At 34.5% G+C, this 72089-nt stretch overlaps 2 protein-coding genes and 2 non-coding genes across 5 annotated transcripts; 1 reads left to right on the top strand and 3 right to left on the bottom strand.

Moving 5' to 3' along the window:
• Nucleotides 1–11340: 11340 nt before the first annotated feature.
• Nucleotides 11341–11446, bottom strand: LOC121206928 (small nucleolar RNA R71). Its single transcript, XR_005902099.1, has one exon. It is a non-coding gene; the product is annotated as a small nucleolar RNA R71 (small nucleolar RNA).
• Nucleotides 11447–29331: 17885 nt separating this feature from the next.
• LOC107888838 (membrane-anchored ubiquitin-fold protein 4) lies at nt 29332–32693 on the top strand. Of its 2 annotated transcripts, none has more exons than XM_016813079.2 (3): nt 29332–30895; nt 32038–32208; nt 32368–32693. In XM_016813079.2, the coding sequence occupies exons 1-3, from the start codon at nt 30766–30768 to the stop codon at nt 32424–32426; spliced, it is 360 nt and encodes a 119-aa protein (XP_016668568.1). In that variant the 5' UTR covers nt 29332–30765; the 3' UTR covers nt 32427–32693. The 2 variants fall into 2 exon arrangements, with proteins under 2 accessions (XP_016668568.1, XP_016668569.1); XM_016813080.2 differs by having other exon boundaries at nt 32371–32693.
• LOC107888837 (GRAS family protein RAM1) lies at nt 32634–35779 on the bottom strand. The gene is made up of 2 exons (XM_016813078.2): nt 34739–35779; nt 32634–34193 (listed from the first exon to the last, which is right to left on the bottom strand). The coding sequence occupies exons 1-2, from the start codon at nt 35573–35575 to the stop codon at nt 33069–33071; spliced, it is 1962 nt and encodes a 653-aa protein (XP_016668567.1). The 5' UTR covers nt 35576–35779; the 3' UTR covers nt 32634–33068.
• Nucleotides 35780–57119: 21340 nt separating this feature from the next.
• LOC121207431 (small nucleolar RNA R71) lies at nt 57120–57226 on the bottom strand. Its single transcript, XR_005902521.1, has one exon. It is a non-coding gene; the product is annotated as a small nucleolar RNA R71 (small nucleolar RNA).
• Between the last annotated feature and the right edge of the window lie 14863 nt (nt 57227–72089).

The raw sequence follows: 72089 nt of genomic DNA on the forward strand, positions 1-72089 counted from the left end.
GAGAAGGGAGGGGGAAACAAGCATTCGGCTACTCCTTTCTAGTCTTGATTAAGGTATGAAATCCATGTTAGTTTTTGAATTCTTTTGCATATATTAAGCTAGTTACTAAGTCCCTTACTTGCCTATGTCAAAATTTTGAGTTTGGTAGTAAAATGAGTATTCGGTTATGGAAGAGCTTTAAAGGGATGTTTGTTGCCTTTATGAATTAAGGAATAATTAGGAATAGGTGATGTTGGAACTAATTTAATGTTCATATAGATAATTTTGAATGATAGAAAAAATCGGCTTGTGCATTGGTGAAAATGCCGAATGTGAGCATTTATAATAGTTGAGTTATGCTTGTGTTTAAAGTGATGGATTGGAGTGGATGCCTATGTGTTGTGAATAATTACTAGTAAATTAAGGTTTTCTAGATTACCTATGTCATTGTCGAATGTGTGGATAGTTGAAGAAAAAATTGTTAAAATGCTTAGTAGATGGATATTCGGTTAATGTTGTGTTTAAATGAGCACGATGTGTTGTATTGATATTATGCTTAAGTGAAATTATAGAAATATATATGATGAAATTGATTTGGTGATATACATCTTTAAATAATATGTATACAAAACAAAGAATGTGTGAAAGAGTGAATTGGTAATAATCTCTTTGAGACAGCAGCAGTAAAGTGATTTTGGAAAATCACTATAAATTGTGGCAGTTGAGTTAGAAGCTGAATATGTAATTAAAGCTTGATGAGTCTAGTTTCTTATAAAAGAAACTATAAAATCAAAAGAATTGCCGATAATGAGATAATTGAAGTAATGTGGGACAGAGTCAAAATGACTTCTAGATCCCCTATTTTGTTTTTATAAAATCACTATAAAACGTATAAAAATAGTCAAATGATGAAATTTATATGCTTAGACTCCTTAATGAGTCTAGTTTCAAATGAAATAAACAAGGACATGTTTTGAATTCTGTACAATGAGTAATTTATTTCGTAGTGAAGAGTGGTCAGATTAGTCAAATAGTGAAACAAGGGAAACTTTAGGAAAAATCTGGTATTGATTTGCTAAACTAAAAATTATGAAAATTTTATGGATAAAATATAAATGAGTCTATTTTCAAGGAAAACTTACGGAAATTGATTTGGAGTTTCGTAGCTCTAGTTATAAATAATTTAGTGACTGTTGCTCAGGAAGTCAGCTTATAGTGAAATTGTGATTATATTGTAAACATTGATAAAAATTTGCTAATGAATTGCTTATTGATTTCTTATAAGCTTACTATAATCCGTATGTGTGAAAGTCGAATATATATGTATTATATTCTGAAATTAATATTTGAATAGTCGATTAATGATTAGTTTAAAATTTGTTGAATTAAAGCTCAAGAGCATAGGGACGCAATTTCGAATAAGGGAAAAGAGAAAGTAACCGAGTAGCCATTTCGCAACCGTTCAAATATATCTGAGGTAAGTTTTAAGTAGTTTCCTTTAGTATATAATTGACGATGCCACTATAAGAGTATAGTAGGTAAATTGTGATCTTTGGCTTGCACTTGAATTAAGATGTATAATAGATAATGCATGTATATGACTTATAGTTTGATGGCCACTTTGAATTTAAGATTAAATGATGAATAGAATGAGTGATATGAGATATAACCATTGAGCTGAAATGTGAATGATGATGTGCGTATTGAGTTTAGATTCGAATGTAATATACGAATATTAAGTGATAAGGTGACTGTCATGTGTTATGATCAAATGTGTATGAGATTGAAAATATCCAGACATGAGGTCCGCAGGCTATATGCTGGAAATATATCCAGACATGAGATCCGCAGGCTATATGCTAGAAATATATCTGGACTTGAGGTCCGCAGGCTACGTGCTGGAAAAATATCCGGGTTAAAGACCCGCAGGCTTACGCTAGTAATGTATTCCGAGCTCTAAGATTTGACAGAACCGATGCCAGTAAGTTAAATAAGATTTCAACTTCGAATATCAGTGGTAAACATCGTTGCGTAAGTATTATATGTTTTACATGTTAAGGTTCGTGTTATGTGCTTATATTTGAATTGATTTTTTTAAGTGATTTAATAGCATCAAGGCACGAAATATATATATATGTGTGTGTGTGAATGAATTCGGTATTTGAGGATAAGACAATAATATAATTGGTTAATGTAAGTCACCATATGAAAGAATGTGATTAAAGGTATTAGTATAATCTATGTAAATAATGAAATATGTGCAAGAAGTCTTGTGTATACATACATACATATTCGGCCAAGGGGTTTTGTAACTAATGTACTGGTGTATATTTGGTCAAGTGAATTACAATTAGAATACAAGTTTTGTGATACTCAATGTTCAATTTTAATGATAAGCCTTAATAGTATGAATTGCTTAAAACTTACTAAGCCTCGAAAGCTTACTCTGTTTCTTATTTCTTTGTTTTATAGATTGTTGATTTTGGCTATCGACTCGGGGATCGTCAGCAGTTCTTCATACTATCGATCTTTTTGGTATAGTTATATTTTGGACTCGATATGACATGTATAGGTTGGACTGTTGACAAAAATATGTTTTGAAATTGTAAATATCTTGGCCGTATGAAAATGGTACTTTATGAATTATAAATCTGTATGTATTCAGTTCGATTTATACTTGTGTTGGTAGATTATGTGATTGAAATTAAATATTTAGCTTGGTAATACCTCATAGCCTATACCGGCGATAGGACACGGCTGGGGGTGTTACAAAAAGTGGACGAATAGACGAAAATTTTATCTGAGGTTACGATGTAAGTTCGTATAATTAGAATAGAACTTTTCTATACTTGTAATTGTTGAATTGAATGTATATAATTGAAATACTTGAAATATAAATGTCTTAATGATATATTGTATTCGTTACCGAGTCCCATTTGAACTATCTGAATTCATTGGATACGAGTGACATGTTACTGAGATTACCGTACTGTTTGAGCTCCTGCATCTGTTGTGGACTCTATAACAGCCCGATTTTTGGGTTTAGTCAAAATTTTGGTTTTGAGACCACCAATCTAGAGTTAGAGAAATTATTTTATTACTATTTTGGTGTTATAGCCTAATTATAATAGTGCATGAAAATTTTGGTGGAGTAATTTTTACATTTGAGAGCTTAATTTCGAAAAATGACTAAATCGCATAAAGGGAAAAAGTTGTGATTTGCTAGAAAATAGTGTTAAAAGGCCATGGATTATAAAATAGGGGTATTTAATGTGCAAATAGGCCAATTATTATGGTATAGCCGGCTATTGAGACAAAGAAAGTAAAAAAAATCAAAGGTTGTTGGCATTAGGTGGAGTATTTGACTAATAAATAAAATAAAGAGAAAATGTTGTCATCTTTTTCCTACTCTTCCTTCTTCCACCAATGTTTCCTCCAAGAAATGGCCATGGGAGCTTGAAACTTTCAACCACTTATTCCTCTCTCAAGTAAGTTTTTTAGATGGTTATTTTTGGTGATTTTTGTGTTTTTGGAACCCCTAAAGCTTAATCTAGCTATGGAGGGGACCATTTTGCAAAATGGTAGAGAGTCTAGGGTTTTGCCATGAAATAATATGTGATGTTACCTGAACTTTTATGGAAGAATATAAGTTATAGTTGTGAAATAAACAACTTTTGTAAAATGATTTTCATGGAAAACACCTAAAAAGACCATTTTGTAAAGTTTGTGAAATAGAGAGTAATGTTGTGAAATATTGGGAATTTGGGGTTTTCATAAGATAGATAAATGGTCGATTAGGCTTGATTAACAAGGAAATTAGATAAAAATCAATTTCTAGGCATAGGGGTAAAATGGTTATTTTGTGAAAGTCTAGGGGCAAAATGGTTAATTTGCCAAAAATGTGAATTGTTGATTGAGTAAACTTATCTAGTGATTAAATGGATGAATTTTTATTATTTTAGATCAAGAAATACAACATTCGAACCTAGACCGAGGGAAAGCCAAGCAAGTAGACTAAAATCGACTAGTCACCTACATTTTGTGATCCGAGGTAAGTTGTATGTTAATAATGCAACTATATATTTGTTATCTGTAATTGAGTTGTTATGACATAAATTGTCTGGATTTTGAATATGAGAATACATGCTGAGAAATTTACGTAGTAAAGACTTTCGTTGAACATTCAGAATAAACTTGGATATTTGTACCGTGATAATGGGTGATATGTGTGCTAGTGTAAGACATGTCTGGGACATGCATCAGCCATAGTATGAGAGCCAGTGTAAGACATGTCTGGGACATGCATCGGCCTCGAGATATTTAAGCCAGTGTAATACATGTTTGGGACATGCATCGGCATTGAGACGAGAGCTAGTGTAAGACATGTTTGGGACATGCATTGGCCTTGCGATATACAAGCTAGTGTAAGACCTATCTGGGACATGGTGTCAGCTTGTTGTGTGTCAGTGTAAGACTTGTCTGGGACATGTTATCGACACCGATAGATGAGAGCCAGTGTAAGACCTGTCTAGGACATGCCATTAGCCTCGCTATATGAAAGCCAGTGTAAGAACATGCCTAGGACATGGCGTTGACATCTTAACCCATGTTAGGCTATTAAATATCCTGTAGAATTCCAAATGGTTCAATGAAAGATTTATGATTATATCGAGATGAGAAAAGTTATGATCATGTGATGAGTGGTACAGGTACCTATTTGAAATGTATGAGATGTGGCCTCAATATATGAAATATGAAATGTAATGGATGACGATGAGTAAGTTGTACCTTCGTCTGTTTATGGTATTCATGAATAAGCTATGAAAGTTTTTGAGCATATTGTTTTAGAATGATTAGTTGATGTTTATTTTCATGCAACTTACTAAGCTTTATGCTTACCTTACTTCCTTTTCATTTTCTTTTAGTGCCGCCAAAGTAGCTCGAGGATCATCGCTCACGTCGGAGAAGCTAGTCACACTATCATCTGAAGCACTTGGTATAATTAGATCTTTTATTTTGACTATGGCATGTATAGGATCTTGACTTTTGAGTTTGTGTCATTGTTAATTGGCCAAATGTGTTGGCTTACTTTAGCATTTGATTCATTTTGTATGAGTCCATGGAAAATGGCTAATATTGAAAGTTTATATATGAATACAAGATAGTCTTTCATGAATGTGAAATTATTGGCATGGTTTAATGTAAGAAATGTATATAGGTCTTAGCTATGGTTGTTTGGTTGAGAAATCATATTAAGTTACACTTTGATATGTTGGTTAGCATTAGATGGTGTTTTAGGGTGGCAAAAGGCTTGGTAGATAGCCTTATATTATCCACACAAGTAGACACACGGGCGTGTGTCTAGGCCGTGTGTGGCACACGGTCAATCCCATGGGCGTGTGGTTCAGTTGTGTGTCCCCTGCACATAAAACTTGTAAGTTAAAATGCATGGTAGTAAACACACGGGTAGAGACACGGCCGTGTGTCTTAGCCATGTGGAGGACATGCCCTCTGGCCATGGGCGTGTGCCTTGGCCATGTGCCCCTTATTAGATGCTGACGTCAGAAACAGAATGTCAAAGTTTTTAGACACGGGCTAGGACACTGGCGTGTCATGGCCGTGTGAGGGACACGGGCCATAGACAAGTGTGTGTTAGGCTGTGTGAAAACCCCTGTAGGTTCGAATTTGGAATTAAATTCACAAGGGTATGGGACATGGGCATGCCCCTAGTTGCTTAGGCTGTGTGTGTCACACGGGCCATCAGCACGGCCATGTCATAAAGACCACACCGGCGTGTTACCCTTCCACATGGGTGTGTGCCATGTTTTCAAGGGTTAATTTTCTAAAGTTGGTTAAGGACCCGAATTGGTCCTTAATGGTTTTGAATGGACGTTTGAGGCCTCGTAGGCCTATGTTAAGGAATTTAAGCCAAGTTTAAAAAAGTTTTAAGTTTGATCAAGTCTTAATGATTCGATGTGTTTAAGTGAGGTAACACCTCGTATCCCGTCCCGATGTAGGACTCGAGAATGGGGTGTTACATTTAGTGGTATCAGAGCTATAGCTTAGTCGATTCTAGGACTAACCTAGCGTGAGTACGAGTCTAACTATACATGTAATAATTGTATATTCATAGTGTGACGACTCCTGACGATTATAAATTGTGTTTTCATGTAGTAAATGGATCCTGACATAGCTACGATGGATGATGTGGAGAGTAATACGTCGACTCTTGCTGAAGGGACCGCGTCGGTAAATAGTGGGCCCGTGACACTGAGTCAGGGCGGAGGGGCTAGAGAAGCTTACCTTCACATAATCGACGCTTGGCACACAGAGTTTGTTTGTGCGAATCCAAACACTCCATCTCCCCCACCTCCTTCGATTCCTCAGTATGCCCTTGTAGCTCCGTAAAGAGTGGATTTGGTTAGGAGAGAGAAACCCTCGATAGAAAAAATACGAAAGCAATGGGCCGAGGAATTTGGGGCTAATATTGATGATGACCCCGAAAGAGCAGAGTTCTGTTTGGAAAATAACATTAGGGTATTTGATGAGCTATCGTGCACGCCTGAGGAGTGCGTAAAGTGTGCAGTGTCACTCCGACGAGACTCGACCTACCAATGGTGGAATACTCTCGTGTTCATTGTACTGAGAGAGAGGATAACTTGGGAATTCTTCCAGGAAGAGTTTTAAAACAAGTACATTAGCCAAAGGTTCATAGACCAGAAAATGAAAGAATTTTTAGAGCTAAAGCAAGGCTGTATGATAGTAATAGAATATGAACACGAGTTCGTTAGGCTCAACAAATATGCGCGGGAATACGTATCTGTAGAAGCCATCATGTGTAAGAGGTTTGAAGATGGTCTAAATGAAAACATTCGTTTATAAGTTGGTATCCTAGAGTAGAGGGAGCTTGTGGTACTGGTTGAAAGTGCTTGCAAGGCCGAAGAGTTGGCCAAAGAGAAGAAAAAAGCAAATATCGAGTCCCGAGACTCAAGGAAAAGACAGATGGGAAAATCACAGCAGACCTCATCTAAGAGATCGAGAGAGTTTCCTACTCGATCAAACGCGTCAGTGGGGTTCTCGAACAAGAGTAAGAATAAGCAGTATGCGGTAACAAAAGCCCAAATTACTTCTATTGCGAGTGTTGGTAGTGCTCTCCTAAGTTAACCAAAATGTTCATAATGCGGCAAACATCATTTCGGTGAATGCCATGAAAGAGGTTGTTTTAAATGTGGGTTGTTGGACCATTTTATTTGTAGCTGTCCCGAGATGGTCGAGAAAAATAATGATTAAAGCGTGATATACCTATTGTTACTTTAATCGACCTGGGGTCTACCCACTCTTATATTTGTATGGAATTGATACCCCATATGAACATGCTAGTAGAGTCCACTGAATTTGTGGTAAAAGTGTCCAACCCTTTAGGCAGACATGTGCTAGTTGACCAAGTGTGTAGAAATTGTCCTTTGACAATTAGAGGTCGTTGTTTTCCAGCTAACTCGATGTTATTTCCGTTTAATGAATTTGATGTAATTATTGGGATGGATTGGTTGACTTTGCATAGTGTTGTAGTCGACTGTGGGAGAAAAGTTATTGAGTTGAAGTGTGAAAGCGGGGATGTTCTTTGGGTTGAATCGAGTAGAACGGATAACTTGCCTGTGGTGATATCATCCTTGTTGGTAGTGAGATATTTGAGAAAGGGATATGAGGCTTATCTCACTTTTGTGCTGAATACTCAAGTGTCTGAGTCAAAGATTGAATCTGTACCAGTAGTTTGTGAGTTTACAGATGTGTTTCTGGAAGAATTAAATGGATTACCTCCCGTGAGGGAAGTTGAATTTGGAATCAAGTTAGTCCCCGGTACGGCACCCATCTCGATTGTTTCGTATAGGATGGCTCCTATGGAGCTAAAAGAGTTGAAAGTTAAACTACAAGAGTTAACTGACAAGGGTTTTGCAAGATCGAGTTTTTCTCCGTGAGGTGCTCCAGTGCTATTTGTGAAGAAAAAGGATGGATCGATGAGATTGTGTATAGACTACCGACAGCTCAACAAGGTGACTATGAAGAACAAGTATTCCTTTCCAAGAATCGATGATTTGTTCGATCAATTGAAGGGAGCCACCGTGTTTTCTAAGATCAACTTAAGGTTTTGCTACTACCAGCTAAGGGTTAAGGAGCAATTTGTGTCGAAAACCACGTTTAGGACGAGGTATGGGCACTATGAGTTTCTTGTTATGCCCTTCGATTTAAAAAATGCTCCTGCAATGTTTATGGATTTCATGAACCGTCTTTTTCGATCGTATTTAGATAAGTTCATGGTGGTTTTTATCGACGACATATTGGTTTACTCACGTTATGAGAGTGAGCATGCGGAGCATCTGAGAACGGTTTTACCAACCTTGAGAGATAAGTAGTTATATGTCAAGCTTAGTAAGAGTGAATTTTTGCTTAAAGAGGTTAGATTCCTAGGACACACTGTGTCTGGTGACGGGATCAGAGTTGACCCAAGCAAGATCTTGGCTATTGTTGAATGGAAACCACCGAGGAATGTGACATAGGTTTAAAGCTTTCTGGGTTTAAGTGGATACTATAGAAGGTTTGTGAATGGATTATCTATGATAGCCACTCTGATGACAAGGTTGTTATAAAAGGATGTCAAGTTTGAATGGACAGAGAAGTGCCAACAGAGTTTAAAGAAACTAAAGGCTTTGTTGACCGAAGCCCTAGTTTTAGTGCAACGGAAATCGGGAAAAGAGTTTGTGATGTATAGTGATGCATCCTTGAATGGGTTGGATGTGTGCTCATACAAAAAGGCAAGGTTATAGCCTATGCCTCGAGACAGCTAAACCCACATGAGAGAAATTACCCAACCCACAATTTGGAGCTAACAGTTATAGTGTTCGCATTAAAGATTTGGAGACACCATTTGTATGGTGAGAGATGTCAGGTATTTACCAACCATAAAAGTCTAAAGTATTTGATGACTCAGAAGGAGTTGAACTTACAGCAAAGGTGGTGGTTAGAGTTGATAAAAGACTACGAATTGGTGATTGACTACCACCCTAGAAAGGCTAATGTAGTAGCCGATGCTTTGAGTAGGAATTCATTGTTCGCCTTGAGGGCTATGAATGCTCAGTTGTTTGTGAGTGATGATGGTTCAGTTCTGGTAGAGTTGAGAGCTAAACCGATGTTCCTGCAAGAGATTTGTGAAGCTCAGAAGGGTGACAATGATTTACAAGCTAAAATGGCTCAACGTGAGTCGGGTGATGAATCGGATTTTCAGATTAATACCGAAGGCTGTTTGATGTTCCAAGATAGGGTTTGTGTACCAAAGGATAATGAGCTCATTCAGAATATTTTACGAGAGGCACATAGTGGTTGCTTGGCTATTGATAAATCTAATTTATAAAGAGCGAGAAACAGGCCAAAAACGGAGAAAATGGGCCAACATAGGAAATCAACACGGCTTAGACTTCCTCACACGGGTAGGCCACACGGCCGTGTCCATTTGGTAGAATCGAAGCACGACTCACACGGGTAGACCACACGCCTATGCCTATTTAACAGCCTTGACCACGGTCTGAAGCAATCGTACACGGGCGTGTCACACGAGCATGTCCCTGTCGAGCCCAAGTATAGTCCTATTCGGAAAAGTTTGAGAGCTATTAGGCATTCTAAAGCCTATTTAAACACCTGAGGAGGCACTTAGAAGACACAGGGAGTAGGAGGTAAGGAATTACTCAAGGAAAGCCGATTGATCCATCTCAGAAGCCAGATTCATCGTCAAGACTGAAGCTATCCCTTCAATTTCCTTCTAGAGTTTTGGGTTTTCTTTATGTTTTGTTATCTTTATTCTTTTGAGATGTTTTCTTTCATAATTATGAACTAAGCCCCCTAAATACCTAAGGGGAATAAAACCTAAGACGAATCTTGTTATTATTATCTGAATTATATGATAAATATTTTACTTGTTCTTAATTATGTGTTCTTAATTCTTGTTTTAATATTCTAGGATATTGATTCAAGTTAATGCGCTTATTCAGAGGAGCAAAAGTCCCTATCTAAGAGTAAATTTGTCGTAATTAACCGGAGTTGATTGCACGCCTAGAGATAAGGTGACAAGATTTTGCCAGATTAGGGTGAAACCTAATAAGGGAGCCCATAGATCGAGTTAATGCAACACTAGGGTGTTAATTAGAAAGAGATTTCAATTAATCAACCAAGGTTAGATGTTGTTAGTCTCGAGAGAGATAATAATATAACTTAGGGATTTCTACGGATCAAGTCAAATGAATAAATCGCCTGATTCAGAGTCAAATAACAAGTGAAGTCTAGGTGGATTTTTCCTTGGGTATTATCTTAATCAATCGAGTTTTCCCAAAAGCTTTTCCCAATTTTCTCTTTGTGCACCCTTATTTTAGTTAATTAGTTTAGATAAACAAATCCCTTAATTTTTAGGCTAGATAATAAAAAGAAAGTAATTACTAGTACTCTTGGTTCCTTTGGGTTCGACAATCCGGTCTTGCTAAAGCTATACTACTGTTCGATAGGTACACTTGCTTTCATCGTGATAATAGCTAGTTTCAAGAACGATTAATTATAAATTTTTAAAACCTGTCGCGAATATCACGTATCAAGTTTTTGGCGCCGTTGCCGGGGAAATAAGATATTAGGAACATTCGATTTTTATTACTTTAGCCATTTTACTTTATTTACAATTTGAATTTTTATTTTTTTTCTAATTTTCTCTTTTATTTGCTCCTGGCAGGTTTTTTATAGTGTATGACTAGAAGAAATCCGTCGAGACCATTACTGTTTGATAGTGAGATCGATCGCACAGCTCGCAGAAACCGAAGAAAAATAAGGCAAAGCTTAAGATATACAGAGGAAGAGCAAGAGAACGATATTCAAACCACAACCGAGGAGATGGCTGAAAATCAGGAAAATCCGCTACCTCCTGTGATTGCCGCTAATCTAGTAAATCAGAATCATGCTCCACAAACTATGTATGATTATGCTAAATCAAATTTAACAGGAACTGAGTCAAGTATAGTTAGGCCTGCTATTGCTGCAAATAATTTTGAACTGAAACCTAACACGATTCAAATGATACATCAATTTGTTCAGTTTGATGGTTTGCAGGATGAGGATCCAAACAATCACTTGGCGAACTTTCCAGAGTTTTGCGACATATTTAAAATCAATGGCGTCTCTGATGATGTCATTCGCCTTCAGTTGTTTCCCTTTTCATTGAGAAACAATGCTAAACAGTGGTTGAACTCGTAACCACGAGGGTCAATCACTACTTGGGAACAAATGACCGAAATTTTTTTACTAAAATATTTTCTGCCGGCTAAAACAGCTAAATTAAGGAATGATATCTCTTCTTTGTGAAGATGGATTTAGAAACACTCTACAATGCATGAGAGAGATACAAGGACCTGTTGACAAGGTGCCCTCACCATGGGTTACCACTCTGGCTACAGGTTCAAACTTTTCACAATGGGTTGAGTCCTTTGACTAGACAGATGGTTGACACGGCCACTGGTGGGACTATTAATAATAAGACACCTGAGGATGCTTATGAATTTATAGAAGAGATGTCACTGAATAGTTATCAGTGGCAAGTCATGAGGACTAAGCCAACAAAAGTAGTCGGCGTTTTTAACGTCGATTCAGTCACCATGCTCTCCAATCAGGTAGAACTTTTGAATAGAAAAATTAACGGTTTCCTTGGTTCTTCATAGGTTCACCCAGTAATGCAATGCAATGCAAGTGAAGGAGGAACGAGCAATTCAGAGTACCCACCTTATGGCCACAACATGGAAAACAAGAAATTAAATTATATGGGTAATAATTCTCAACCTTAAAATAATCCTTATAGTCACACTTACAATGCAGGATGGAGGAACCACCCAAATTTCTCATGGGGAGGCCAAGGGAATCAGAGACCACCACCACCTCCAGGCTTCCAACAACCACCTTACCAACAAGAGAAAAAGCCGAACCTTGAGGAGATGTTAACAAAATTCATCTCTGTGTCAAAAACTCATTTTTAGAATACCGAGACAGCACTTAAGAATCAACAAGCGTCAATCCAAGGGCTCGAAACTCAGATAGGCCAGCTCATTAAATTGATATCTGAACGACCACAAGGTAGCCTACCGAGTAACACTAAACCTAACCCAAGAGAGCAGCTCAATGCGATTACCATTCAAGATGAGGAAGGGTTAGTTGCACCTAGACCAGAACCTAGGCAAGAAACTGTGGTAAGTAAAGGTAAAGGTGAGGTGGACCACAATAACCAAAAATAGGTAAGTAAAAAGTACAAACCACGTGTACCATACCCCAATACGACAAGGAAATACCACTCAGACAAACAATTCGGTAAATTCCTTAAACTTTTACAGAAATTACATATTAACTTACCGTTTATTGAGGCTCTTTTGCAGATGCCGAATGCAGTCAAATTTTTAAAGGAGCTTTTAGCAAATAAGCAGAAGTTAGATGAGGCGTCGTATGTGGAGATGAATGCAGTTGGCTCAGCCATTCTGTAGAATAAGCTGGCCAACAAATTGAAAGATCCAGGGAGTTTTACAATTCCTTGTTTAATTGGTAGCTTAGATGTTAATAATGCCTTGGCTGATTTAGGGGCTAGTATCAATGTCAAGCCTTACAAAATGTTAAGCAACTAGGTCTTGGGAAACCCAAACAAACTAGGATGAGCATTCAATTAGCAGATAAACCAATCAGATTTCCTTGGGGTATTATTGAAAATGTACTCGTTAAAATTGACAAATTTATATTCTCAGTTGATTTTGTTGTTTTAGACATAGAGGAGGATAGTAACGTGTCTTTAATTTTAGGGAGGCCTTTTTAGCAACTGCTAGAATGATAATTGATGTTGGTACAGGTGAACTCACACTTCGTATGGGTGATGACACAATCACTCTTCAAGCTCATAATTCAAGTAACACCTCAAAAATCGAGGGTAATTGCATAAATCATACTACTAATACTAACCATGTGGTGTAACCTTCTTTACAAGAAACAAGTTCGAAGAGCACACATGAGCCTTGTTCAAGTAACAACAAAGAACTCATCTATGAAAAACGAAGGCTAGAAATCGAGGAACTAGTTGAATGGCGAACATATAAACCAAGGAGACACAATAAACCAAAACCACACCCTGACGAGCTCAATATCTCACCAAATCAACTCAAGGTTGGAGACAAAGTACTACTAGATGCAGCAGACCCTCGGATTGCCACCTCTGAACCTAATGGAGAAATCCCTCTTACAGTACTTAGCATTTCCCCATACGGCACAGTCGAGGTAATTCATCCCAAATTCGGTACGTTCAAGGTAAATAATACTCGTCTAAAACCTTATTTTAATAAAATTGATAGCAGGGATAAGGAGTGTAAACTCCTCGAACCACCATGACTATGTGAAATCGAGGTAAGTCGAGCTTAGACTATAAATAAGCGCTTCTTTGGAGGCAACCTGAGCACTAACAGTATTGATTTCTTTAAAATTTTAGTTTTTAACATCTAATCACTAGCTGAGTCCTTGAAACATAGGTTTTCTAATACACAGCCAGGCACACGGGTGTGCCTTAGGCCGTGCTCACACCACGGCCAGATACACGGCCATGCGATACGACTGTGTGAAAACAAGGCAAAATTTTCCCCAACACGAGATGCAATAAGTTGCCACGGCCTTGCCCACCGACCGTGGTCGAGCTTGTCAAAACAACACGGGCGTGCGCCTATACACACGAGCGTGGGAGAAGAAAATGAAATAGAACACGGCCGTGCGACACGGCCGTGTGCATCAACACGCCCAAAGAAAACGAGTATGGGACGAATTTTAGACGCGCCCAATTTGAAAATCACGATAAACATGGGCTGAAATAAGGGCATGCGAGTATGCCCCACGGCCGTGTGCCCCAAAATCTATATAAACCCCTCACTATTCATCATCCCCTTCCCCAAACTCCCTACCCCTAGCCGTCACACCTCCTCACACGCCTTCACTCCCACGCCCGTGGCCGACCGACAGCTCTCCTCAGACGACTAACTCCTCCCTCCACCAATTTATTGCATTTCTTCACTCTTTTCTCTTTATTATCTTCATTCTTTTTTTCCATATTTATGATCTATTCTTGTTTTATTTAACTGTTATCTTCATAGTTCTACCGATAGTTCTTTGCCATTTTTTTATGAAACCTTCATTCATTATCATTATCATATGCATGCATCCACTAGTTATTCCCCTTAACATCATTCTCGTATTTATATTCATAATAATGATTTGATATATCCATTAGGATTTGGTTGAGTTTCTGTAGATTTTCCCTTTAGTCAGAAAACTCCCATGAAATATTGGTATTTAACATACTTACATGTTTTTCCATTCGTGCGGTTTATTCCTATAACTTCATGTTTTCATTGCAGATACTATGTCAAATGCACGCAGAAAGAAAACCGCTGTACCTACCTCAAAAAAGAGGAAAGGAGCAACGTCATCCTCGAGTCCTACTGTTGAAATCAGGCACTCATTCCTCTAATTCCCACAGGGACCATAGGAGGAACTTTTTCAAATACTAAGGGCTCGACCCCTAGGTGCGGGCCGCTATATTGACTGGGCTGCACTTGAACAAATCCAACTGGCTGACACGATCTAAGCCCTCCTGACAACTGACCCATGGAGATATTCTTTGAGATCGTTGAGCTGACGTACCTCGAGCTCACACTCGAACTCTGTTCGACCTTCCACCTCCAAGTAGTTATGATAGAGTTCGATGATCCCAGAACGGTCCAGTTCTATCTTGGCGGTTTAGTCCGCCAGTTGAGCGTACCTGAGTTTGGTGTTGCTTTAGGGCTCTATACGGAGGAGTTCATGGACAACGATGATTTTGACACACTCTATCGCCACATCCACTTGTCTCTCTCCAACTGCTGGAGGACCCTCGTTCCTGCTTCGGCCACTTACGACCCTAGTCGTTCCAAGGCATTAGCCCTCGCCCCATCCCTGAGGTACTTACACGCCATCTTGGCACACTCTAACAGGGCAGCAAGAGAGCACTGGCGTCGTCGGCACTCACGACCCTAATTTTCATGGAGTATGGTGAACGGGCACGTCTTCGACCTTGCCTATTTCATTGCCCTCGCCATTCGCCATCAGACAGAGCGGCATAGGAGAAGAGTCATCTCCATTGGCCCCTATGTGACTAGACTAGCACAGTACTTCGAGCTCCTCAACATAGCAGCACAATCATCCTCCCTCACCCTCATCGGCCAGATGTCCCTACAGGGCATCTCGAGCATGCTTCATATGAGGATGATCGAGCGACGACATGGAGTTAACCCTCCCTAGTACCACCTGGTCTAGTCCACCGAGGAGGAGGACCCAGAGAACATTACTGATGATGTCCCTCCACAGCACGAGGACTTACCGTTCATCATCCAGTTCATGCGGCAGCTTCATACTCTGACATCTCTGTGCGCCTTACTCAATTTGAGCAGCAGTGTTTTCAGTGCTTTGATCATATTGATGCTACTCTACATCAGATTTGTCAGCACCTTCACATCTTATCGCCACTTCCACCTCGCGAACCATCCGGCGATGACGATATTTAAGAACTTTTTATTTATTATTTTTATTTTTACTTTTATCTTTATTTATCTTCTTTAAGTACTTTTTATTTTATTTTTCTTTAATATTATTTCATTTTTAGGGTTTATAACTTTTATTAAACAATTTATAGTTTCGACTACTTCATTACGAGTAATTATGCTTCTTTATATTTCCTAAAGAGTTTTTGATGTTATCACAATTATAAAGAGTTCCAAAGCTCATCATCACCTAGGAAATCGAAACTCCACTGAAAAAGGTTCTCCACGACTGCCATGTCCTACCCGACCACCGCGATAACCTCTTTGCTGGACACTGTGGTTGTGGAACCCAACCTCTACCACCACCGAAGTATCCTCCTCCAATCTTATCATTTTCTTGGCCGATTATTCTCCACAACTCCAATTCAAGGAGTCCATTCATCATTCAGGAAGTTTCACTTCCCTCCCTATCTTATGATCTTATATCTATATCATCGTAAATATAACTTTGTACATTGAGGGCAATGTACATCTTAAGTGTTGGGGGTCTTTTATATCATTATCAGAAAAATCCCTGACTTTTGTCTTATTCTCATGTGATCTTCTCAGATCATTATTAGAATGAATTTTAATTGATTTATGATTTTCTATTAATATGTCTTGAATTAAAACATAGGCATTTATGCATTGACTGTTTAAACTTTAAGGAATTAGAGAATCAAGCATGATAAGTTGATTTTTAAGAATTAAAAAAAATTAGGTTGTTTCCCCAAGTTTAGGTATTATCTTGAGTTGAAATTCACAGGTTAAACATCAAAAAGCCATAATTTTTGTGAGATCTTGAGCCCTTAAAGCATATATTATTTCTTTCATGCTCACTTTTATTGTTGCTTTGAGTGCATCAATATCGAATCATTATTCTAGAACTTGCTTGATTAAGCATGTCAATACCACACCATTGATTTGTTATGTCGAGATGATAAAGGCACTTAGGTTTAACTCACTTACTCCATAAAAGCCTACCCTCATAATTAACCCTTAGTGAACCCCTTTGAGTCTAACAAGCCATTCATTGATTTACCCTCAATATTAACCCATAACCCATTATTGTTGAAATCCCCTAATTTTATCCCTATTTTTTCTAAGATTTGATTTGAATTAATTGCTTAGCTATGTTTTATTTTTCATTGTAATAATTAGCAAAATTCTATGTTATTTGACTTGTTCTTAAAAGAAAACATGCATTCATATTAGTAGTAATTCTTTATTTTTGAGCTTTAAGTTTTTAAACTCCTTATCCCATGAAGAAAAGCTCAATTCTAGGATTTTTCTAATTAAAAATGTAATTTATCAAGTTGTAGTATTTTTCTAGTTAGGTAAATTTTCAATTCAATCTCGATTCTAACCTTCTCTTTCAACTTGTGACCACACCCTCTAACCAAAGCCACGTTACAACTCTCTAAAGACCTTTTGATTGACGTATCATCTCAATACATAGTGGTGGAGATGTGATTCTCATACAAGCCTATGGTAATAACTTTTCATATTGACTAATGAGTGCTTCATTTGTTGTCCTTAAACACCTCGAGTGATTTGAGTGAATCTTTAGTGAGGATGTTAAACTTTGTGATATTTTGAATTAAAGGTAATCACTTAAATGAGGGGAAACACCTATGTTTTCGTGATAAAATGCTCAACTTGGAATGTTTGAAACTTTGATGTTCTTCTAGTTGAATTCTCAAAGTATGAATACTTATGGTTTATTTGGAGATATTATCGATGGGGATTATAAGTTAAGAATAATTTATTTTGATTGTGAGTTGATAATTTTGCTTGAGGACAAGCAAACGCTTAAGTGTGGGGGTATTTGATAAATCGTAATTTATACATATTTTTATCCCCTGCTTAGCACATTTATGAATGATTTCTCCTTAGATTTGGTGAATTCGATACTCTTAATCCTTTAATTTCATGTTTTATACTTAGGTGAGCATAGGAGAGTAAAAAGAACGAGAAACGGGCCAAAAACGGAGAAAATGGGCCAACATGAGAAATCAACATGGCTTAGACTTCCTCACACAAGTAGGCCAGACGACCGTGTCCATTTGGCAGAATCGAAGCACGACTCACACTGGTAGACCACTCGCCCGTGCCTATTTAACAGCCTTGACAACGGTCTGAAGCAATCGCACATGGGCGTGTCCCTGTCAACCCCAAGTATAGTCCTATTCGGAAAAGGTCACTTTTGAGGGCTCTTAGGCATTCTAAAGACTATTTAAACACCTGAGGAGGCACTTAGAAGACACAAGGAGTAGGAGACAAGGAATTACTCAAAGAAAGTCGATTGATCCATCTCAGAAGCCGGATTCATCATCAAGACTGAAGATATCCCTTCAATTTCCTCCATGAGTTTTGGGTTTTCCTTATGTTTTGTTATCTTTATTCTTTTAAGCTGTTTTCTTTCATAATTATGAACTAAACCCCCTAAATACCTAAGGAGAATGAAACCTAAGACGGATCTTGTTATTCTTACCTGAATTGTATGATAAATATTTGCCTTGTTCTTAATTATGTGTTCTTAATTCTTGTTTTAATATTCCAGGATATCGATTCAAGTTAATGCTTTTATTCAGAGGAGCAAAAGTCCCTGTCTAAGAGTAAATTTTTCGTAATTAAGTGGAGTTGATTACACGCCTAGAGATAGGGTGACAAGATTTTGCCGAATTAGGGTGAAACCTAATAAGGGAGTCCATAGATCGAGCTAATACAACACTAGGGTGTTAATTAGAAAGAGATTCCAATTAATCAACCTAGGGTTAGACGTTATTAGTCTCGAGAGAGATAATAATATAACTTAGGGGTTTCTACGGATCAAGTCAAATGAATAAATTGTTTGATTCAGAGTCAAATAACAAGTGAAGTCTAGGTGGATTTTTCCTTGGGTATTGCCTTAATCAATCGAGTTTTCCCAAAAGCTTTCCCAGTTTTCTCTCAGTGCACCCTTAGTTTTGTTAATTAGTTTAGATAAACAAATCCCTTAATTTTTAGGCTAGATAATAAAAAGAAACTAATTACTAGTACTCTTGGTTCCTTTGGGTTCGACAATCTGGTCTTGCTAAAGCTATACTACTGTTCGATAGGTACACTTGCCTTCATCGTGATAATAGCTAGTTTCAAGAACGATTAATTATAAATTTTTAAAACCTATCATGAATATCACGTATCAGCTATCCATCCAGGTAGCGTAAAAATGTACAATGACCTAAAGAAAATGTATTGGTTATTGGGTATGAAAAGAGACATTTCTGAGTTTGTTACTAAATGTGTAGTTTGTCAACAAGTGAAGGCTGAACACCAAGTACCCTCGAGTTTGCTTAGTCTATGTTGGTTCCCGAGTGGAAATGGGACCGAGTAACCATGGATTTTGTGTTAGGGTTGCCTTTGACACCAAGGAAAAAGGATTCAGTGTGGGTCGTTGTTGATAGACTTACTAAGTCGGTAAATTTTGTACTAGTGTGTACCGACTACTCTCTTAAGAAATTGGCCGATCTTTATGTTTTTCAGATAGTGAGACTTCATGGAGTTCCCTTTTCTATTATTCAGATAGAGATTCGAGGTTTACCTCGTGGTTTTGGAGGAAGTTGCAAGAGGCATTAGAAACGAAACTAAATTTTAGCATGACTTTTCATCCGCAAACTGACGGTCAGTCAGAGAGAGTAAACCAAATATTAGAGGACATGTTAAGGTGTTGTGTTCTCAAGTTTCAAGGCAGTTGGGAGAGGTTTCTACCACTGGTCGAATTCGCCTACAACAACAGTTATCAGTTAAGTTTGAAAATGGCACCTTATAAGGCTTTGTATGGGCGTGAGTGTCAAACACCCTTGTATTGGACCAAGTTGAGAGAGAATCAGATACAGAGGGTTGACTTAGTTAAAGAGACTAAGGAGAAAGTAAAAGTAATCTGTGAGGATTTAAAGGCCGCTTCGGATAGACAGAAATCCTACGCGGATTTGAAATAAAAAGAGATTGAGTTTCAAGTCGGGGATAAAGTGTTTTTGAAAGTATCCCCGTGGAAGAAAGTCCTTAGATTCAGTAGAAAAGGCAAGCTGAGTCTGCGGTTTATTGGACCTTATGAGGTGACCAAGAAAATTAGACCGGTAGCATACCGATTAGCCTTACCTCGTGAGCTAGAGAAAATTCATGATGTGTTCCATGTATCAATGTTGCGCCGCTACTGATTTGACCCCTTACACGTGATTTCACTGGAAGAAATTGAAATAAGCTCAGATATGACCTATAATGAAGAACCGATTAAGATTTTGGATCGAGAAGTCAAGAAATTAAGGAATAAAAGTGTAGCACTCGCGAAGGTTTTGTGGCATAGACATGGAGTCGAGGAAGCCACGTGGGAACCCGAAGAGACTATGAGAGACCAATATCCAAACCTACTCACTGGTAAGATTTTCGGGGACGAATATCCCTAAGGGGGAGAGTTGTAACGGCCTAATTTTGGGTTTAGTTGGAATAGTGGTTTTGAGACCACCAATCCAGAGTCAGAGAAATTATTTTATTATTATTTTGGTGTTATAGCTGATTATAACAGTGCATGAAAAATTTGGTAAAGTAATTTTAACATCTGAGAGTTTAATTTCGAAAAAAAGACTAAATCGCATAAAGGAAAAAAGTTGTGATTTGCTAGAAAATAGTGTTAAATGGACATGGATTATAAAGTAGGGGTATTTAATGTGCAAATAGGCCAATTGTTTTTTTTGTATAGCTGGTCATTGAGACAAAGAAAGTCAAAAAAATCAAAGGTTGTTGCATTTGGTGGTGTATTTGACTAATAAATAAAATAAAGAGAAAATGTTATCTTTTTCCTACTTTTCCTTCTTCCACCGGTTTTCCCTTCAAGAAATGGCCATGGGAGCTTGAAACTTTCAGCCACCTATTCCTCTCTCAAGTAAGTGATTTAGATGATTATTTTTGGTGATTTTTGTGTTTTTGGAACCCCTAAAGCTTAATCTAGTTATGGAGGGGACTATTTTGCAAAATGGTAGATAGTCTAGGGTTTTTCCATGAAAGCACATGTGATGTTACCTGAAATTTTATGGAAGAATATAAGTTATAGTTGTGAAATAAACAACTTTTGTAAAATGATTTTCATGGAAAACACCAAAAAAGACCATTTTGTAAAGTTTGTGAAATAGATAGTAATGTTGTGAAATATTGGGAATTTTGGGTTGTCATAAGACAGATAAATGGTTGATTAGACTTGATTAACGAGAAAATTCGATAAAAATTGATTTCCGGCCTAGGGTAAAATGGTCATTTTGTGACAGTCTAATGGCAAAATGGTCAATTTGCCAAAAATAATTGTTGATTGAGTAAACTTATCTAGTGATTAAATGGATGAATTTTTATTATTTTAGATCAAGAAATACAACATCCAAACCTAGACCGGGGGAAAGCCAAGCAGGTACACTAAAACCGAATAGTCGCCTATATTTTGTGATCCGCGGTAAGTTGTATGTTAATAATACAACTATATATTTGTGATGTGGAATTGATTTGATATGACCTAAATTTTCTTGATTTTGAATATGAGAATACATGCTGAGAAATTTACGTAGTAAAGACTTTCGTTGAACATTCGGAATAGACTTGGATATTTGTACCGTGATAATGGGTGATATGTGTGCTAATGCAATACATGTCTAGGACATGCATCAGCCACAGTATCAGAGTCAGTGTAAGACATGTCTGAGACATGCATCGGCATTGAGATGAGAGCTAGTGTAAGACATGTCCGGGACATGCATCGGCCTCGCGATATACGAGCTAGTGTAAGACCTGTCTGGGATATGGTGTCAGCTTGTTGTGTGTTAGTGTAAGACCTGTCTGGAATGTGGCATCGACACCGATATATGAGAGCTAGTGTAAGTCCTGTCTGGGACATGGCATCGGCCTTGTATATGAAAGTCAGTGTAAGACCATGTCTAGGACATGGCGTTGGCATCTTAACCCATGTTAGGGCTATTGAATATCCAGTAGAATTCCAAATGGTTTAACGAAAGATTAATGATTTATATCGAGATGAGAAAAGCTATGATCATACGATGAGTGGTACAGGTACCTATTTGAAATGTATGAGATGTGGCCTCAATATATGAAATATGAAATGTAATGGATGACGATGAGTAAGTTGTACCTTCGTCTATTTATGGCATTCATGAATAAGTTATTAAAGGTTATGAGCATATTGACTTATAATGATTAGTTGATGTTTATTTTCATGCAACTTACTAAGATTTATGCTTACCCTACTTCCTTTTCATTTTCTTTTAGTGCCGCCAAAGTAGCTCGAGGATCATCGCTCATATCGGAGAAGCCAGTCACACTATCATCTGAAGCACTTGGTATAATTAGATCTTTTATTTTGATTATGGCATGTATAGGATCTTGACTTTTGAGTTTTGTGTCATTGTTAATTGGCCAAATATGTTGGCTTACTTTAGCATTTGATTCATTTTGTATGAGGCCATGGAAAATGGCTAATATTGAAAGTTTATATATGAATGCAAGATAGTCTTTCATGAATGTGAAATTATTGGCATGGTTTAATGTAAGAAATGTATATAGGCCTTAGCTATGGTTGTTTGGTTGAGAAATCATATTAAATTAGACTTTGATATGTTGGTTGCCATTAGATGATGTTTCAGGGTGGCAAAAGGCTTGGTAAAAAGCTTTATATTGTCCACACGGGTAGACACACGAGCGTGTGTCTAGGCTGTGTGTGACACACGGTCTGCCCCATGGGCGTGTGGTTCAGCCGTGTATCCCCTGCACGTAAAACTTGTAAGTCAAAATACATGGTAGTAAACACACGGGCAGAGACACAGCCGTGTGTCTTAGCTATGTGGAGGACACGGCCTCTGGCTATGGGCGTATGCCTTGGCCTTGTTCCCATCATTGGATGCTGACGTCAGAAATAGAATGTCAAGGATTTTAGACACGGGAATGTCATGGCCATGTAAGGGACACAGGCCATAGACACAGGCGTGTGTCAGGTAGTGTAAAAACCCCTATAGGTTCGAATTTGGAATTAAATTCACATGGGTATGGGACATGGGTGTATCCCTAGATGCTTAGGCCGTGTGTGTCACACGAGCCATCAGCACGGCCATGTCATAAAGACCACACGGGCGTGTTACCCTTCCACACGGGTGTGTGCCCTATTTTCAAGGGTTAATTTTCTAAAGTTAGTTAAGGACCCGAATTGGTCCCGAATGGTTTTGAATGGACGTTTGAGGCCTTGTAAGCCTATGTTAAGGAATTTAAGTAAAGTTTGAAAAAATTTTAAGTTTGATCAAGTCTTAATGATTCGAAAATGTTGGAATGCATGTGTTTAAGTGAGGTAACGTCTCGTATCCTGTCTCGGTGTAGGACTCGGGTGTGGGGTGTTATAGACTCACTATAACTCGTAAAAACTTACTGTTTCAACTCATTGGAGCTTACTGATTCAGCTCGAAAGAGCTTACTGTTCAGCTCAATAGAGCTTACTGTTTTCAGCTCAATAGAGCTTACTGTTCATCAGCTCAGGAGGAGCTTACCGATCATGACTCGAAAGAGCATGTATGATGATGAATTGGCGAATTATTGTCATTATTCACTCAACTATCCTTTGACGTTCTAATAGGTTCAACGGGCATAAATAATGCTATATTGACGAGTTACGGTTTATAAATTTTATTAATGTTATACATGATTTATGAATCTAGAATGATGAGAAGCATTATATTAATGGATGATTTCATCTATGTTTACAATGACTAACATTTGATAAATACTTGAGATTAGGTGTTGGTTAATTGAATAGGTTGCATATTTGTATTGCTTTGATTATGTATAAATGGTAAGTTTAATTCTGAATTATACCGGCTTACTAAGCTATAAGCTGACTCTGTTTCTTTTTCTATGTTTTATAGAGGTTCTTTAGCTCGCTCGTTTCAGACAATTCAGAGTTGCATGTCACACTATCCAATTTTTCGATTAGTATTTTTGAACTTGTGAATTTATGTAAATACGGCATGTATAGGCTAGTTTGATAGAAGCAGATATGTTTTGGTATCATGATTTAAGAATGATTTTGTATATAAGTTAAGCCATGTGATTTGGCTTATTTTGGTATCATGTTATGATTACATATATGTGTTTAAGGAAGGTATGTAATGTTTGAATGAAAATAGGCAAGTAAGGTATTGATATGAATTTGATAGATGAATGGATTATACATGATAATGGATAGGTATTTGGGCATGAATTTGTTATGTTTTGATATGGCAAATAATGTGTAATGAAATGGTTATTTTGGTTGTCAATTGGGTTGCATAAATATGGTCAATTATGCTTGTAATTGTTGTGTTTATAGGGTGGCAAAATGGCTTTGCAAATCTATTTTTGTCCACACGGGCAGAGACACATGCGTGTGTCTCAGCTGTGTGCGACACACGGTTAAGTACACGGCCGTGTGTTCCCTGGGTACCCTACCAATTAAGTTAGTATACCCTACAGGTATGACACAGCTTAGTTGGGTGTGTGTGTCACACAAATTCACACACGGGCGTATAATTGACTATGTAACATAAGTCAGTATACCTCCCTAAATGACATATGGCCTAGCACACGGGCATGTGGATAGCCGTGTGACCCAAGTCAGTTTCGACCACGGTTAAGGCATACGGGCGTGTCTCTGGCTGTGTGGTGCAAGTCAGTATGTATGCCATGTTTTCACACGGTCTATGACACAGGCGTGCACGGGGCGTGTGATACTTGAAAGATTGGAAATTTTATAAGTTTCTGAAATTTTTATATGTTATGATTTAGTCCTGAATGTATGATTAAAGCTTAATATGTTTGTTTAAGTACATAATGGAAATGAATGAATGATATTGACTGTATTATGATGTTTTTGGATAAATAATTGTTCTTAATTGAGTTACAAGTCTGGTAATGCGTCTTAACCTATTCTGGCAACGGTTACAGGTTAGGGGTGTTACATTAAGCATGCCCTATTTTTTATATTCTGATTTGTGTGTAAAGCATGCCTACTGAAAATATGTTCTATATACCATATCACATGCATGGGGTTAGGAAAGTATGTACGGGGGGAGTTTCTATTAGTAAGTATGTACTATTTGGTGGCTTGTCCATAATTTTCTGTTTTTAGCCGTAAATTTGCATTATCTGGTGGCTTGACCATAATATTCTATTTCTGGCAGTGTGATTGCACTATCTAGTGGCTTGTCCACAATATTGGTATGTTATTAGATGGACGAGTTCTAGGGAACTCATTATGGTGTGTAGCGAAGATGGGTAGAATTTGTTTTCTGAAAATCTGCATTGCTTTTTGAAAAGCATTGCATTGACATCGTCATTATGCATTCCAGTATATTTGATTTTGTGACTGAATATTTAGTATGTTATATTCTGCTTAAACTGTTGTTGTTATGTGTTAAATCCTGTTATCTTGATTTGTGACCTACACTGGACTTTTTAAGCTCACCCCTTTGAATTCTGATTTTTTAGATAATAATCGATATTAGGATGAGCTCGGCTACGGATGTGCTCTCGGTCACTTTTTAGAAAACTATATATTTTGGTATTTATTATTTGGGATGTGTTTAATTATTTTGGATTTTGGTTTTGGATATGGACTTTGGATTATTCTTGTTTTGGATGATTTTGCATGACATATGTTTGAAACTAATACTTAAAGGGTTTTTAATAAATAACAACTAAATGATGAATTTTCATAAAAAGGCCAAACCTGTAACACCCTTAACCCATATCCGTCGCTGGAATAAGGTTACAGAGTATTACCAGAGTTTACAGAACAATTACATATAATTCATGTTAATTACTATTCATTTTCGAAACTAGTCATATTTTCACTTGAATGGACCCTTGGAGACCCAATATAAACATTGGAATCGAGTTGGGACTAAATAGGAAACTCATAGAATTTTTCACGAAATTTCAAAAATTTTCCTAGATGTAGGGCACAAACGCTCGTGTGGTCAAGGGACAAGCCCGTGTGACCATAGGAAACGCCCATGCTGCAGGCTGTGTCCAACCCTGTGTAACTCTCTGACTTGTGCCACACGGCCAGCCACACGCCCGTGTGAGTATGCATCAATTTAATTTTCAAAATAAGGTGCAGGGTTCACACGGCCAAGATACACACTCATGTTCTAAACTGTGTAGCACACACGGCTGAGACACACACCCGTGTCTCTGCTTGTGTGCCCAATTCCAAGCATTTTGTTTCTCAAATTTAAGATGTAAGGGACACACGGCCAAACCACATGCCAATATCCCAGACTGTGTATCACACATGATCAAGACACAAGCCCGTGTGTCTACCCGTGTGGACAAAATAAAGTCATTTTCTAGCTTTATTTTTCACGCAAGTTTTGCCAACAACCTATATCAACACTTACATACTTATATCAACCATTTCAAGACATAACAATTAGCCAAAAACAAGTCTTTTGCATGACTTATTAATTCATTTATTTATGTGATTAAACTTACTAATGACATAATTATAACTATAGATTTATATTATCATATATACTAATTTAAAACCATTCATTCATCAAACATGACTAGGCCATATATATAATTACATCAAAATATACTTTACAATAACCATTCTAATGGCTAGTTACAACCAAAATATATCATCATTTTGCCTAACTAGCTTATACATACCATTATACCATAAAAAGTTTGCTATTTATACCAAAACGGGTTGAAGGATAGTGTGATGATACTCTGACTGATTTGCAACCCTTTTTAAGCTTCCAAGCACTATAAAACAAAGGAAAAATAAAACCTAGTAAGCATTTAATGCTTAGTAAGTTTGTATAATAAGAATTAAACTTACCATTTGCATTCATTATAATAAGCATACAATAACTTGATCTCCAACAAATTGACAAGTTTGCCTAATCACATACACTCAAACAAGTATTTTAGTCACATAATTCACATTTACACCAAATAAGCATAAATGAGCTCATCATGTTACACACTTTCAAGTATTTTAGGCACATTCGAGATATAATTCATTTAATCTCATAATTTCTTATTTTGGGAATTTTTCCGTTGAATCATTAAAATTTCGATGGATACTCAAGTAGTACACACAAAGTGTACAATTCACTAATTCGTCAATTCATGTTTGGGGGTACCCATTAGGGCACATATCAAGGAACACACTCTCGAGCCACATATCAAGATGCTCAGATGAGCCATGTAATAGGAAACTTATCCGGGCTAAATAGGAAACTCATAAGAGTTTTACTCAGGGAGCTCGTAAAGCTTAACAGATAACTTCGAAGAGTTAATATTAGGGAGCACCAGATAAGGTAACAGGGAGTTCGAACGAACCATGACAGGAAGCCCATAAGAGCTTATATCAGGACACTCATTTAGAGCTGCGTTTGTGTCCGCATTATATGCTGGATCACAACCGATCGAATCATGTAACAGGATGCTCACACAGAGTTGCGGTAGTGTGCAACACATGCAAAATCACTACCGATGAAGATGCTCGCAAGAACTATTTATCAGGATGCTCGAGAGGGCTTTATTAGGATTACTCGTCTAAGCTAAATCCTATCTGCAACATATGCAGGATCACATTCAAATTAGGAAATTACATATATCTATCAAATTTCATTATTCAAACGGAACTTCACATTTATTCAAGCTATATGAAGCATATAATTTATTTCATACTTTAAACATTTATAATTCATACAATCACGTAACACATTCAATACAAGCATATAAATATACACAATTCGGTTACACTAACTTACCTTAATAATCGTCCGTACAAGAAATTCTTCTAATCCGAAACTTTTTCTTTTCCTCGATCTAGCTTCGAATTTGAGTTGTCTGGATCTATATAAATGAATTTAATCATCAATTTAATTCATTTCATATTCAATTGAATTCAATTTACACCCTAGGAAATATTACCATTTTGCCCTCAAACTTTCCATAAATTCCAATTTCGTCCCTAGGCTCGAAAAATGAAATTCATGAAATTTAATCCTTATTTCAAGCCTAACCAAATTTTCATATAACATTTATAGTACTTATATTTCACAAAACTCAGAATTTTTCCATGGATTTTTCCACTTTTCAATGTAGTCCCTAAATCATGATTTCATAAAAATTCTCTTTGTAAAAGTTGTTTATCTATCAGTAACTTTTCATTTTCTACCATAAATTTCAAATTTTCAACATATTCATCCATCTTTACTTTGATAACTTTTTAAATTAGTCCTCAAAATAGATAGATTAAACTATCCCGATCTCAAAATTATAAAAATTACTAAAAACGGGACAGAAATACTTACCCAATTAAGCTTGATTAGTTTCTTCTCTCTCTCCTAGGGCTCCCATGAAATTTGGGGATGAATATGATAATAAAATAAGATGATATTTCTATTTAATTATTTATCATCTTTAATTATTTTGATTTCTAATTTAGTCCTTAGTCTTTTCTAATTTTTCCATGGATGAATCACCAAAAATATCTACTAACTTTTCTTTAATGGTCTAATTATCATATAAGGACCTCAAATTTTTAATTCCATAGCTATTTAATCCTTCTAGCTACTAGAACTCAACTTTTGCATTCTATGCAATTTGGTCCTTTCATTAATTAAACACATGATCGGTAAAATTTTCTTATCAGAATTTTCATATGACATTTCTATCATAATGCAGACCGTGCAATAATATTTAAAAAATTTTCTTTCTGGCTCGGATTTGTGGTCCCTAAACCACTGTTCCGATTTCACTAAAAATGAGCTGTTACAAAACCACTCAAAGATAGTGATTTTGTTAAACTCGATACTCTATTTTTAAAACTCAAAATGACGTGCTCCAAGTAACTGAAGGTTTAAATATATATATTTAATCTACGTTTTACAAAATGATGAACAAATTTTAGTTAAAGAGATTTTCTGCTGCGTCATTCTTTTTAAATATGATGTTTTATAATCAAAATCATGATACTCAAACTTTTCTAACAATAGATTATTTTCGACAAATTACTCTTAAAGAAGGGATGTAAGATTGATATTTTGATTCTTTTTCTTCAAGCGAAATAAAAGGACATTTTAAATACAATGATTTTTAAGAAAATATGAAAAAGAGTTTTCTTTGCCAATGACTTGGTCAATGTGATTCTCAAGATTCAGCCATAACATCTGAGCCGGGTTTAAGGGGTTACAAAAATAATCCAAGAAACATACTCATAGTAGGTCAATCCAATATGTTGTTCTGTATTGATTTTGACATTCCTATATCAATGACAACAGTTTGTCATCAATCAACTACACATTAGTCTCAATGCATTATTGTTTTCCAAACCCACAATAATACTTGACAAAATAACCTTTAACAATAATCATATTTTCTTAGGAATTTATTACAATTCAATTTATTTATATACATAGAAAAAAATTGAAATGATAATGACAATGCCTTATATTAATAAACAAGGTAAAATAAGTATGTAATTACAACCATCTCATGATTGGCCTTTGGGAATACTATAACATCTTTGTCCTTGATCTTAAAATGCACTATGAAATGGATGTTGGGTCATGGATGTTGAGGGTTAAGTAGAAAGAGTTTGATTGTTTCAAATTATTCTTGAGAGAAAAGAGAATAGATTGTTTGATATGATGTATATAGACTCTTGTTAAATATATTAAAAAATTGAGTGAATAAAAGTAAAACAAGTGAAATAAAAGCGTGGTTAATCTCAAAATCATTATGAGTGAACTTATTTTTATCGAGTGTGCACCATTCTAGACTTGCTGTAGCACTTGGGGGTGCCCTTGACATTCTCCCCTACTCAATCTAATGGTGCACTTGTTGCTAGGGGAATGCCGCACTTGGTCCCTCGATCGACATCTTCTATGTGAGTGACTCCTCAGGCCTTCAGGCCAAGTCTTCTATGCTCAATTTTTCTTGACCGTTACTGCACTTGGAGAAACCATCACTCTCAGTTCTTTTGCCTCCATGATGTTGGCGCTCTCTGCACTCTTTCCATTGCACTTTTGTATATGAGGGGTTGGACTTCTTTTCAAATCTACTTGCTTTCACATTCTCTCATGCTGCCCAATTGATCTTTGCCTTATGACACGACACCCAGCCTTAACACTTGCGGCTTCACATCGTGCTCATCCTTGAAAGCTCTAATGACGACCAACCTCCGCACTCAAGGCTCTGGATTGCTTCCACAACATTTGACTTTAAACTTTTCCAGTCTTCACGAGCACTAATAACTTAGCGTTCGTAAGGTTTTCTGTGACCCATCTCTCTCACGATTGCTTCGAGACTCCCTTTCTCTCGTTTGCTGGTCTAGTTATAATAAAAAGGGACACGCGTTTATGTTCGAAGCTTAAATTATGGTCAAAGGGACTTTCCTAGTCCTTGTATTTACCATGTTTTTTCAGCTTTTTTCTTTTCCAGTCACCAACCAAAATACGCCACGCCCTCTCTAATATCCATCCCTCCTAACTCACTATTTACGATACCTCCATGTCTCTCCCCTCTGCATTTGCAAATGGAAACATAAAAATAAACAACTCAAAGATTAAAAAAGAGAAAGCGTGAAGATCGGGTCTAATCTGGGTTCTCTTGAAAGTTTAACCAATTCTTTGAATCTTTTGTAGTCTCCCTCGTGTATATATATATCACCCTCAAGAGAAGAGAAAAGAGCTCCGCAATTCATTTCATCTTTTTTCTTTTTTGTAACAACTTTTTTTCGAAAGGTATATATATTTAAAGTCCTGTTGTAGTTTTAGTTGTCGGTTTAGGTTTTTTTTTTTCTTTCTAAAATTTCAATCTCTTTTTATCGTTTCATGTATGTAATTACAACGAAAAATACCCCAAGAGTTAGGGTGGAGTGAGGTGTGATTTTGGAATCTGTTACTTTTTCTTTCATTTTCTAGGGAAACCCAAACAGAGAATAAAAATAAATTGTATGTAGTGGTGAACTTGAGAGGTTTTTTTTTTTTTTTTTTGGAAAAGAAGGCAAGGGTTTTGATTTTGGTGGATAATTTTGGAAATTGAAATGCCGGAGGAGGAGGTGGTAGAGATTAAGTTTCGGTTGTATGATGGATCAGATATGGGTCCATTTCGATACTCGCCTGCTTCAACCATTGCTATGCTCAAGGAAAGAATTGTTGCTGAATGGCCTAAAGGTTTGTTCTTCCATTTTCTCTTTCAAAAGTTATGTGTCTGTTTACCCCAAAGCCTAATTTCTATTTCATATGACTCAAGGGTGTTTTGTTTTTAATGTTGGGTCCTTGGGATGCATTCATTGGTTTCTTGGTTCCCCTTACATTTGTGTTTTTTAGTTAGGGTTTCACTGATTGATGCTTCAAGATAATGTGGTGGCGTTTTGAAGTTATTTTCAACATATGGCATTTATTATAGTTTACTTGTTTAAAAGGGTTCTTATATGGAATTTATTATAGTTTGCAATTTTCAGAAATAGTAGGTTGCCCTCTCTGTTAAACTCAATCCAACACTTGTTTGCAGCAAATACAAACTTCTCTGTTAAATAGGCATAGATTGATGGCAAGCTTTAACTTATAATTGGGTAATTAGTAGCTTACTAGTCTTCAAATAGATTGCAACCAATATGGAGTTCTCTTTGGAAAGATCTCTAGATGTTAACAGCTACACCTGTTTATGGATGCTATAACTCAACTTTTGTTACATATGGAACATGTACTGTTAATGATCGGATGGATGTCTAATGTATATTCATTTTCATGTGTGGATGAAAACTCTTTCGGATAAGGTTTGGCATAAAATATCTGTTCTATCCTTCTTGTACGAAGGATGCCTTGTTTATTCATCCTGTTTTTCAGCATTCAAATTTCTTGGGTTGCTATTACTTAATTGTTGCTATTTCATTTGACAACCTGCTCGTATTGCTGACTATCTATGTTTTGGTTGTCTCCTTATTTGATCTTATTGTTCTTCATAGTTGTGTTAGATGATATATCTATGCTATCAAGTAGTCGTCATACTCTTGGCAATACTTTGCATGTCTTTATATTTGCCACCGTCTTCAAAGACATTTGCCGAAAATCCTTTTTGGTCGATAATTTAGGATGAATCCGACTATGGATTACAGGAAAGAATTTGTGGAAAAGAGGTTGGACTATTTCCTTTAAAGTTTTGTTGTACTCTCTTTAATTTTTCGACTTCATTAGTGCCAAAAAGTATAAATTAGTTAGCATTATCAGTATACCTATTATCGAATGTCTAAACTTTGAGATGTTATGTTTGTGCTCTATAATGTTGGATCTAATATTGTTTTCAAATATCTTAGATAAAAAAATTGCGCCTAAGGGAGCAAATGACATCAAACTGATAAATGCTGGGAAAATTTTGGAGAACAACAAGATTGTTGGCCAGTGTAGAGTACATTTTGGTGATCTTCCTGAAGCAGTCATCACCATGCATGTTGTTGTGCAGCCGTCTGTAACAAAAGTTAAAACAGGTACTACGATTTGTCCGCATGCAAGTGATTTTATTTGAGACTCCAAAGAGGTTTGAATTGGAATGGATGGTTTTTATCTTGTATATGCATGTTATATATGCTTTCTTTCCTGCATCTGCTAAATGTTTTTGTTAAAATGTGATTATTTTCTGTATATAGCAGAAAAGAAGGTGGATGAGCCTCCCAGGAATAACTTATGTTCATGTTCCATAATGTAAAATTGTTTGGTCTCGATTCAGAGGGATGGTCTCCCCAGTTCCTTGGATCTGCTGTGCTATGGACCGTGGTTTGCCGGAAAAAAAAAAGAAAAAGATAATTAGTAAAACAGTGTCATTCCTCATTGTTTGTCAGGGCATTTTTCAGAAAGAATGATATTAAAATGGGTGTTTCATGTATTTGCTATCTACCCTTATTTTTTATTTTTATTTTTTTTTGTTTTGTCTTCCTTATTTGTTTAATGGAAAGCCAATGGATTCATTGACTTACACAGAGCCGTGATCTTGATGCTGTCTTCTTATGTCAACAATGGATGTGTGTATGTATATGATTAAAGTCAACAAGATTGAACAGGGAAACAGTTATGGGGAAGGGAAAATGGAGCCTAGAATTTGATTAACTTAATGAGAAATTAACAAGTTTAATTATCATATAAATCAATAATTTTAATCCATGTCGAACCTAGAAGCTGATCAGAGCGTCGTCTGGCAAATGTTCCTCACCATTTTCACCAAATCTGATGAACTCTATAAGAAAAGATTGTAATTTACCAATAACAACAAATTAAAAAAAAAACCTGGCAAGATGAAAAAGGAACATTCATCGGATGTAAACACCACAAAGGGATGATGAAGATGATTGATTCAACATCGCCATGCAGAAGCAGCAAGAATGGCTCTATCTTGCCACCCCAAAAGCAGGCAACCTTTATCTTCAGTCAATCGATAACCATCACAAGAATATAAACCCAGCAGGATCTTTGATTGAGTGACTGCATTGGCACTTAAGGGCACCCCTTTGAATCCTTTTCCTTCCATTAATTTCCTCCATTTCTCCAGCCTCTCGTGCCTTTCAATCCTCTCACTGCCTTCACACGCCACTATGTTTCTGATCTCTGGTGCAAATATGTACTGCTCTACTTTGGCTCTTTGAGCGGAATCCGGAGGAAAAGTGGCATCCAATGAGTCAAATATGGCTGAATAATAGTGCAATGCCTCGAGGAAACGGCCTAAGAAGTAAGGTCCATTATGGCTTGCTTCTTGTTCAACAAGGGTCACGATGTTAGGCGCTTGGTTACGGATCATTGCCAATAGGTTCCCAAGGCAGTTCCCAGGGACTCGGTGGAGCGTGTTGACGGCATTAACGGCTAGAGCCTCACCAACTCTCCTGTTGAACATGTGGGGCTTTATATCTTCAAGTTTCTCCCCAATTGGGTGGAACTCAAATGGAATGTGAAGGGAGTGAGCTAGCTCAGTCAAACATCTCCCTGTCTCTTTAATGGCTTCAATGGAAGGTCCAACCCCTGTTATCCTCAAAAATGGAGCTCCACTGGGTCGGGCAGCTAGAGCTTGCATGAAAGCTGGCCATTGATAGCCTTGGAGGATATCTAAGTCAATCACATGAACACGTTCTTCAGTTTCGAAGGCCTCAAAGATGGCTTGATTAGCAGTGAAATGTGCAAATTTTATGTAGGGACATGCTTGGTAAACAATTTGGTAAATCTTGAGGACTTCCAAGGAGTTTGATGGGAAAGGAGAGTATGGTTTTGGTGAAGAGGAGGTGCTGGGACTGGTGGTCATGGTGGCGGCAAGCCTTGCACTTAGGGCTTCAGTGAAGCATGAGGCAACCCTTTGCATGGAGTCCCCAAGGGGAGTTACCACTCGATTTAGGTGATGTATATATTTTCTTGCTGACAGGTAATCCTCTTTGGCCACTGCTTCAGCACATGCTAGGAGGAGGTGGACCAATTGAAGTCCACTATCTTGCTCCTGTCACCCAAATTTAGATTAGACTTAATAGTTTTAACTAAACTAAAGAGATTCGTTTTTAACTTTATATATATATATATATGTGAAAATATCCATGCATCATCATCTTTTTTAACTTTCCTCTTTCAAGTGCAGAAAGTATCCTCTTGAATAATCATGGTCTAATTATAGTTCTAGTCCCTCTACTATGTTGAAATTTGGATTTAGTCCCTTGTTTATTTTGACATAATTTGATCCCTCTAGTAGGCTAAAATTGATAATAGCCTTAGTTGCTATCCTTAAAGTGTTGAAGCATGTAGTCAGGGTCCATGTGAAAATTCAGTTCACCGTGTTCAACCAATAATAAATTAACAAGTCAGCTAAGTTGTTATCACTTTAACTCAAGGAACTAGTAACACTATAAAAGTAGATGGGCTAGATTATTCCAAATTAATGTTGGTGGATTAAATCTCACATTTCAGCATAGTAGAGGGACTAAAACCAAATTAGACCGAATAATCAATGATTGGAAAAAAGGAAGAAAAATAGCAAGAGATCTCAAGTACCTGCTCAGGGCCAATAGGAATAGGAACCATTAAGGTATGGCCAAGGTTCTGGTGCTGCTGTTGTTCAGCTGCTGCTGCTGATATTTGCTTTTCTTGTTGCTTCTCTTGTTGCAATTGTTGGGATAATGGTGCTCTTGAGACAGAGTTTAACTGATAGTGTTGCTCCTGGTCCAACTGAGACGATGTGGTTTCACTCGCAGAACCGCAAAACGTTGAAGAGTTTGGCATTGAAATGCAATCCAACATTGATGGACCTGTAGTTGGCATCTCAAACATGTTATTTGTAGTTCCAATACCTGAAATCTTTGTTGTTTGGTACTGATCTTCATAACCATCATCCAAGAATTCTTCTATAGCAGGCAGTGAAAGACTCTCAACCTGCATGAACTGATCGTTAGGTGAGTTAAACACTCTATGAAGTGGGCTCTGCCCTTTCCCCTTGTTGCCGCTGCTGCTGCTATAGGATCCGAGCTGAGGCGAAAACCGAGGTGGAGAACACCCTAAGATACTCTGCCCTTGCATTGACATAACATTGTTGAAGTTATAGCTTGATATTTGTGGAGATGGTAAGTTCCTCACTGGAGATGAGACCATGAAATCAGCATCAAAATGATCAGAGAAGAAAGTTTCCCAAATAGAACTGTCTGGGGATTGAAGCTCAACATCACCATCCAACTCAAATTTCACTGCTGGGAAGTTGAGGCTTGGAGGGGTTAAGCTGTTTTGCTCCATATCACAAGATGGAGGAGCAATTTTCTTAGGCTCAACAAGTGACTCACATGAGTTTTCACTCTTAATGGAGCCCATGCTACCACAAAGAGAATTAATCATGCTCATTTTTCACTTGGATCACCAATACAAAAAGTACCCAAAAAAAACAAAGGGTGTATGTGTGTATGTTTCTTTTAAGAATCAAGCTCTTTTTTGTTTGCAAAATTGCTCTCTCAATACATGGTTTAACTAAAACTATAGCTTTGTTAGAGTGATGTTAATGTTATGAGAAAGAGCTTAGAAACACAGCTTCCTATCTTCTTATTTCATAAAGGGAATTTGTCTCATTGGAGTAAAGACAGATTGCTAAGCTGAATTAATGTGATTGGAGGTTTTTTATTTATTAGTAATCTACCCTACCGAGCTTAATTTTTTGTCATTTGGGATTACTTAAATACTACAAGACAACTCTGAGTTGGCATTTATGGGACCCATTTTTTCTTGGGCCGGCCCATCTCATTGAACCTATTAAAGAAAAATTAGACCCTTTGTTGATGCATAAAAATGGAATTGGTAACAACCCTTGAATCATGACAACGTTTAAATTTTTTTTTCCTCTGAAAAAGACTTGAAACAATGCACAATCTTGTGAAAGGGACTGCAACATTTGCATAGCGACAAAGGGATGCATAGAATTCTTTTTAACTTTTACACTAACGTTGATGCACCACTATTATTGCTCCTCTATCAGAGCATTATTATGAGCAAAAAATGTTACTTTAACACTATCGAGGGTTGCCTTAGCTGTTTTCATCTATTGTAATAGTATTGATTTTTTTTTTTATGTCAAACAGAAAGTTACAATCTCATATTCATCCAAAGTAAATAAGAAAAAAAATAAAGATGATAATATGACATTAATCATATCGTTTTATATAGATTTTTATGTATCTATCATTCAGTATATTTATATATTGTAAAATTATGAGATATTTGATAATAATCTAATTGAATTAGAATTAGGATAATAAGCGTAATTAAATAGTTTATGAAACGAAAAGGATTTAGCATAAAACAAAAGTATTTAGTGACATTGTAGGTAATATGGTAAAATTCTTCTTCATTTTTGTATTTATAAGGTTTTTTGTTTGTAAACTAAGTAAAAAAACATTCTATACATTCAAAAAACCAGTGAATAATTATTTTTGTAACAATTGTAAAAAGAAAAAACAATAATTTTATGAGGTGGACTTAATGAAATGATTACATGATGTTTTTAAATGATATGCATGTTCACCACATCCATTTTAATTCAATCTCCATTGTTGCATTTAATCTGATTTGATTTCACCAAATGCAATGATTCACATTCAACTACAATGGATCTAATAAACACACTACATCATTTAAAAATGTCATTTCCATCTTATAAAGTTACCATTTCTTTTCAATTGTTACAAAAAAAAAAATCTTTTTGCGTTTTCTTCATTTTAAAAAAAATATAAATTTAGTATGTTCTAAGATGTAATATTTATTTTTTAATTTTTTTAAATAATATATTTTTATAATTTTTAAAAATATATATTTACTAATTAAATAAGAATTGGTATAATTTATAATCAAAATCAATTAATTTTAAAAAATAATTAATAAAATAAAATAATATTTTAAAATTTCACTTACAAAAAACCATTATTGTAATATTTGATTATCTTTAACATAATATTTCACAACACAATGGTAAGTAACATTCACAATTCTGTAAATATTATGAAAATAAAATAATAGTAAAACTATCGAATATTAAATAATAATAATAACAATAATCATACATTTTTTTTGTGATGGAAACAAAACTTATAAAATTATGTTAAAATATAATCTTTTTAGTAAATCTTTAGATATTATTTTGAATTGAAAATGTCTTGCTAATGTATATCTTTATAGTGCCAATTATTAGTTTTAACTGTATATAACTATAACAATAATTAAGTGATAATCAATCAAAAATTATAAGTGTAATTTAATATGGAGTCTAATTAAGTGATAATATCTATTACATTGATAATAAAAACATTATTAATAAATAATTATATTTATTTTATTGTATTGTATATTTAAAAATATAAGAAATATAGATAATACAATATACTAATTCTTAATTGGTCGGTTTTTTTATACTAATTTCACATATAGATATGAGTAATATTATTTCTTGAGTTAAAGATTTGTGTTAAACCAGACCAATTTAATTATTTACAATTAGTATTTATAAAAATAATAATACTTAATTTAATTTTAAATATATTTATTTTCTTTTGAGTTTTGACATATGACTTATAAATTAAAAATAAATAAATAAATTTATAAATTATAGATTAGATTATCAATATTAAATAAACAAGGTTAATATCATACATTTAATATTTACTAATTATAAAATTTAATTTTAACATTATTAATTATTATCATATTTAAAATAAAATCATATTTCTATAGAGAAATTGTATATATCTATTTAATTGAAAAAACGTGGATTTTTATTATTTTAATATATCGGATTATATTGAATGCTTTTTAAAATTTAAAATTTTATTAATTAATAACATATTATATTATAATTTTAAGTAGAACTTTTAAAAGGTAAGACCAAATTAATTAATTTTATATTCTATTAATTAGTATTTAATTAATATTATTTTTATTATTATCACGTAGTAATGCTAATAAATTATTATTTTAATGTAAACTTAGTAATATAATTAACAATAAAATATATTCTAATCAATTCAAAAAAAAAATTCAAACTCATGATTTTATATATATTAGTTCTCATGTCATGTGTGTTGCATATGATTTTATGTGTTTATTTTTAAAATTTATTAAATAATATATTTTTCAAATTTTTTAAAAAATATATTTACTAATTAAATGAGAATTCTTTAATATATCATAAAATTTTAGTAATTTTGAAAAATAATTGAGAGAACAAAATAACATTTTAAAAGTAATAAAAATTAAAAAGTGGGAAACAATCAATAGCAAAATATTAAGTAACTAGATAAAATAACTTGTCATTCTTATATGAGTCAAAATTTTACTTAAAAAGAACCATTATTTTAATACTTTATTGTTTTTGACATAATATTTCACAACACAATGGTAAATAACATTCCCAATTATGTAAATATTATTAAAATAAAATAATAGTAAAACTATTGAGATCAAATAATAATAACAAAACATCTCAAATAATAACGATAATTATACATTTTTGGTGATGGAATCCAAACCTATTAAGTAATGCTAGAATATGATTTTTCCAACAATTCTTTACATATTATTTTGAATGAAAATGTCCTGCTAATGCATATATTTAAAGTGCTAAATATTAGTTTTAATTGGTATATGACTATAACTCTAATTAAGTGATAATTAATCTAAAATAATAGTAATTTAATATGAATCTAAAATCTAATTAAGTGACAATAACTATTACATCAACGATGAAAACATTATTAATAAAATAATTATAATTATAATTATAACTATAACTATATTATATTATATATTTAAATTTGAAAAATGTAGACAATGAAAAATACTAATTCTTAATTGATCGTTTTTTATCTTAACTTTTTAAATTGATATGACTCGTACTATTTACTGAGTAAGAATTTGTCTTGAATCTAATCAATTTGATTAGATGCAATTAATATTTAATTAAATTATAAATTTTCGTTTGAGTTTTTTCCATATAAATTAACAATAAATAAATAAATATATACATTATATATTAAATTACTAGTATATTGATATTATCTTTATATATATTATTAATCTCACACATTTAAATTTTATTAATTATAAAAAAGTAATTTTAATATTATTAATTATTATCATATTTAAAATAAAATTATATTTACATATAATAATTATATTTATTTAATTAAATTTTTTTTTTATTTTTATTATCTTTAAATTATCTAATTATATTCAATGATTTTATAAATTTACACATTAATAACATATTATATTATTTTTAGTAGAACTTTTAAAAGATAAAACCAAAGTAACTAATTTTATATTATTATAATACAATATTTAATTAATATTATTTTTTTTATTATCATGTAATAATATTAATAAATTATTATTCTAATATTAATTTAATAATGTAATTAACAATAATTTTTTTCAATCAGTTTAAATAATATAAGGACGTGGTAAATACACTTACCTAAGTAATATTAAAAAAGAGAAATCTTTTATTACAATCTATAATTCACGGAAAAAGTTATGCTGACTTTGATGGAGAAAATGACAAGAAAGGAGACATAGGCAAGGTCGTCGGGTATGGCGTCGTAGGCGCCGCCTACTCCTTGGAGTTGCCAAAGGAATGAAGCGTTTGTCCCAAACCCTTTTCTATCTTAGGCGGCATCTCTCTCTCTCTCTCATATCATTTTCATATCAAACAAATACTATATTATATACCACTCTTTACATGTCAACTTTTTACAGGATCTAAACCCACGTATTTAATTGTAATTATCCTAAATCTTGCCTCTGACATGGAAACATTTTTTGCATTTAGGAAGATAAATTAATATTGGGTATGTCTGTCCAATCAGAATCATCTAAAACTTTTTTTTTTCCTTTTGTCATCTGGGAATGATACTTGTGTACCTTTTCATTTATTTCTTTACCTTAAATCTTTAAAACCATCGTTTAATTATTGTCTAAATAGTATATTAACAATGTCCTAGATCGATATGTTGGAGATCTCTATAGTACAAGAATTCATATTTAAAAAAGAGGAGGGGCTCTTAAGCAACTAAAAGATACTGTTTATCATTTAGCTACCATGCAAGTATATGCCTAAAACAAGCATTAATTTAACCCTATGGGATGCTAAAAAAAACTTAAGTTAAACTTAGCTTCGATCCCTATGATGGGCCAAATGATAAAGATTTTTTCATTTTGTCAATAAGCATTGATTATTATTGTTTGATGACCTAGTCTTTAATTCATTAATGGAATGAAATGTTAATTTTGTTGATATTACAGCAATGGGAAAAAAGAATAGGGAGAGATGAAGGTATAAATGAGCCTTGTCTGCAAAGAAATGACAAATAAAACTTTGTTTTATCGCTCGTTTTGACATGCTCAAACAAAGCCATTGGATTATGTAGCAAACAAAGTTCCACATGAAACAGTGGAAGCTAAAGCCAAAAGGGCAAAGTTTATTCCATGGACTATCTGTGAGCTGAAACACATGGCCTGGTCAAAAGCACTGCTTTGAAACTATTGTTGGGCGTATTACTCTGACCAGAAACACCATTGCACTTGGTTTCCAGATTCAATCAAAATGCAAAAGACAGTCGTGTCTATGAGTATTTAACTTTCACCATTTCATCCTTCTGTGTTCTTGAGTGAATAGTTTCATGCAACAAAACAAATGAAATTCAGATAAAAGGGATTAAAATATCTTAAGTTACATTTTCAATCAAGTTGCATTTATCTCGATTATGTGTCTAATAGATGTTGAGCGATAAAGTTCAATAGTACTTCCATGATTCAAGTCAATAACATTAGCATTAATACAAAGTAATATAATTCAATATATGATCTAGTCAAAACTATTTCATCACACTTTCTTAGGTCTTATACAGGGGCAAAGCCAGAACAAATTTTTAGGGGGGCGAATGAAATTTTAATTTTTTATAGTCTATATAATTTTTAAAAGATTAAATCGAATTTTTATAATTTTAGGGGGGCAAAGTGCAATTTTACCTTTACTAATTTAAAATTTTTAAAAAAATTTAAGGGCTAAATAAAAATTTTACATTTTAGGGGGGTCGGGGCCCCTACCAGCCCCCCTAAATCCACCCCTAGTCTTATATACCAAATGCATATACTATCTCATTTGACATTCAATATAAACTTCTCTTATTCAAATACATTTCATAACATACCATTCAATCATTTTGTTATATGCCACTTACTCATTTTGTTATCTCAATTTTTATTGGAATCTATTAATTCGTTGTCTCCATATTGGCCCTTAGGTCTTTTATATATCGATTCACATTATCTTTCATATGTTGTTATTTTCCACATTCCATATATATAAAAAGTATAGCAAATTCATTCACATTTTATTTCAATTATCATATAACTAGTTCATGTTTTATAAACCATATTAACCCGACACATGTAATACCCCATCTCCCAACATTGGGTTAAGTGTTACACAGAAAGCAGACATGCATTCAGTTGAACTCTTATTTTTTCTTTTAATGTACTTTAAATAAGATGGGGCATTAAACCAAAATATTTAGATGATAAAACCACAAAACAGGTATAAGCCATATGATATGAACACTTTTAATAACGAACTTTAGGCGGAAGCCTTAAAATAAAATTAACAGATTGTCATAAATACAAGGTAAGTTGGTTGCTTTCAAAAAATCTCAAAGATAATATTGGCAATAAACATTGTGTAAATTAGTCTGGCTCATATGGTGAAAAGATAACCTCATAAAATCTTAACCATTTTCCCCAAGGGTATCATGCTTTTAAAATATTGATTTATAAAGAAGTAATGTATTACAGAACTTAATTACAAAACAATAATACACGCTATCCCAAAAATATATATATATGTATGTTACAAAACAAACATAGGTGAAGCTTATAGTAGAGGTCGCTCTTTCTGGCTGAGTCCTTTAAACAAGCCCTAAGCCAAAGCACCACCTAGAAAAGGGAAAGAAACGGAGTAAGTCCGAAAGAACTTAGTGAGCTCTATAATTAGACATACTTAATCCTTTCCTGTAAAAACACAGATACAGGGATAATATAATATAAATGTATACATACACACAATTTACTAAGTTATCACTTTCACACAGATCAGTGGCAAATATATATGGGCGTATACCCTCACATAGATCAGTGACGGATACATCTCATTGACGGATAGGATCCCTAGGTGGACTCTAATACCGAGCAAATACCTTTCTTCTCTACTTTCGCAGGGAAGACTTGTCTTATCAGAACATATACTTTCCCTTCAAAACACAATCTTTACTACACTTACCCTTCACATCTCAGACATATTGGTTGGTTGGTACTTACACGCCAATCGAACTTAATTTACTATGGTGGATTCTACATGCTAAACACAACAACTTAGTGGATATGTTACATACTCAACACAACCACTAGATGCAGATTTATCACTTAACATACAAAATTATCGAGTGCTCCTAATCAGTGTTTCTTTCTCAATTGCAAATATACATAACATGCAAAAAAATCCTAAATTCATATTTTCTTACCTTTTTATTGACCTTCCTTGTGCAAACCTCGAATCCCATATTCACATATCAGAACATATATCACAATCATTGTTGTTTCGAACACATGCGTGTTCCCATGAGTTCAAGGCTCTTTGCCATGGTTAACAACTAACATTGTAACACCTCTAGCCCGTCTCCATCACTAGATTATGGTTTTAGAGTATTACGGCACACAACGAATCTCAACACATCATAAAATCAATCAAATACTAATTTAAATACCATTTATTCATAACCAATTATCATTCATGACATTCACATAAAATGAGCTTTAAACAGAGTATACAGAACCTAAAAATCAAACTTGGAAACAATTAGGGACTAATTTGAAACAAAATAGAAACATGTAGAAAAACTGAGAATAGGGGTCACATGGCTGTGTGATAGAGCCTAGGCCATGTAGCTTAGGGACATCGCTGTGTGGCAAATCATGTACAATTCAAAAATAGGGTCACACAACCGTGTCACTAGGCCGTGTAACAACCTGTGACCTCGTGGGAAAAACCTGTACCAAAATTAAATAGGCCACATGGCCGTGTAGAGTGACTGTGTGTGGCACACGGCCTGGCAGCTCATGTCCCAGGCCATATGTGTCTAAAATGGCTTTCAAAACAAGAAAAATCATCACTTATTTCTTAGGTACTAAGCCAAACTAATAGCAACCATTATCACACCTTCAAAACACATTCAAACATGCTTAAAATACCAAAACATTCAACCTAAGTGCCTAACCAATATGCCCTCATTGGCACCACATTTTATACACCAAACTAATTTCACATTCAAAGTTCACAAGCCTTTACCTTATCTACAAGCCAAATATCTCAATTCATCCATTTCATTCACATACAATTTTACCATATTTCAACCACTTCTAAGAAGCACAAACCAAATAATAAAGATAGATATATATGGACATATACAAGCCAAAAAAAAGATATACATATCCATAAATATGCTTTAAATAAAGCTAAACAACATTATCACAACCAAAAGAACTTTAAAACTCCTAGTACATGCAGTTTACAACCCAACACCAAAATGACCAAAACTTCTACGGAAATGAAGAACGGATAGTGTGTGTACTCTGACTTGGACTTCCAACCGATCAAGATTTCTAATGATCTATAGAGAAAGAAAATAACAAACATAAGCAACTAGTGTTTAGTAAGCTCGTATAAAACATAAACGTAAACTTACCAAATAGGATCAATTTATACAATTCATGCATAATTACATTAATAAGCTCATGAGTTCATTCAATCCCTATACACATCACAAATCTCACAAGTTAGTGAGGTCACATATATAAGAACTTAAACAATATAATATCATATAATTTTCATAAATAACAATTGTAATTCAATCATCCATCTTATGTTTATATTAAATGAAACATTCCATTCAATGCTTAATGCCATATAGCAATTTCATAAATGTCCCTTTCATAAGTCAATTTATATATAGCCATTTCATATAACTCATTCATATATCATTTAATACATGATGAGCCACAGTGATATAACATTGGATATGTGGGAAAATGCCCATACAAGTTGTATTTGTAAATGCTCACATGAGCTGTGAAATGGGCCTAGTCACACAAGCTGTGGAGAATCCATAATAAATTTAGGACCTCAGCCATCGGTAGAACATCCAAAACCAGCAGCCGAGACTGTACTAACTCCTAATGACATGTAATTTATATCCTAAGCACTCACAAGGTTCAAATGGGCCATACCTTATCCAAATCATGTAATCATTTATATACTAGTTCATCACCATTTCCTAACCATGTAATTTACCATTTTCAATTATAACCTTTACTTCAGTTTCTCGGATCAAATCAGTACCGAAAATGTAATAACCTGTTTTTAGTAAAATTAGAACAGTGGTTTTAGGACCACAAATTCGACGAGTAAATTATTATTTTATTATTTTTATAATGTCTAAGGGAAATTAGTAAGGTCGTCTTAAATTTTGTTAAGAAATTTTGATGTTTGCATGCTTAATTATGTAAAAAAGGACTGAATCGTAAAATGTGCAAAAGTAGAGTTCTATTAGTTAAAGGTGTCAAATAGCTATGAAATTTAAATATGAGTGGACTTAGATGGTAATTAGACCATTAGAGTGATTAGTGGATATTCATGGCAAGGTTTAATTGAAAAATTGAATGTTTTTAAAGGTTAAAAAGGTAAATAAGTAATTAAAACAAAAAGCATTCATCTTCTTCAAACGTCACTACCACCGAAATTGAAGAGGAAAGAAACCATTTTAGATTTTGGAGCATTCGGCTACATCTTATTGCTTTCATGATATGATTTTTAAGCTGGCTTGTAATGATTTTTATGTTTTGGGGATCGTTGTAGCTTAACCTAGCTAGTCCGGGGATCAATTTGTAAAATTGTTAAAGGTTTAGGGTTTTTACATGAATGCTCTTGCATTATTATTGATGTTTGATTGTATATTATGAGTCATTGTTAATAAATAAACAAGTTTTATAAAGTAATTTTCGATAAAAATAATATTTAGGGACTTATTTGAAAAAAATGATAAAAGTTCATGGTGAAATTGTGAAATGACATTTTTTATGAATTTACATCCCTATTGAATCCAGCTAGCATGGGATGAGGATTAAAACGCTAAAAATTCAATTTATAAGCTTAAGGACTAAATTGTGAAAAGTTAAAATGTTTAGGGCCAAAGGGTAAATATGCATAAATGTGAATTATGGATTGAATTGAATGTTTGAGATTGATTTAAACACTTAATTTAATATAATTATTTATTTAGATTAAAATAAATCTCAATCGGATCTAAATTGAGGAAAGGCAAAAATTACGGATTAGCTTGATCATATTTCTACGATTTAATCGTTAAGGTAAGTTCATAGTATTTTAATATGTAATTGAATTTATACTTGTATTTCCACATTATAGCTATGTAATTAAATGCTTATAGTTAATTATTCTACGAATTGCACATACGTGCCCTATTTGTGCTTCGATACCCCTGAATAGCACATACGTGCCCCTGTTTGTACTTCGGTGCCCCTGAATTGCACATATGTGCCCCTGTTTACACTTTGGTAACTTTGAATCGAGTAATATATGAGTCGTATTCAAATTTTTTTAGTCTAATTGATTTATGATCAACATTGCTCTATCTTTCTTTGGTTTTCTAATCCATTATGTTTGATAGAAGACTTGATGATAAGACTCGTATGATGTTACTTTCTACTTCTACTGGTTGTTGCTCTGAATTATATATATACAATTGATGTTGTCTCTGTCACAATTGATTCTAGTGCATACGAGCAATATTCTTCTGGATTTTCTCTGAGGTATCATAAATTTCTTTATCATTCAATACGGGTTGTATTCTCTGAAATTCAATATAGCTTCACATCTTGGATTTTATTATTTAGGCTTTCTTATCATTCTTATGGTCTATTCTATCAGATTTGTTTCATCTATAAAAGATATATATTGACTTGAGATAAATATATCTATTAAGGCTATGATTCTTGGTTCGATCATGGAAGCACGGTTACACAGATCTCAAGTTTTTAGAGGTTGTGTTCTTGTACTAGTTGTTACTAGAACTATATTTGGTTTTTCTCTTTTATTTCAAAGTACACTACTGATGTTAAGGTATTGTTCTATCTATATAGTTGTAACATCGATCTTATTAAAGCACTAAGGTTTTAATTCATTTGATGGTTGTGGCTCCGGTATGGTTCAAAGCTTCGATGTTAATATTGAGATAGCTTTATTATATATCCCCTTTCTAGCTTTCGTGAGGGGTAGACATCGACAAAAGTGTAGATGCTGGAAGATCAAACTTAAACATGTATATTGGTTCTCATCCCTCAAGTAATCTTGATTTATGTCAACGAGTTAAAATGGAATGTTATGTTTCATTTGAGTTAATACAGTTTGTAGAGATCTTTGATTGGTATTCTAAGGGAATTATTATAGACAGTATATTTGGATTATCTCGATAACAAGAAGAAAGGGTTATTTTGAAATGTTATTATTCTATTGATAGATCGACTCGATTGGGTTATTCAGAAACGAGTTATTCATTTGACAAGTTAGGTAAGTTGATTATATTCGAGCTTATTTCTCAATTTGGAAAAAAAATTTACGGATTCACTGGTAAATAGACAGACTGTCTGAATGAAGAATTCATATTCTAGAAGACATGATCCAGAAATATATCTATCAGATCAGTTATAATCGAGAAATGTCATTATGGGTTAAAGTTGTCTCAATAGTTGAAGCTGTCGTGCTTGTGTTAAATGATATTGCTTGACGCTTTCCATGTAAGGGTAACAAATATCAGTTGAAAGTTACAAATACAAACATGTTAGAAGCATCAATCAAAGTTTGATAATACGAGTTTCTTGGTTATGTTTCGTCAGATGATCACTGGGAATTTCTCAATAGTTATAACTACTAATGATAAAGTTATGATAGGAGAACATCATAGCTGTTCACTTAAGTTCCGATATAGTATCAAGTTTTAATATGAGTTCTGATGCGAGTTCTGAATCAAGATGAGTTATAAATGATTTTATCTGTGGATTACCATTAAGAAGATGATAAAAAGATTTGATGTGATGACTTTTATTAGGTGAGTAATTTCAAGGACGAAATTTTCGTAAGAGGGAGAGTTGTAACAACCCGTTTTTTAGTGGTGTCAGAAATCGTGGTTTTGTGGCCATCAAATCCGACGACTAAATTCATAAATATTATTATTTAATATTTATGAGTTAAATATGATTTTAAAAAAGTTTTTAATTTGATAATTTATGTTATTTAAGTGATTTATTAAGTTCAAGTGGTAAGACCCTGAGGTCAAGTGGTTTTAGAAAATGAGGTATTGGGACTTCATTTCTATAAACTGAGCCATAAATATTTTTATAAATATTTATGTAGTGTCACTAAGGTGGTATTAAAGTTTCGTTGAAAATTTTTAACGTTTTGATAGTTAATTGATTAAAAAGGATTAAATCATAAAAGTTGAAAAAGTCAATTGCTTTTAATTTAAATGTGTTAATTGATTAAAGAATTATAATTAGATTGTCTTATTGTGTAAATTAGCCATCCTAAAGATAATGGGACGGTTGGATGCTTTAATTTCTTTTAATTATAATGTTTTATATGTTATTTTATTAATAAAATAAATAAAAGGTTAATAACATAAAGAAAACATGATAGTTTTCTTCCCCAATTTGATTTGTTCTTCACCGAACCACCATAGGAAAAGCTTCAAGCTTAGGTTCATCTTTGAATGATGCATGATAAGCCGTTTCTCATCTATTTCTAATCATTTTTATGTTTTTGAGATCATTGCAACTAGGTCCAGCTAACCCGTACCTTCGATTTTGAAACTATTAAAGATTGTGAATGTTGCCATTGATGAGTCTTTTGATTTTTAATGTTAAATGATGAATTTGAAATATTAGTTGGTATTTAAAAGTATTTTGTTAAGTTATTTTTGATTAATTTATCGATTAGGGACTAAATTGTTAAATAATAAAAATACAAGGACTTATTGTGAAATTATTGCATAAATGGGCTGTATTGGATGCCACAAGTATTCAGCTAGGCAAAATTTTGGGTAAAAATGGTTAATTTGCATGTTTAAGGCTCAAGGACTAAATTGAATAAAAGTATAACTGTAGGGGTAATTTTATAAAATGACAAAATTGCATAAAATACATTGTTTTGCTGTCTAAATTAATATATTGAATGAAATTATTAGTTTAGATCAAGATCGGGTGAAAAATCAAGAAGAATAGAAAATTACCAAAATGCCCTTATACTTTGACATTTCTACAATTTAGCCAGGTAAGCTCATAGTGTTTCAATACATAAATAAATTTCTAATTATATTTTTATAATATAGTTCTTCAATCAAATGTTCATAGTTAATTATTAAATTATTGCACTTACATGTCCCTGCTTGTACTTCGGTACCCCTGATTGCACTTATGTGCCCCTGGTTGTACTTCGGTACCCCTAAATGCACGTCTGTACCCCTGTTTGCACTTTGGTTCCCCTGATCACACATTCGTGTTCTTGATTGCACTTTGGTGCTCATATTATGCATCTATGATGCCCTTAGTATGGTGTAGTTACCCAATTATCTGAGTCAAGTTACTAATTGAAAGGGCATAAAAAGGGAAAGAACGATAAGTGTATCGAAAGCTAAGTTAAGAACCTATGCAAAGGTATGAATTGTTAATGATCAAAGTATGAATATTCATGATTATGAAAAGTATGATTTATGTGATGCTATGTTCATGTACCTTATCTTGCCCTGTGATGATATTGGTAAGTTGTCTGTTTAATCACTAACTTGTGTTGTTAATGATGCTTAGGTTTGTGCCAAGCTAGTAGTTGAATTACATTATGTTAGTTTTAAAGTTATGCATTAAAATAGTAAATGGCCAAATGGAAAGATGCTTATGCTCATGAAAAAGTGGTAAGAATCAAAGTATGTAATTTATTATGAAATGGTTTATCATGAAGTTGATTCTAAAAGGGTTATGTTTAAATGCACTAACTTGTGGCTATAGTTAATATTCTGTTTATGTCTTATATGTATGCAAATGAAACGGGTGAGAATAGAAAATGAAATGATAAGTTCATAGTTGAGATGTAATGTGATGAAATAAAAGAATTGTCAAGTTAAAGGACCTATTCGTAAAAAAGGAAATTTACTCATGATATATGTGAATTACTTATGTCATGAATAAAAACACTAATACATGAGTTAATAAAATAATTAAATTTATGCTAAGTAAATGGATTGGTAAGTAAGTAAAGGAAATGGTTCATCATTTTAACAAAAGACTGATGATTATGTAATTCAACTTATGAGACCACATTATGCTATAAACGAAAAGTATTTAGAATGTTAATGAACCTATTCATTTGGGAATTGATAGTTATCTAGTTGATAAATCTTGAGGTATTGGTATATGGTTTTTGACAACTTATAAAGTTCTTACTAAAATGGATTATTGCGTTTTAAAGTTTATACAAGCTTACTAAGCATTCAATGCTTATGTGGTTTTCTTTATCTTATTTTACAGATTATTGGAAACTCGATCAGTTTGAAAGCTAGTCGGAGATTTATCACACTATCCAGAGATTTTATCGGTACATTTTGATGCTTTGGTAATGGTCATAATGGCATGTATAGGTGTCATTGTTTGATGATATTAGCCATTATGTTTAGATTATAAATGTGGTATTTTGGATAATGAAATAGTTGTTTTTTTATCATGTATGTATGGTATTTAAATGGTTGTTATTTTGGCATCTAAGTACTTAAATGATAGTAGTTAAAATGATTAATATAATGTATGCTATGAATTGTTGATTTGTAGGGAATTAGATAGTGCATTGAGTTGTTAAATGGCTAGTTTGGTAGTTTGGGTGTGGTAGGAATATGGTCAACTTGTTAAGTATTGACGATTGGTGTGAATGGTCATATTGGGGTTTGTGAGTATAAACATGGTATGTGAACATTATGGCAAATGTAGTATATAATTTGTTCAATTGGTTGATTGATTTATGGATAAACCTAGAAAATATTTAATCAAATTTGTTTGTTGTAAATGAGGTGCCTTTTAGGCATATTGGTTGTATGGTTATTTATTATGTTGATCTAGCTTGGATATGCTTGTGTTAGGTGCAATTTGGTTGAATGAAAATAGGTACATTTGGCTTGTAAGTGACTAAGATTTGGGTGAGAAAAATGGCTTGAAAATGACCTATTTTTCATCCACATAGCCTAAGACACGGGCGTGTGTCTCAGTCGTGTGTGACACATGGCCACGCAACACGGTCGTGTGTCCCTTATAGGTTTTTTTTAAAGATTGCATTTCAAAAGTTACACGGTCTAGCACACGGGCGTATGGCTTGGCCGTGTGAACCAAGTCAGAAAGTTACACGGGCACAAACACAAGTTGGGACACGCCGGTGTGTCCCTACTTTGAATGCCCACACAGTCTGAGACACAAGTGTGTTTTTTAGTTGTGTGCCCCTACAGTATAAATTTTTCTAACTTTTTCCTAAACTTTCTAAATGTTTCTAATTTAGTCTTGGACTGTTTTTATTGTTTTTGTAAGGCCCCGAGGGCTTGATTAAGGGACGTTATGAATTGATTTGAATGAAATTAGAATATGTATTGCATTGATGTATAAATTGAATGGTTTACTGTTTTGTTTGTTCGGTAATGCTTCGTAACCCTGTTTCGACAACGGATATGGCTTAGAGGTGTTACATGTATAATTAGAATGGTATTAAAGTGAAAACTTGTGGTTTGTTTTGGTTTATGATTGAATTAAGTTGCTATGCTAGGAATGGATCAGTGTTGACATGTTTTAATTGTTGATGTTGGATTTAACTGGGGTGTCTATGAAGGGCACAATGGTTTATTGTTTTTAGAACAATAAAATGGTATGTTTATGTTGAAGTCACTTATGGTCTCAATTATGGTATGTTTTAAGATGAGATTGAATTAGACGTGAATGTTTTAAATGTGGTAATGCATATATATAGGTAATAGTGTATGTCTTTTTAGGTGCCATATATGGCATTGGTTGAATGGTTTTAGACTAGTGAATTGGTCATTTCATGTTGATTTTTGGTCACGTTATGAGGCCTTGATCATATGTACAAATGCTTTTAAGTACATGTTTGATTTGGTGATGGAAATGGCTTGATTTTGGCTAAGTTCATGTCTACACAGCTTGAGACATGGGCATGTGACTCAACCGTGTGTGATACATGGCTAAGCGACACAACTATGTGCCCCTTGTAGGTTTTAAGGCATGCAAGTTAGGCTATTACACGGCCTGGTACACGGGCGTGTGTGGCTATTTCAAGAGTTACACAGCCTAGCATACGGGCGTGTGGCTTGGCCGTATGACCCAACTCAGAGAGTTACATAGGCATGGATACGGGCTGGGACACGGCTGTGTATCCCTATTTTGAAAGTTACACGCCCTAAGACAGGGGTGTGTGTTTCAGCCGTGTGGCCCTTGCAGTTCAAATTTTCTAACGTTTCCTTAAACTTTCCAAATGTTTCCAATTTGGTCCTGAATTATTTCTATCGTATTTTTAGAGCCTCGAGGGCTCGATTTAGGGATAATATCATGCAAATGAATGATTTATACTATGTTTATATTAATGTATGAAATGTATATTTTTATGTTACGATTATACAGTAATATTCTGTAACCTATTTCGACGACGGATACGGGTTAGGGGTAGTACATTTAGTGGTATCAGAGCTACGATTTAGTAGATTCTAGGACTAATTTAATAAAGTAAAGTTTAATATATACATGTCATATATACCCTATGATAGTGTGATGCCTTTGATTCGTTCTAACACTGTATTTTCTTATAGGTTCAAGATGTCATCAGAATCGAACCAAGCTATAGTTAATGAAGCTGAAAGTAATGTTTAAGCTTCAAATCCGGAAGCAACTAAAGTGCATCTATTTAACAATCCGTTGGTGATGAGATGAAAAATGTATTTCTTGGAATGATGAACCAATGGTTCAACGAGTTCAAGTAAGTAAATCTTACAACTCTGCCACCTTCATCCCCTATTGTGCCTCCTTCGACACCCCTAAATACTCCAAACCCTATACTGTCACAGTTATCCGAGTATTTGTAGGCAATATTTGAAAATGTAAAGTGAAAGAATTTAGAGGTACGGTAGATGATGATCTTTCAAAATCCAAGTATTGACTATTGAACATAAAGAGAGTTTTTGCGGGGTTGTTATGCACCCCTGAAGATTGCTTGAGGTGTGCAGTATAGTTACTAAACGATAAGGCATATTTATGGTGGGATACTTTGAGCATTATGACATCAGATGATCGTGTTAGTTAGGACTTCTTTCAGAATGAATTCAAGAAGAAGTATGTTAGTCGGTTGTTCATTGACAGGGAAAATAAAGAGTTTCTCGAGTTAAAATAAGGAAACCGGGTTGTGGCTGAGTATGGACATGAATATGTGCAGTTAAGTAAGTATGCTCGTAACACCGTATCAAATGAGGAGGAAATGTGTATTAGATTTCAAGATGGGTTAAAGCTATAAAGAATTTTGTATATGGGTTACTTGCGACACAGAGAAAGAAAGATTCAGTCAGGGTTAATCTTGATAAATTGATCAGGTCAGCTCATTGTATTTTGGTCAAAATAGAGTATTTACTTGAAAAGTTAGCTGAGTATGTGTATTAGAGGTCGTTAGATTAATCAGAATATCATTGTTTATTATTTCTGATCAAGGTCTGAGATTCACCTTGAGATTTTGGGGAAAACTTTATGTGGCTTTGGGATAGATTTGATTAGTGAAACTAAAAGTAAATTTTGTAATTCAATATCGTCAACGGATCATTGTCTTTCATATTCAGTATTTGGTAAGCTACATGGGGAAACTGAGGGATGGAAAAGATCTCAATACTCAATTCTATTATCAGGTAAAAATTTCGAGGAGGAAATTCTCTTGGGGGGAGAGTTGTAACAGCCCGTTTTTCAGTGGTGTCGAAAATAGTGGTTTCGGGACCACAAATTCGATGAGTCAGCTCACAGAATTAATATTTAAATTATACAAGTCAATAGTAATTTTACAATGAATTTTGATTTAAGGATTTTTAACCAATTGAATTAAAAGTTAGTATAAGTGGTTCGGTTCAAAAGTCAAATGGTTATTGAAAACGAGGTATTAGAAGGACCTCATTTCTATAATTTAAAGCCGTAATTATTTTTATTAAGTATTTACAGACTCGTATTATATGTGAATTGAAGTTTGGTGTGGTAATTTTGATGATTTATTGCTTAATTACGATAAAAGGATTAAATTGTAAAAAGGTAAAAGTTAATTACTTTTTATTTAAAATAGTAAAGGGACCAAAATAGTAATTAAACCATGGTTAAAAAGTCCAAGTAGTGGTGGATATGATTAAATCCACTAACTTTTGGACTATTTGATCATTGAGTCTTAATTAGTTTAGTGTTAAATTGAAAATAAGCTTGTTTGCTTAAAATTTAAAATAATTGAAGGACCAATTGTACAATTAAACCTTTCTGGGTTGGTAATTGCACCATATATTTAAATTATGGGCATTTTTAGGCATGTTTTAATGATTTTATACGTTAAAATAAATTTTAATTTGGTAAATAAGTAAATGGTAAATTAAATTAATAAGTTAATGTTAATATTATCACTTTTTTTTTCCTATTCTTGTTAATCAAGCCGAAACTCCATAGCTTGGTATTGAAAGCTTCGGCCAAGATTGGATTCTTCAATTGGGTGAGTAAACATTGCCCATTTTTAGAAATTTTTATGTTTTTGAGCTCGTATTAGCTTAATCTAGCTAACTCAGTAACTAATTTGTAATACTGTTAAATGTTTTGGATTGTGCCATTGATGATTTTATCATATTCTTGAAGTTTTATGATAGAACATTAAGCGTGGTTGCTAAATAAGACTATTTTGTAAAGTAGTTTTTGTTGATTTTAATGTTCAATGACTAAAATGTGAAAATAGTAAAAGTACAAGGACTTGATGAAAAATAACAGCAAGTATGGGCTTTAGTGAAGGGGTTAATAGATTTGTTAAGCTTGGATTTAATAGAAAATGGTTAAATCGCATGATTTTGACTTAGGGGCTAAATTGAATAAAAGTGAAATGTTGGGGTAATTTCATAAAAATGTTTTCATAAAATGAATTAATTTTTCTGTTGGAATTAGTGAATTGAATAAATTTATTATTTGAAATCAAGAACAAGTGGAAAATTGAGGAAAAAAGAAACCTATCGAATAGTCCCTGTACCTTTGTCATTGTTGCAATTAGTCAGGTAAGTTCGTTCGGTTTAATTTTAGTACATTTATAAATATATTATATGAATCTAATTACATAATGTTGGATTATATTGATATTGTAAATGAAAATGGAAATATTGAATTGATACAATGTCGATAGTTGATTGAGATACTCTGAACCGTTACTGTAAATCAGTCATGTAAGTTCGTACTATAATTTTATGCTTATAAGGATTCTTACGTATTACATTTTTATTATAATTAGATCCAATGTTATACTTAACTATTGAATAATTTGAGAATAATAATAAGTGAATATTGTGAGTACGTGATGTACTTGAATATCAGGTTTTATGTCGGTGTATGATAAACCGTAATTTATACATATTTTTCCCCCATGTTTAACGCATATTATGGATGATTTTCCATTAGAATTGGTGAATTCTATGTTCCTAATGCTTTAATTTCATATTTTACACTTAGGAGAGCATAGGAGAGTGATAGGAACGAGAAATAGGCCAAAAACGGAGAAAATGGGCCAAAGTACGAAATCAAAACGACCTAGACCTCCTCACATGGGCAGACCACACGGCCGTGTCAATCTAGCAGAATTGGAGCACGATTTATACGGGCATATCACACGGCCATGTCATTCTAACAAGCTCAAACACGGCCTGAAGTAATCACACATGGGCGTGTCACACGGGCGTGTCCCTGCCGAGCCTGAGTTAAGTCCAATTCGGAAAAGGCCACTTTTGAGGGCTTCTAGGCATTCCAAAGCTTATAAATGCACCCTAGAAGAGGAGAAAAAGGGAGATAGAGAAGAGGGGTAAGGAATTACTGCAAGAAAGCTGATTGATCCATCTCAGGAGCCAGATTCATCATCAAGACTTAAGATCTCTCCTCAATTTCCCTTCAGGAGTTTTGGGTTTTCTTTATGTTTTATATTCTTTATTCTTTTGAGATGTTTTCTTATTTAGTTATGAACTAAACCCCTAAATACCTAAAGAGGATGAAACCTAAGATGAATCTTGTTATTATTTTCTGAATCGTATGATAAATATTTAACTTGTTCTTAATTATGTGTTCTTAATTCTTGTTTTAATATCCCAGAATACTGATTCAAGACACGCTCTTATTCAGAGGAGGAATAGACCCTGTCTAAGAGTACATTTGTCATAATTAAGCGGAGTTGATTGCGTGCCTAGAAATAGGGTAACAAGATTTTGCCGGATTAGGGTGAAACCTAATAAGGGGATCCATAGGTCGAGTTAATGCAACCCTAGAATGTTAATTAGAGAAAAGTCTCGCTTATTCAATCTAGGGATTAGACGTTATTAGTCTTGAATAGGGATAATAACATAACTTAGGGATCTTTACGGAATAAGTTGAATGAACAAATCATCCAATTCAGAGCCAGAATAACAAGTAAAGTCTAGGTGGATTTTTCATTAGGTATTGTCTCAAGTCAATCGATTTTCTCAAAAGCAATTCCCCAATTCTTTTCTCTGTGCGTTTTTAGTTTAGATAATTAGTCAATTAAAACAAAACCTCTTTATTCTTAGGCTAGATAATAAAAAGACGGTTATTACTATTACTTTTAGTTCCTTTGGGTTCGACAATCCGGTCTTGCTAAAACTATACTACTGTTCGATAGGTACACTTGCCTACATCGCGATAATAGTTAGTTCAAGAACGAGTAATTATAAATATTTAAAACCTATCATGAAATCACGCGATCAAGTTTTTGGCACCGTTGCTGGGGAACTAAAATATTAGGAACACTCAATTTTTATTACTTTAGCCTTTTTTTTTTGCAATTTAATTGTTACTAATTAATTTACTTTTTCTTTCTCTTGGCAGGTTTTCCTAGTTTATGACTAGAAGAAACTTGTCGGGACTATTACTTTTTGATGAAGAAATCGATCGTATAGTTCGTAGAAATTAAAGAGAGATAAGGCGTAGCTTACGATACACGGAGAACGAGCAAGAAGACGATACTCAACCCCCAACCGAAGAGATGGCTGAAAACTAAGGCAATCAGCTACCTCCTGCAATTGCGGCTAATCAAAATCCTGTTCCATGCACTATGTATGATTATGCTAAACCTTCTTTATCAGGAACTGAATCTAGCATATTTAGACCTGCTGTAGCTGCAAATACTTTTGAATTAAAACCTAACACTATTCAGATGATACAGCAGTTTGTTCAGTTTGATGGTTTGCAGGATGAAGATCCCAACGCTCACTTAGCAAACTTTCTGGAATTTTGCGATACATTTAAAATCAATAGCGTTTCTGATGATGCCATTCGTCTTCGGTTATTTCCTTTTTCATTGAGGAACAAAGCTAAATAGTGGTTGAACTCGTTACCACGAGGGTCAATTACTACTTGGGAACAAATGTCCGAGAAATTTTTACTAAAATCTTTTTTGCCAGCTAAAACGGCTAAATTACGTAATGATATCTCTTCTTTTGTGCAGATGGATTTAGAAAAACTTTACGATGCATGGGAGAGTTACAATGACTTACTGAGAAGGTGCCCTCACCATGGGTTACCGCTTTGGCTTCAAGTACAAACATTCCACAATGGTCTGAATCCCTCGACTCAGTAAATGGTTAACGCAGCTGCTGGCGGAACCATCAATAATAAAACACCGGAAGATGCCTATGAGTTTATAGAGGAGATGTCACTGAATAACTATCAGTGGAAAGTTATGAGGAAAAAGCCAACGAAAACAACCAGCGTTTATAACGTCGACTCAGTTACTATGCTGTCAAATCAGGTAGAAATTCTCAATAAAAAGATTGATGTTTTCTTAGTTCTACGTAGGTACATCCAGTAATGAGGTGTGACTCAAGTGGAGGAGGTGTGCATATAGAATATTAATCCTTCAATCCTACAACCGAAGAGGAACAAGTCAACTATATGGGTAACAACAACTTTAGATCTCAAAATAACCCATACAGTAATACTTATAATAGAGGTTGGAGGAACCACCCAAATTTCTCCTGGGGTGGTCAAGGGAGTCAAAAGCCACAACATGCTCCGGGCTACCAACAACTACCCTACCAACAGGAAAAGAAGCAAAATCTTGAAGAGATGCTCACAAAGTTCTTATCAGTGTTAGAAACCCGTTTTCAAAACACCGAGACAGCACTTAAGAATCAACAAGTATCGATCCAAGGACTTGAAACTCAGGTAAGCCAGCTTTCCAAACTAATCTTGGAAAGACCACTTAGTAATACCAAATCAAGAGAGAATGTTAAAGCAGATACACTAAGGAGTAGGAAAGTGTTAGCGAAATCTGAAAAGAAGTTAGCACAAGAAGCCGTGGAAAGCGAAAGGAGGGAAGAAAAACCCGAAAATAGTGACAAACCAGTGCCAGAGGAATATACACCACTAGTTCCATATCCGGAAAAATTAAAAAAAGATCGCATTGATGCACAATTCGGTAAGTTTCTTGAACTTTTTAAGCAATTACATATCAACTTACCTTTTCTTGAAGCCATCTCGCAGATGCCTACCTACGTAAAATTTTTGAAGGAGCTTCTAACAAATAAAAGGAAGTTCGAGGACTTATCTATAGTAGAACTCAACCAGGAGTGCTTCGCCATACTCCAAAACAAGCTGCCAACCAAACTAAAAGATCCAAAAAATTTTACTATCCCTTACTTAATTGGTAATCTGAATGTTGAAAAAGCACTAGCTGATTTAGGCGCTAGAATTAATTTGATGCCATATAAAATGTTCAAACAACTTGGTCTTGAGGAACCTAAACCTACTAGGATGAGTATTCAATTAGCCGATAGATCTGTTAAATATCCTAGGGGTATTATAAAAGACGTACTCGTAAAAGTAGATAAATTTATATTCCCTGTTGATTTTGTTGTGCTTGACATGGATGAAGATGTAGAAGTTACCTTAATTTTAGGGCGTCCATTCCTAGCCATTGCTAGAGCTGCGATTGAGGTGGGTGATGGTAAATTGGTACTTAGTGTAGGTGACGAGGAGATGACCTTTAAAATTTACGATGCTATGAGATTCTCTAGGGAACAAGATGATTCATGTTATTTCATTAACTCTATTGATTATATTACTCAAGACTCTTTTCAGGAAATTGTAAAAGAGGAGACGACGAAACCGTATCCAGCTCAAGACGAGGAGACAGGTGAGAAACCTAATGACCATTCATCAAGACAAGTAGAATATGAAGGTATTAAGATAAACGATGAACTTAAGTGAAAACCCTCTATTGAGGAGTCTCCCAAACTGGAACTTAAACAATTACCAAACCATTTAGAATACGCATTCCTTGGAAATAATTCTACATTACCAGTTATTATTGCTTATAATTTGCAACCCAAGGAGAAAGAGGAATTAATCCAAGTATTAAAAGAACATAAAAATGCCATTGCATGGAAAATTTCTGACATTAAACGAATCAGCCCTTCTTTTTGCACCCACAAAATTTTGATGGAAGATGAATACAAACCGTGTGTGCAAGCTCAAAGACATCTGAACCCCAACATGAAGGAAGTTGTAAAAGCCAAGGTAATTAAACTTCTAGATGCTGAAATTATTTATTCTATTTCTGACAGTTCTTGGGTAAGTCCAGTGCAGGTTGTCCCCAAGAAAGGAGGCATGACGGTTGTGACCAACGAGAAGAATGAATTAATCCTAACAAGAACAGTTACAGGGTAGAGAGTTTGCATAGACTACAGGAAACTGAATGACGCCACAAGAAAAGATCACTTCCCCTTACCATTCATTGACCAAATGTTAGAAAGATTATCCGGACACATGTATTACTGCTTTCTAGACGGACTCTCTGGTTACTTCCAAATCCCAATAGCTCTTGAAGATCAAGAAAAGACAACATTCACATGCCCATATGGTATGTTCGCTTATCGTAGAATGCCTTTTGGATTATGTAATGCTCCTGACACTTTTCAGCGCTGTATGATAGCCATATTCAACGAACTCGTGGAAGATATCATGGAAGTCTTCATGGATGATTTTTCGGTATTCGGTAACTCTTTCCATCTCTGCCTTAAAAATTTAAAATCAGTTTTAATAAGATGTGAGGAAACAAACCTTGTGCTTAACTGGGAGAAATGTCACTTCATGGTTGAAGAAGGTATTGTATTAGGGCATAAAATTTCTAGTAAAGGGATTGAAAACAATCGAAAAATTACTACCCCCTAGTTCAGTTAAGGCTATTAGAAGCTTTTTAGGACATGCTGGTTTTTATAAAAGATTTATTAAGGATTTTTCAAAAATAGCTAAGCCTTTGACTAAATTGCTAGAAAAAGATATATCTTTTAACTTTGATCAGGGATGTTTAGAAGCATTTAATACTTTAAAGATAAATTAATTAATGCTCCAATCATAATTGCACCTGATTGGAACTTGCCATTTGAACTAATGTGTGATGCGAGTGATTTTGCAGTAGGTGTAGTATTGGGAAAACGAAGAGAGAAGCATTTTCAACATATCTATTATGCCAGCAAAACCTTAACGGCTGTACAAGAAAACTATACTACTACGGAAAACGAGTTGTTAGCTGTGGTTTTTGCATTTGATAAATTTCGATCATATCTCATATTGTCTAAAATTGTTGTTTACACTGACCATTCCGCCCTTCGGTACCTTTTAACTAAAACCGATGCAAAACCTCGACTTATTCGATGGATTCTCCTATTGCAGGAATTCGACTTGGAAATTCAGGATAAGAAAGGAGCTGAAAATCTCGTGGCTGATCATCTGTCCAGGCTTGAGAAATCCAATACCAAAGAACTAGATGACATGGAAATAAATGATTCGTTCCCTAAAGAACAATTTTTCGCTATATCTAACTCCAAGGTACCTTGGTTTGCAGACATCACGAATTTTTTAGTTGTTAACATTATCCCAAAAGGGTTAACACACCAGCAAAAGAAGCGATTCTTTAATTATGTGAAAAACTACTTTTGGGACGATCCATTTCTGTTTCGCAAATTTGCAGACCAAGTCATCAGAAGATGCATTACAGGATCAGAAATATCAAAAATATTGGAACATTGCCACTCAAGGCCAACCGGAGGACACTATAGTGGCACTAAGACTGCACAAAAAATACTTGAATCAGGTTTTTATTGGCCTTCATTATTCAAATACGCTATCAGGTATGTTACTTTATGTGATAAATGCCAACGGACAGGTAACATATCTAAACGTGATGAAATGCCTCAAAAATATATGATTTCTTGTGAAATATTTGACGTTTGGGGTATCGATTTCATGGGCCCATTCCCCAGTTCATTCGGAAATAAATACATCTTAGTAGCAGTTGACTACATGTCCAAATGGGTAGAAGCCCAAGCTCTACCTACTAATGACGCTAGAGTGGTAGTACGTTTCCTTAAAAAACTCTTCTCGAGATTCAGAACACCTAGAGTAATTATCAGTGACAGGGGCACTCATTTTTGTAATACCCAATTTGAAAAAACCCTTAAGAAATACGGAGTTCATCATAGAACAGCCACCCCATACCATCCTCAAACTAATGGACAAGTTGAAATAGCAAACCGAGAACTTAAACGGATCCTTGAAAAAACAATAGAATCAAACAGAAAAGATTGGGCAACAAAAGTAGACGATGCCTTATGGGCTTACAGAACTGCTTTTAAAACTCTTATAGGGACATCACCTTACAAACTTGTTTATGGAAAAAGTTGTCATCTACCATTCGAACTAGAGCATAAAGCTTTCTGGGCTATCAAATTTCTAAACCTTGATTCCAAACTTGCAGGAAAAAATAGGTTGATGCAGCTGAACGAGCTAGATGAATGGCGAGCCAATGCATACAAAAATTCACGCCTATACAAGGAAGCAACAAAGAGACGCCATGACGTTCATTTAAAGCAACGGCAACAATTTGAAGTTGGAGATCTCGTTTTATTATACAACTCAAGACTCAAATTGCTTCCCGGGAAACTAAAATCACGATGGTCAGGACCCTTCGTAATTCAACTTGTTCATCCATATGGCACAATAGAGGTAAGGCACCCATCATATGGTACTTTCAAGGTAAATGGACACCGTCTCAAACTTTATAATGGTGAGAATTTTAAAGTCGATGGAGAGGAACTACGACTCCACAAACCGCCCTGAATATACCAACAAGGTAATAGTCGAGCTTAGACTATAAACAAGCGCTTCTCGGGAGGCAACCCGAATACTAACAATTTTAACTTATTTTAAATTCAAGTTTTAAACATTTCAGTCACTCACAGGGTTTTTAAAGCACAGGTTCCCAACTCCACATGGCCGATCACACGGCCATGCTTAAGGCCGTGTGACCAACGCGGAGGGAAACACGACCGTGCGATACGACCGTGCGATAACAGGGTAAAAGATTTCCCCAAACACAGGCTGTGATAAAATGCCACGACCGTGCGACATGGCCGTGGTTGAATCTGTCGAATAAACACGGGTGTAAGACACGTCCGTGTCTAGCGCCCGTGGACAACGCTATCGAAATAACACGGGCCTGCGAAAACCTACACGATCGTGGAAGAAGCGAATCACGCCAAACACGGTCGTGCGATACGATCACGTAGCGACACGGCCTAGACACACGGGCGTTCGATAAGACCGTGTGGCGACATCTTAACTCGCGACAAACACGACCGAGCCACGGTGCACACGGGCGTTTGTCCCGGTTGTGCTACTTAAAAAATAAGAATAATTATCTTATTTTATTTTTCTTTTATGAAGTTTTTAAGACTCAATCGTTTTTAAGATTCATTTGTTTTCCTTTTCAAAAAAAAAGAGGCTTACCTTCAGAGTCAAGCTTGCCATCCAGAGTTATCTCCAATACTCGATCTCGCAAATCCAGGGATATCATCCGTTCTTAATACAGGAAGTTTCACTCCTCCCCCTATCTTATTTTTATACTCTAATATCTATATTTGTACATTGAGGGCAATGTACATCTTAAGTGTGGGGGGTATTTATTAATGATTGCCTTGTTCTCTTAAAAAGATCTCATATCATATTTAGGATAAATTTTTTTGATTGGTTTATGATTTTGATTGATATATCTTGAATTAAAACATAAGGATTTATGCATTGATTGTTTAAACTTTAAGACATTAGAGAATCAAGCATGATAAGTTGATTTTTAAGAATTTAAAATTATAGGTTGTTTCTCTAAGTCTAGGTATTACTTTGAATTGGATTTCACGAGTCTAAACATCAAATAGCCATAATTTTTGTGAGATTTTTTAGCCTTTTGAGCATCTATTCATCCTTTCATGCTCACTTTTATTATTGCTTTGAGCGCGTCAGTATTGAACTGTTATTCTAGAACTTGCTTGATTATGCATGTCGAGACCACACCATTTGATTTGATATGTCAAAATGATTAAGGCACTTAGGATTAACCCACTCATGTCATGAAAAGCCTACCTCCACGATTAACCCCTAGTAAACCCCCTTGAGCCTAACAAGCCATTTCTTGTATTACCCTTAATATTAACCCTTAACCCATTTTTGTTGAAATCCCCTAAATTAATCCCTATTTTTGTTGAGATTTGAATTGAATGGATTGCTTAGATATGTTTTGTTCTTAATAGTTAGTCTATGTTATTTAACTTGTTCTTAAAAAAAAACTATGTATATTTATTAGTAATTCCATATTTTGAAAAGAAGATCTGTTTTACGCAAGTGAAAATTAACTCTTTTTCTAGTTAGGAAATTTTTCAATTCAATCTCGATTTTAACCCTTTCTTTCAGTTTGTGACCACACCCCCTAACCAAGCCTCATTACAACCCTCTAAAGACCTTTTGATTGATGTATCATCTTAAATTATAGTGGTGGAGATTTGATTTTCATGCAAGCCTATGGTAATGACTTTCCATTATTGACTATTGAGTACTTTATTTATTATACTTAAACACCTCGAGTGATTTGAGTGAATCTTTAGTGAGGATGTAAAACTTTGTGATATTCTGAATCAAAGGTAATTACTTAGATACGGAGAGACACCTATGTTTGCATGATTAAATATTCAACTTGGAATGTTTGAAACTTTTATGTTCTTTTAGTTGAAATCTCAATGTATGATTACCTATGGATTAATTTGAGATATTATTGATAGAAATTATAATTTGAGAAGAATTTATTTTGATTATGAGTTGAGGATTTTGCTTGAGGACAAGCAAATGCTTAAGTTTGGGGGTATTTGATAAATCGTAATTTATACATATTTTCCTCCATGTTTAACGCATATTATGGATGATTTTCCATTAGAATTGGTGAATTCGATGCTCCTAATGTTTTAATTTCATGTTTTACACTTATGAGAGCATAAGAGAGCGAAAGGAACGAGAAACGGGCCAAAAACGATGAAAATGGGCCAAAATACGAAATCAACGGCCTGGACCTCCTCACATGGGTAGACCACACGGTCGTGTCAATCTGGCAAAATTAGAGCACGACTCACATGGGCATATCACACGATCGTGTCATTCTAACAAGCTTGAACACGGCCTGAAGTAATCGCACACGGGCGTGTCACACGGGGGCGTGTTCCTGCCAAGCCCAAGTTAAGTCCAATTCAAAAAAGGCCACTTTTGAGGGCTTCAAGGCATTCTGAAGCCTATAAGTACACCCTAGAAGAGGAGAAAAAGGGAGACAGAGAAGAAGGGTAAGGAATTACTCCAAGGAAGTCGATTGATCCATCTCAAAAGCCAGATTCATCATCAAGATTGAAGATCTCTCCTCAATTTCCCTTTAGGAGTTTTGGGTTTTCTTTACATTTTGTATTCTTTATTCTTCTAAGATGTTTTCTTATTTAGTTATGAACTAAACCCCTAAATACCTAAGGGGGATGAAACCTAAGACGAATCTTGTTATTATTTTCTGAATTGTATGATAAATATTTAACTTGTTCTTAATTATGTGTTCTTAATTCTGGTTTTAATATCCCAGAATACTGATTCAAGACACGCTCTTATTCAGAGGAGGAATAGACCCTGTCTAAGAGTACATTTGTCATAATTAAGCGGAGTTGATTGCGCGCCTAGAAATAGGGTGACAAGATTTTACCGAATTAGGGTGAAACCTAATAAGGGGATCCATAGGTCGAGTTAATGCAACCCTAGAGTGTTAATTAGAGAAAAGTCTCGATTATCCAATCTAGGGATTAGACGTTATTAGTCTTGAATAGGGATAATAACATAACTTAGGGATCTTTACGGAACAAGTTGAATGAATAAATCGTCCGATTTAGAGCCAGAATAACAAGTAAAGTCTAGGTAGATTTTTCCTTAGGTATTGCCTCAAGTCAATCGATTTTCCCAAAAGCAATTCCCCAATTCTTTTCTCTGTGCGTTCTTAGTTTAGATAATTAGTCAATTAAAACAAAACCCATTTATTCTTAGGCTAGATAATAAAAAGACAATCATTACTAGTACTTTTAGTTCCTTTGGGTTCGACAATTCGGTCTTGCTAAAACTATACTACTGTTCGATAGGTACACTTGCCTACATCGCGATAATAGTTAGTTCAAGAATGAGTAATTATAAATATTTAAAGCCTATCACGAAATCACGTGATCAGTGTATTTATCGGGCTTTGTGCCTAGCAAGCTTTTTGCTAGTGTGTTTATCGGGCATTGTGCCTAGCAAGCTTTTTGCTAGTGTTGTCTACCAGGCTCTGAGCCAATGATACAGACCGTAGCAATGGCTGAGATCCTGCATCTGTTGCAGATTCTCTACAACTTGTGTGAGCAGCATCGTGACCTGATGATTATTTAGTAGGTACTATATACCCGTGATATAAACCATAAAAATGGCTAAGATCCTGCATCTGTTGCAGATTCTCTACAACTTGTGTGGGCAGCATCGTGACCCGATGATTATTTAGTAGGTATCATATACCGGTGATACAGACTGTAACGATGGCTTGAGATCGTACATCTATTGCGGATTCTCTACAGCTTGTGTGAGCAGCATTGTAAGCTGGTCAAAGTTCTTAAATTAATGTGAATGAGTGATACCCTGAAACTACCTGAAATGAGATCTTACTAAATAATGACTTTGAAATATGATTTGAATTAATGTATTGTACAATAATCATTTGTAGTGAGCTGTGATTTGTTATTTAATTTTATGATTCGATTTGTTATGTTAAATTTGGTAAAATTTATCGTTTTATTTAACGAACTTTCTAAGCTTCAAGTAAGCTTACTCGTGCTTTGTCCTTATTTTGTAGATTACATTTTGTGGTTAAGAGATTGAGTCTACTCATAGAATCACACTATCCCGAGTACTCGTTTGGTAGATTTTGTAAACATTTGGCTTATATGGCATGTAATAGGGCAAATGGTTATTATTCTATATTTCATAGCTATGTTTGGTGTTTGGTACTTGATGATAGAATGATATTCTTTGTAGTATGGTTGTTAAACCTTAAGTAAATTTGAGTATGAGGCTATGAAATGGTAAGTGTCATATTAAATTGGTATGGTGTGTTTGAAATGGGTTATTTGGAGCATGTTATAGCTTATAGATGATTGTTTTGATAATGAGTAACATGAGCATTATAATGTGTTTTAGTATATGACACTTGGTATGGTGTTAGGTGATTGAAAATGACATGTTTTGGTTTTTTAAATGTGTGTTTATAGACTTGTGAACATGTATTATGAATTGGTTTAGGTACCTATGCAATTGGGTGAGGAAATAACATGATTTTGGTCATTTTTGGACACACACGGTCTGGGCCAAGGGCTGTCACAAGGTTGTGTGTCACACACGGGCATGTGATCCCTGTAGGTGAAATATTTTTAGTTTTTCCAAAAATATTTTGATTTATTTCAGTTTAGTCCCTGATTGTTCGAAAGCTATTTTTAAGGTCATGTAGGCTCGATTTAAGGCCCATAAATGTGTGATTTATTCCATTTTGAATTTTTATGTATTTATTAAATTAATTTCTATTGGCTATAAAATGTTTCGTTTTATACGGTAATACTCCACAACCCTATTCTAGTGATGAAAACGGGTTATGGGTGTTACAATCCTATTTATAGATAACTCACATCTAAATCCCACTTAGGATTCACTTCAATCATTACTTGTTCTCACATGCGTCCCCTAATTAATCACATCCTACGAGGTACTCCAAATGTTCTAATGACTGACATGTTACCTCATCTAGGACATTGGATGACTAAAATGTGTCCTACTAACTACTAAGCTTTCATTAGTAGAGACACAAAAATATGGATGGCGGTCTTATTGGCGAGAATGTTCGCCTAATAAGGTTCTCATCACAATCAAGAACTCACCATTTTGCGAAATGGTACTCCCAACATTGGCTAAGTTCTAGGAAGTACTTCGCCACGAAGTGACCAACCTAATCAATCTAAGTCTCGCAACCTAGGCGGCCTTCATCGGTGTAGCCTCTCGAATAGAACCGGCTTGCCAAACCAGGGTCTGAAAAAGTTGATCTTCTATCTGTTAATCAATCATAGGTCGAGAGCTCGCATCATTAACATTAGGAATAGGAAATTCCATTAGGTTAAATTAGGTTAAATAATTTAATTAGTTTAATAAATATTTTAATTTGGATTCACAATACTAATTCGTGACTCAATTAGATTAGTAATTATTTTTTTTGTAATTAATTTAATAAAAAATATCTCCTGTATGCAATCATTTGGGTACAATCTTCAGAATACTTACTAATGTTCTGTTATGACACCAAACTATATTACTATTTGCCCTGTTTGCTTGTAGATACCGCATTTCATTATAGATATTTTATTTGCACGATTGTTACTCAAAATGTTCACACGTTTGGAAGTGGTCACATACATAGTCCATCATACACTCAGGATTAAGGTATGTCACACTATGAATGTTACAAGTAAATAAATCTATAAACAAATTTACGATTTATTCTAATTGCGTCTTATTAGTCTAGTCAGTCACATCTATGTCTTTATCTTTTAGGAGTCATCTGCTCCGATGCCCAAGACAAAGTATCTCCCCAATTGGACATGATAGATGACTTATTAGTCTATCTATCGGTTTTCTCATTTCCGATTAGACTAAAGACATGTTTAGGTTCATTTACTAATTTAAGTTATCTTTCTATATTACAATCCAACCATGTAACACCGCTTAGTAGTTAAACATTAGATAACTAGTGAGCTAATATTTTCTTTCATTTTGCTTTGCATGCAAAAATCATTGAGGGCAATATACAAAGGGTATTAATGTAATTCATGAATAATTTTATTAAACCAATATGTTCAAAAAAATTACAAGTATACAAACGAATATACTACACTTAGGGTACCAGATTCAACACAATGGGATGGTTTCGGGACACTGAAGACCAAAAAGGGGCCCTTGGAGTAGACTGTTGCTGATGTTGTGACACCAGTATGCGGGTGTCGTGACACTGACTCTAACAAGGAAAATTTTATAAATGGCATTCTTTAATCCAACAAGTTTTTAAGTCAAAATTTAAGTGAGAACATTTTTGTCTTTAATATCTTAAAATAGAAAAGACTATAAATATAATTTCATGTGTCTTTTGGGGAGAGTAGAATTTTGGGGTAGAACATTTTTTTCACTTGTCATTTTTTCTTTAGATTAGGTTTTTTTTTTCTTTTATTTTCGTTAGAATAGATTTTTGTTGTAGATTTTTTCTTTTATTTTCTTTAGAATAGAGTTTTGTTGTAATTTTTTTTCTCCTTCGTCGAGAACTTTGAAGATGGGGATGATCAAGCTTGTGGACTTCATGTGGTCGACATATTGTAATGAACACTTCTTAAATTTTTCCTTTTATATTTGTGCACGCCATGTGTTTGATATGTTCGTTTGATTATTGAGTTTGATCATGTATGCTAATGTTGTTTGTTGGTCAATTAATTAATAGGTTGTTAGAATGGGTTAATGAATATCTTTGACTAATTATTTCTTATTTTATATTGAAATAATTAATACACTAGAATTGATGCATCTAGTGGAAAATTTTAGTAAACGAGACTAAGAGGAGAGTTTATTACTGCATACTTTCATATAATTGTATCTGGTAGTGAGACCAGGAGGAGAACTATTTGTCTAAGAGAGACCGAAAGGAGAGCTTAGCTAGTAATTCGAATTAGGATGAGACCAAAAGGAATTTCTAGTTAAGGGTAACGAGCGATTTAATTGAGATAGGTTATTAGCTTAGTTAGCAATTGACTAATCAATTGACCATCGTCCTATCATTTGCATCTTTCAAAACAACAAGAAGAAAATTAGATTAGTTTGTTTAATTTGTTAATTTAGAATTATCTCAAATATCCCTTTTATTTTGTTGCACTAATAATTCTTGAATCAATTAGATTAGTAATTGCTTAATTCTCTATTAATTTGACCAATACATTTACCAATTCACAATCTTGGCTTTGATCTTCGGATTTTCGTATTTCATTAGAAAATTTTCTATATTATATAACTCGACACTGTTAAAAACCTTCAAATTGTTAAAAATTTTCATTGTTTTTTGCGCAAGCAGCACAACGTTCAGCTCCCTTGAGCCGTGTATTGGTAAATCTAAAACATTCAACGATTACGGAGACAAAATCCATGAAGCTTCACAATGTTCTTGTGCAGTGCTTCTGAAAACATTTTTTCCTCATTCTTGAAACTCCGGTCAAAAGCTGGGACCTCTGCTTCTTTACCATGAAGCTTCTTTAAGCAACAATCTTTCCGCTTGATAATTGTGCTCTATAAACATTATCATAACCGCTGATGCCAGTGCAATATTGGATATCAAAGCCTTTTATCGCTTCAATGATTGTTTCAGATCCAGACTGTGGATTAAGAATGTTATTTTTTGATCTTCATCAAAGGCAGAGTAAAAATCCTGAAGTCAAAAAGGCTAAAAGCAGACAATTGGAAGGACGATTTTTGTGGGTTTCTCCTTGTGTATCACTTCACTGCCTGTTTTTGTATTTGCAATGGGAGGGCAAGGAGAGAAGCCAGGGACAATTCCACATAAATGCTTATTGCCCCAAAATGAGTCGAGTGAAAAAGTATTAGTCTAGGAAATTGGAATGGGATGCAGATCCAACACAATAAAAAACTTTATGTTTCCAATTTCACGAGGAAATTATTTGACTCAAGGTACAAATAGTTGAATGCAAATAAATTAGATAGTGATGAAGGGATCAAATCATTGTGCTTATTTTTACTTAGATTCAATTCAAATAAATTCTTTGGATATCCAATTGTACAAGGAATTGGACCTTGTAGAAGATTTGAATCAAGCTTTAACTCTTGCGAATGAGATAAACATAAGAAAGAACAAGGGTAGAGAAACAAACAAGTGAGGCCATCTTGGAGCTTATAATTCTGTAAGCTTTGGTATAGGTTTGTGATTTCCAGGCTAATCACGTAATCCAATTTAAACTAGTTTATTTTTTTGGTGGTAAAGGTCTTCCTTTCTTTTCGTTTGAGCCCAGTTGTTACGCCTTGCCTTGCCTTGCCATGAGAGGGTACTGACCCACGCCAAAACCATTAATCTCATCATTCTAAATTTCTCCATTAAGAGCATTCCTCGAAACAGCCCCCAAAGGGTGGTGGGCCAATGTGAAGTCAATATGTTACATGTATTATTCACTTTAAAAAGTCAACACGGTTGGATTTTGCAGGCATATATACGATGCACGCACTTCTAACTTTGAGCTCTAGATTATTAAGTAGTGTGAGCTGAATTAGCAATTAACATTAAATATATATTAAAAATGAATATACTTCATTAAACTCAGGAACAACTCAAATGAAGCATTAATCTCATGCCTCAAGCTACTCGAGCTTGATTCCACAACTTAAGTTAGTTTTCGAACTAAAACCAAGTAGATTGTGAGTATAATTTTTTTGTTTATACCATTTTTCTTACAGATATAACTTATCCTTTTAATCAGTTATTGCGATACTTCAAGTAAAACATGATTCGTTTGATTAACATAAGTTTATTTATTTAATCTTTTCCTTTAAAAAATGATAATTAATTAGAACAAAAGCTTCCGAAGACACCAAGTTTAGGCACTTGTACACGTACAAAATTAATATTCAGTTAAACAATATATCAGCTAAGATCAAAATCAAAGGACCAAACAGAAATTGCCAACGCAAAACGCCATATCATCAAAGAGCAAAATCAAAGAACACCACGGAATAATCAGTTAAATTTCTAAATTTTTTCTTCTCTTTTGTCAGTGGAGGATTTGGTGGTGGAAAACCATAGAGTTCAATGCTTCAAAGTTCAATCATAAGATTTTGAAGCGGTTGAAGCTTCTTTGTTTGCCCTTCTTGGCCTTGCATTTGGCCGTAAAAGGTTTGTGTCTTGTAGAATCCAAAGGAATTTCTCACTTCTTTAATTTTCTTTTTTCTCAAAAACAAATTTCGGATCGTAAAATCTGGGATTATACCAATTTTGTTACAACAACTTCAATTTCAAACTGAAGAATTCATTGATCTTTCAGTGGCAGCAATGCTGATCTTATCTTCATATAAGGCAAACAAGTTTATAATTGCTTTATCAGGGTTTATTTGATGAAGCAAGAAACGGGTCTTCAAAACCCAGAAACTAAAAAGACAAACTTCAATGAAATAAAAAAGAAATAAATAAAAAGAAAAAGTTAAAATTTAAAAATAAATTAAAATGTGATGTGGAACAATTTGATGGGTTTAAAGATCTTTTTTAACCGAAAATAATAGCTGTACTAAAAATGGTAATAAATTTAAAGTTGAGATAGATAAATGTGAAAAATGTTATAATTTATTTATTTGTATGAAGTTGGTAAAAGATGTTAGAATGGCAAACTAATATCCGTCATATTGATCTGTTTCACTAACATGTTCATGAGTTTGGAAGTTCATCTTCATACTGATTTGTTCTCTCTTAAAAGTGAGTATTTACGGGCATGGTTATCCAATATGACGTTGACCAATTAGAAGTATAACTAACTCAATCCCAATAATAATAAGGGTAAATTATATTAGTCGACACTCAATTATTAGTAATTTTTTTTATCATTTAATTATGAAAAGTAAAAAATAATTACTTAACTATTAGTAAATTTCTTTTTTGGTTACCCAATTATGAAAAGCTATATATTGGTCACCTAGTTATTCAATTTTGTCTTCTTTGATCACCGGTTGGCTAACATTGGCTGCTTTTAGAATTGGTATAATAGCAACTTTAACCCTCAATATCTATATATTGTGTTAATTTAGTCTTAATTCTTAAAAATCTAACCCTCAACTTTTATCCATTGTATAATTTGTTTTTTTTTCATTTTTACTTTTCTTTTAATTTCAATATTTCACTCCAACGAATTTAATAGGAGAATTTCAATAATATTAA

Source organism: Gossypium hirsutum, chromosome A09 (genome assembly GCF_007990345.1).
Source record: "Gossypium hirsutum isolate 1008001.06 chromosome A09, Gossypium_hirsutum_v2.1, whole genome shotgun sequence".
NCBI lineage: Eukaryota > Viridiplantae > Streptophyta > Magnoliopsida > Malvales > Malvaceae > Gossypium > Gossypium hirsutum.

Coding starts and splice junctions, on each gene's coding strand:
- LOC107888838 (XM_016813079.2), top strand. CDS start 30,766: ATGCCGGAGGAGGAGGTGGTAGAGATTAAGTTTCGGTTGTATGATGGA. Junction 30,896..32,037: donor TGTTGCTGAATGGCCTAAAG/GTTTGTTCTTCC, acceptor CAAATATCTTAG/ATAAAAAAATTGCGCCTAAG. Junction 32,209..32,367: donor TGTAACAAAAGTTAAAACAG/GTACTACGATTT, acceptor TTCTGTATATAG/CAGAAAAGAAGGTGGATGAG.
- LOC107888837 (XM_016813078.2), bottom strand. CDS start 35,575: ATGAGCATGATTAATTCTCTTTGTGGTAGCATGGGCTCCATTAAGAGT. Junction 34,194..34,738: donor TTCCTATTGGCCCTGAGCAG/GTACTTGAGATC, acceptor TTTGGGTGACAG/GAGCAAGATAGTGGACTTCA.